This window comes from Seriola dumerili, unplaced genomic scaffold (assembly GCF_002260705.1).
Source record: "Seriola dumerili isolate Sdu_G_001 unplaced genomic scaffold, Sdu_1.0 BDQW01000149.1, whole genome shotgun sequence".
NCBI classification, from domain to species: Eukaryota; Metazoa; Chordata; class Actinopteri; order Carangiformes; family Carangidae; genus Seriola; species Seriola dumerili.
Genome location: NW_019174404.1, coordinates 16598733 through 16670821, shown reverse-complemented (window position 1 = coordinate 16670821; position 72089 = coordinate 16598733). Strand labels below are relative to the sequence as shown.

General features: G+C 42.1%; 2 protein-coding genes across 2 annotated transcripts; both read right to left on the bottom strand.

The window, feature by feature from the left end:
* Positions 1–13074: 13074 nt before the first annotated feature.
* On the bottom strand, positions 13075–19627 carry bsdc1 (BSD domain containing 1). Its single transcript, XM_022751258.1, has 11 exons — positions 19417–19627; positions 18761–18815; positions 17908–18024; positions 17616–17783; positions 17322–17376; positions 16845–16960; positions 16662–16730; positions 15636–15720; positions 15071–15547; positions 14784–14887; positions 13075–14689 (listed from the first exon to the last, which is right to left on the bottom strand). Exons 1-11 carry the CDS (start codon positions 19425–19427, stop codon positions 14660–14662), a joined length of 1287 nt encoding a protein of 428 aa, XP_022606979.1. The 5' UTR covers positions 19428–19627; the 3' UTR covers positions 13075–14659.
* A 4766-nt stretch (positions 19628–24393) lies between these two features.
* LOC111226065 (oligodendrocyte transcription factor 3-like) lies at positions 24394–25164 on the bottom strand. Its single transcript, XM_022751154.1, has one exon. It carries the CDS (start codon positions 25162–25164, stop codon positions 24394–24396), a length of 771 nt encoding a protein of 256 aa, XP_022606875.1.
* Positions 25165–72089: the final 46925 nt, after the last annotated feature.

The following is a 72089-nucleotide window of genomic DNA, read 5'->3' as shown; positions in this document are numbered from 1 at the left end:
ATTGTTTGTCCCTTATATCAGCCCTGTGGTAAACTGGCGATCTGTCCAGGGTGATACCCCGCCCTCAACCCAATGTCAGCTGGGATTGGCTCCTGCTCCCCCGCAACCCCAACTAAAAGGTTAAACAGTATAGTTAGTAATGTGTGATGTAACATGTTATGACATTACATTATATTAACAATGTAAATAATCCGCACAAATTTTCAAGTCATTTTTAAACAGCTTTCAGAAATGAAACATACTTTTAAAACCTCCTACAGACACCCATCAATCAAGCAAACACATCCTTATACGTATCTCCCATTTGGCTTTTTATCTTGTTGATGGAAAAAATATATTCAGTTTTACTTTTCAACAAAGAAAGTGGGGGATTTGTCATTGATTTGGAGTCAGCAATCGTTAGAGGATCTAACTTCTCGACTGGCTTCAGTGTATTCAGTTTATTAAAGTTGTTAATGAAAGGCTCATGAATCATGAGGTAGGCTGAAGGAGGGTACACTTTAAGGACAGAGGTGGAAAATCACCTCTTTTAATTTTGTGAGTTATTGATGGCTTGGTTCATGTTTGTGTGAGTGAACATGTGTGTGAGGACTGATAATGTGTGTGTGTGTGTGTGTGTGTGTGTCTGTGTGTGTGTAGTGGTTTGGTATGTGAGCGCTCTGTAGGGAGGAAACCTCTGGCTACCATCACTCTTCAGTTTTTCTCCCCAACTTTATCTGCCTCCATGAAATCTCACCACTTTGAGGAGAACGTGGAGAGACTCCAGCCTCGTCTGTGAAATACAACACAAATACGTATATAACAGCTCGTGTGAACATCTGGACCATGGGATGCATTCAATCCTCCCTCAGCCAATCCTCTAATACAATAAGAGCAACACCTAACTTGTGAAAGCATAGTCAGTCTGGTTTCACTTAGCAGTATTTTCCAACCAGGTGTAGGCTACTTTTACATCTGCAGTTGCCAGGAGCTACTTGGAAAGATTGTGGAATTACTAATATAAAACCTAAAAATGATGATTTGATTTAAAAATTACATATAAACACACTGAGTCACCAAAAACTCCTGAACGCCACATGATGTGAGTGTAAAAACTAGTTATTCAAGGGAGCAGAGGAGTTGAAATAGTTAGCAAAAGGATACAATGTTAACATTGAGAGCTAAAATTGATAAATAGTTAACTTAATTAAAGCAAATAGTTGAAATAAGTAGCTAAAAGTGATGGGTAAATTGTTGCAATAGCCACATGAGATGAATGGATGAATGGTTGAAAGGACCAGCTGGGACTTAACCCAAACCAACCTCTACTCTGACAGTATAAAAAATATTTTGTAATAATATTGTACTAGACATATAATATGTGGAATATTTGATATACTATTATGAATTATGTAATGTCCATTTCAAATGAATTCAAACTAACAAACCTGGAACTTGATGGGTGTTGTCTGACAGGATTGTGGGGGCACATCAGACAAAAAAAGGATTGTTGAACATTTCCACTGAACAAAATCAAATCAGGCATGCAGCACGGCTTCGAGGGGGAGGAGGAAGACAGTGGCAGGAAAATGCAAAAAGAAAGGTCGCATTTCACGCCGTCATCCATCATTTTTACAGTTGGGGTTGCAGACTTTGGGTTTTGCTGTGTTTCAGCAGTGTGGAGGGGCTGGTAAAGGGGCGGGAGAGGTGCCATTGGTGTGTGTGTCACAGTGTGCACTGGGGGAGTGTGCACTTTTAAGATAAACTGGACTGATGAAAGAGGAGCCCTCGGCCTTGCAGTGGCCCCCATCATCCATCTGGTGATGTCACCTGCGAGTGTGTGTGTGTGTGTGCGTGTGTGTGTGTGTGTGTGTGTGTGTGTGTGTGTGTTGCTGAGCGCGTGTGTGTCCCTGTACATGTCTGTTGGTGTGTGGAATTTCAGTCTATTAAGTGACCCCGCAGTAAGGCCTGTGGGAAGTGAGGAGGGTGGTTATGGGTTGTCAGGTGGAAGGATGATGTTTCTCATCTCTCCTCTGCCCCTATCCCCATTTGTGTGAGTACGTGCACGCTCTCACATGCACACTGAAAGTATAAGAGTATTGTAGCACAAAGCATTCATCGCAGAAAGACTCCTCCCATGTTCAGCGGGAACCTGGAACCTCTCCGAACATGGTGGGAGGAAAGGAGAGGAAAAGAGTGGAGGAGACATTTAAAGACCCAAAGTGGCAAAGGTATCATTATGTTTCCATTTCACTTGATGAAAGCCATTTGGCTGGATTAGTTTCACACTCTCAATGGGACCCCGAGGTGAAGGGAGCCTCCAACCAGGATTAGCGAGCTGCAGTGGGTCGCAGACAGCCGGGTGATGAAGAGGAAGAAGAGCCTCTGTGTACAGGCTCCACCTTCCTCCACAACAATGGGACGCTGCTTGTTTCTGCAGACTAATGGAGGCGGGGCTTCATGCTTGGCAGGCAACAGACGATTGTGTGTGTGTGTGTGTGTGTGTGTGTGTGTGTGTGTGTGTGTGTGTGTGTGTGTGTGTGTGTGTGTGTGTGTGTGTGTGTGTGTGTGTGTGTGTGTGTGCGTGTGCATTAACAAGAGAAAGTATATCTGCATCAAGAGCCAGCCAAGTTGCCAGTCTGAATGAGAATGAAGGACGGTGATTGGACTCGCCAAATTGGAGGGGATATTAAATCTAGGAAGCAAAACCACTTGATAATGAGGTTTTGCAGCAGTAACTGTGTGTGTGTGTGTGTGTGCGTGCATGCATGCGTGCGTGCGTGCGTGCGTGCGTGCGTGCGTGCGTGCGTGCGTGTTTGTGTGTTTATGTGTTTGTGTTCACACCTGTGGGTTCTGTCATCTTTGCTCCTAATTATCTGCAGCATAAATCAACGGTGGGTGCGTTGCCATGGCAGCCAGGGCTAGGCTGGGTGCTGATGATGGTAGCGGGAGAGCGCCAGAGCTATTTCATTAACCTTTAAAGCACTTGGTATTTATTTTAGTAGGAGCACTATGAATATAAATTTGTCATTTTGAAAAGGGAAATTACCAGGTAATAAAAAGTCTGAGGATCCTGCTAAGGTCTCTCTCTCTCTCTCTCTCTCTCTCTCTCTCTCTCTCTCTCTCTGTCTGTCTTTGTCTCTCCCCCCCCCCCCACCCCCCCCCACCCAAGCCTCCTGTCTCTGGCTGTGTCAGTCTGTTGGTTATATGGTCAGTCTGCCACTTTGGTCCAGACTCAAATATCTCGACTATCAGATGAATTGCCATGAAATTTGGTGCAGACATCCATCATGTCCAAAGACTGAATACTAATGACTTTGGTGATCTGACTTTTCCTTCAGCGCTACCATGAGGTTGACATTTGTGGTTTTGAGTGAAATGTCTCGACTGCTATGGGATGCAGTGCCATGAAATGTGGTACACACACAGTCATGTCCCCCTTAGGACTTTTCATCTGGCTCAAAATTTTTATTTGTCTAGTACTTCAGTTTATGACCAAATTTTTGCTAACATTAGCATGCTAACATACTGGATAATACACATGGAAAACAATATCTGATAAATATCACCACGTTAGCAATGTTATGATGAGTACCTTAACATTTGCCTTTAGCATTTACCTCAAAGCACTGCTGCATAGCTGTAGACTCTTAAGATGTTTTCACATTACAGCGGAAAAACAAGGTCGTATGCTGCGTGTTCTGCTTTGGTTAGTTCGGTATTTATTACTCAAGAACTCCTCATGGTGCTGTACTTAATAGCACCACTTTACCCACAATGCAAAAGTTACTAGCAGTAGATCCCTACATTGTAGAAACAGGTCTTTTGTAACACACCTGACTGCATCTGCAGTAAGGCTAATTTATTATTGTACATTTTAGTAAATTCAGAAAAAACACAAGTACTCTTTTTTTTTGTCTGTTTTTTTTCCTTTGCTTTCAGTTCGAGCAGTGGTCAGCAGCAGCTGCCTGCGCCTACAAAGGTCAGCACAGCTCGGGTCAAAGCTCTATACTTGGCTCAGAGTGGACATTTACATAGAGCCATCACAACACTCCACATACACAATCACGAGCAGGCGCAAGTAAAAGCCGTTTTTCCGTGATAATGTGAATACGACATTAGACATTAGTTTTGTTCGGAAATACAAAAGTACACACTTCTGTGACTGACCATTAGGGTTTTGTGACAGCAACACGTACAGTGAGATGATAAAAGTTTGTCAACCTCTCAGACTTTTCTACCAGGCAATCTGTCCCTTCAGTGCAGTGGTGTGTGTTGACTTTTACAGATACGTAAGCAGAGCCGAACCACCAACTAAAGCCAATATCACATCCTTAATGAGACAGAATGCTGCTCTGAGATTAAGGAGAGATATCGTTTCCACTTCAGTATCGTTGTAATTAATGTCAATTGCCTAGCTTGCCCTGACAGCACGCCACTGCTCTGCAGTAATATATGTCATAATTAATAAATTAATTTTGGCATCATCATTTTCTGCACCGGCTCTAAAATGGCTCAGTGTAAAATGATTACTGTTCTCAAACACTTTGATTACACTCATGATCTTAGTCTCTTCTGAAAGTAAACAATCACAGGAAATGTCATTAGTCTACCCAATTATAGAGACACACTGTAAAGATGGTTTCAATAGTTCATTTTTACACCGCATTTTAAATAAATAAAATAAATTTAATTTATCTTGTTAATGTTAATGTTCTGTTTGGTGTGAACTCCTGTTACAAAATAAGCTACTGTTGTTGCTATTGGGATCTAACAAAGATCGACAGAATTGGCCGAGAACTGAGTGGCTTTGTGCTTGCAGACGATGAATAGTTTGTCAAGACTGAACGAGGAATCAATAAGACACCACTGCGAATAAGAGCAACCTTTATACCAGCCTGTATGCTCTATGAGTAAACTGATGGAAACGATTAGAGGATGAGGAGTACAAATCTTTTGATTGATAACATACGACTACCTGGACACAAGAGGGGAGAGACTTGTCCTGCAGGATACTCTGCAGACATCAGTTGTATATGTACAGAGATCTTTATGTTGGAGTCCTTCAGACTGAACATCTGCTCAGCCATGGATGGAGGCCAGTCAGCAATCACTGCATCCTGCACTGTAAAGAAAAAAAAGGGGGGGGGGGTCAGAGAAAACAGAGGGAGAAAACAGCCTTATAAAAGACACCTGAGATTCATCACTGTATGTATTGAACTGAAAATGTAGTATCATTAAAAAAAAAAAAAAAAAAAGTAATGGGAGCTGTTTCACATTGTCTGTGCATGTATTAGATTCTCCTGTCGAGGAAGAACATCACCAGTAGCAGACAAAAAGCCAGCATTTGCAGTAGTGCCTCAGGGGCAACAAGGGCAATGGAGAAGGGTGTCTTTGTGTGCTGGGGTCATGGACATTTTAGCTGTGATTGGCTGGTTAAAAAGAGCATTCTCCAGATGCCTCTGCAGTAAGTGAAGCCTCTGTAACCACTGGTAATTCAATTGTGCCACATGATTTCTTGGTGAGTAATCCACAAATAGGCACTCAGTGAAAACAGCATTGGCATCCAGGCCTAATGAGCCATGAGGTAGTGAGGAGTGGGAGGGCGGTGAGGTTGGGGGGGGGGGGGGGGTAAGAGGACAGAGAGGGGGCAAAAGAGGGACTCGGGAGGGAAGAGGCTGAAAGAGAGAGAAATTTTATGCAGAACAAGCTGAAAGAGAAGGAAAGAAAAATGAATGAGAAACAAAAAGAAATAAAAAAAACAGATGATTCAGATCAACCCAGCCTGTGGGAGGAACTGCATCAATGGCCAGCGTACAGAACTAAAACAGAACCAAATAAAAAACTGGCATGATCAAAGTGTGGTATTGTTTTCATGGGTGCGATCTGACAGATTGCCATTGAAAATCTGAGCAGATGAGACTTGCTCGCTCAACAGGCCTGAGACCTGAAATGACAAAAAACACACACACACACACGCACACAAACACACACACACACACTCCTTCAACCGCAGCCATGTGTAGCGCTGCAGAGCTCCGACTGGGAGGGTTATGGTTGTGTGGATCTGGATTGTTTCAAGCAAAGTGAAGAAAGTCCATTCTGAGGCAGCCAAGAGATGACACCCTCCTCTCCAGGCCCATTCAGAGCCTGACGAGGACGCTCATTCATACAACCGGGAGAAGACACACAATAAATGGGTCATGGAATCCCATGGAAATGGTTGATGCTGACGGATCTTGGCCTACTTCAAATTGGCCGCGATTGGTGCCGTACTACATTGATTTCCAAAGTCATCCAAAGACTGAATTCTTTCCCACGAAAGGAGACAGAGATGTGTGAAGGGAGCCGGTCCTGACATCGACTGAACTTATACAGAACTTTAAGGCAAGACTGGCAGGAGTCCCAGGGATGATTATTTCAAAACAACATTTCCAAGTGATTGCTCCCGGGCTGTGTGGAAGAATACAGGGCGGTGGGTGGTGCTAATTTGTACCCACTGTTACACGAAAATGTGCGACTCCAAATGGACAAGTGGAGAGGAACGAAAGGCACAGTTTCCATAGTAACCATTTTCAGACTAAGTGGTTGTCTTCGCTCGCTCTCAGTTTTCTGATGATTTGCTCTCTTTTTCTCCATTTCTCTCACAGTTTCCTTATTTTGGGGAAGGGGAGTAAATCAACCACCAATGAGTTCAGTAAATAAACAGCGCAAAGGTGGGAATTTGACTGGATTCATTCAAACGAGAAGAGACGAGAGGAGGATGAGGTGTGTTGCTCTAGGGGATCCACACAGAATTTAAAAAAAAAAATGTAAACAAACAAAAACCACAAAATGGCCAACTCAAGCAGATAAAGAAAATTCCAAATCCAGACACACCTGTGAAAAAAAAAGCTTTTAGTGCCACAAATATGGAGGGGCGACATGACACAACTAAATCTAGACATGCAGTGCCACAACTATTCCTGCCCTATATTTCATATTTAATCTGCTGTGCTGGAGGATTTCTTGGCCCAGTGCACTGTGTAATCTTGTCATGGGGCAGATGGCACTCTCACACTGTCAATCGGATCCCCTGGATTGGGACGGTGGAGGAGGAGAGTCCTCCAGGGGCCGCCAGCAGACGCGCCAGGATCAGCAGGTTTGGCTGACCGGCGGCAGCATCAGCAGCGAGGAAGCAGACAGGCCCTTCACCTTTTTTTTCCAGGCTAAGCTCAGACCTAGAGATGACTTTCAGCACAGGGGTTGACATTAGACACAATTGCAGGCTAGGATTAGGATTAGCCCAGGATCCTATGTAACAGGCCTGTCTTGTTCCCTCTTACTTCTTACACGAACACATACACACTTCTTCTACACACATTTATGTGGCCGTTTCGCGTGCTTGCCTGAGCAAAGATGCATTATCCGCTCCAGACAGCAGGAGTAATGAAGTCCTAGTGGCCGCTTGCCATCATATCGTGCCAGCTAAGAAGTCTGTGTCGTGAGAAAGGAGTTTAGGTATAGACATTTGCCTGCTGCAAATGTCGGCAGTGTGAAAAGTGATGAACACACACTCACATTTTTTCCGGTTGTTTTTTGGAACACTAGAGATTGTAGAGTCTACAGTCAAGCTAGCTGCTCTGTGAAGTTGTATGTAGCTAAATGCTAACGCTAACATGCTGTTGTATAGCAGGTGCAGTGTTTGCCATCTTTGTTTAGCATGTGAGCGTGCTAACATTTGCTAATATCACTACGGGGGGGAGGTATGTCTGGACCAGATGTCATGGTAATCCATCCAGTAGTTGTGAAAGAAAACGTTCAACAATTTGGGAAATGCGCAAGGATTGATACCACTCCCATATTTGTACGCTAAACACGTAGTTACTGTCTTCATCTAGCTAACGTAGTTGTGGTGGAATGAGGAGTAATGTTCCAGACTACTTCTTGGTCAGCAGCACCAGCAAAGACTTCAAGAAATCCCTGCTCCCAACCATGATGGGTTTAACAAATGAGATATGACATGGAGTGAGTGACTGTCATCGACATTGCCCAGAGCCATAGCCACGACCATGGCTAGAAAGTAGAAAATGTAGAGAATCACATCAGGAATCAATGAAGGAGAACAGTATGCCCAGAAAAAACATTACAAATATTAAAAATTGGGCAGGAAAATCACATCACTGACAGAAAGTATGAGAGACTGGTCTATTTTTAACAGCTAAAGTTAGTCCCAACAGAAGTCCTCACCAGACCCCTTAGCCTCGTCTCAAGGGAGCATTCTGCAGCGGTTTCCCTCTTGGATGCTGCAATTTACAAGGCAGATTTATGTAACAGGCTAGCTAGTGTCGGCTTTTATTCATAGAATAATGGAGACTACCATAAAGTTTTGACAGTCTAATTTGCATGGCTGCACACAGTCAAACTCAGCTCGGCCTCGCCTCTCCCCCACCGCCAAAACAATCTCACCTTCAATTACCAGACATCAGATGAGAGGAGGGAATGTGTGGTCCTCTGATTAGACCAGGGAGGAAGGGAGAAAGAGAGGGACAGAGAGAGAGAGAGAGAGAGAGATGAATGGGTCCGTTGGTGTCCTGGAGCAGCGGAGAAGACTGAATAAATGAATGAAGGAATGAATGGGACAGTAATGAAAAGAGTGGGAGGTGGAGGGGAGAAGGGACGGAAGGGAACAGAACATTCAGAGTGGTTGGTCTAGCTGTTAAAAGAATTGGAGACAAGGATAAAAATGAATGCAGCTGAGTCGGAGGCTGAGGGCTGTATATATTGTGTCTGTTGGGTTCATCTGGGAATAGGTGGGTTTTGAAGACTTTTGAGGAGTTTTAAAAGAGTTGAAAAAAATCCCACCCCTCTCTGAAAGAGCTCACACATCATACATTAATGCTGGGAATCTACTAAACAATTTAAAGCATTCTAAGACTGCCTACTTGTCTACAATTGCTGTCTGCAAAGTCAATTATTAATGCAATGAACAAACTTACAGTCATTTAAAATGCTATCTGAAAGGACACACTTCATTCAGTATGATATAATAATCTGTGATTATAATCTCAAATCTAGTGAGATGCTCAATTAAAGGGACAGTCTGTCGATAACCTGATGATAACCCCTCAGCTCTGACTCTGAGATTAATAATTCAAAGCCTGCATTACAATCTGGTGTCTTTTGTTACACCAGGCATGGGGGGTAAAACAAAAGACTCTATCTTGTCGTATTTATGGGAAATGATTTTTTTTGCATCTTAAATCATGGTATCTCGACCTCTCCTGCTTTGATTTTGACCTTTCTTTTCTTTTTCTTTTTTTTTTTTTTTAAAAAATCTCTTTTGCAAATTTCACAAATTAAAAAATAGTTTGAAATGTAGCAAAATATGCTTATTTGCTCTGCTTTTAGTTAGATTAGATTTAGGTAGCAAAGATTGAGACTACCCTCATGACAACCTGCTAAATATGAAGCTGCTGCCAGCAGGTGGTTAGTTTATCATAACACAAAGATTAGAAACAGGAAAACAGATAGACCGGTTCTGTCCAAAAGCAACAAAATCCACTTCCCAGGACATCCAAAGATCACTAAATAACATGTAAAACAACAACTTGTGGTTTTACGCGGGGGTCACGTGGAAATCAAGATGTTGCAAGACATCCAGCACAAAATTTATTAAGGTGCTGCTTGGTGGGTTTTGCTACCTTTGGACAGAGCCAGGCTAGCTGTTTCCTCCTATAAGCTGAACTAACTGGCTTCTGGTTTCCACAGATGTCAAACCATTGCTTTAATGGTAAATAGTAAAAAATAAATAATCTCTACAGAGTCTTCAGAATCAGTTATCATGGCCATCTCTGGCTTATAATCAGGTCCAAAACTCAGTCTAAAACCACATACCACTGCAGCTTCTGTTCACACAAAGTGCAGATTAAAATTGACACACAATGTGCTGTGTAAAAATTTAACAGGACAACCAGGCTCAATTTCCCATATGATGGCAGAGAGGAGACACACAGAAGAGAAAGACAGAGAAGGATGTAAAGAATAGTGAGAGGCTGTTCGACTAAACATTTGCCTTGGCAGGCCTGGAGTAGAGGGGCGGTGTTCTACTAGTCCCCTGACACGCATCCAGAGAAGCCCCTCTGTCTTGACCATAAATCTGAATGGAGTGGGAGTTATCATGCTTTTCCCCCTGCCGTCCCCTCCTCGACTAAACCCTGCATTCCTCCCAGACACCGCTTCGTACAAACAAAGTGGCCAGTTCCCACCGTTCGACATTGGGAAAGGCTATGGTTTGTCATGGAAAAATCCTGAGGCATCTCAAGAGTCCTTTAGAAGTTTTTTTTTTTTTCTTTCCCCCCACATGGATCAACACTTAGCCTGGTGTCTGCGTTTTTCTCTCTTTGTGGCAGAGATGAAACTATGTTGGACATGAAGTTCACACATAGATGTCAGTTCCTATCAGGCAGAGAGTAAAACTAGCTGTCAGGGTGAGTGAAGTAAACACACATACAAATTTAATGCACAAAATGTGGCACTAATGTTGAAGTTGAATGAAATACGCAGAGCATAACTCATGGCCAAATACACACACCCTGCAGGAAAGGGCAAAGATGCAGGGATGCGCACACACACACGCACACACACACACACACGCATGAAATGGGTGTGAATTTGGAGGCCAGTTGTATAGAAAACCCTGGTAACACATTCCATAAGAGTCTGCCTCCTCCCTCAAAGGGAGTCTTTTGTGCTTATTGAAAGGCAGAGGGGGTTACAGGGTTTCTCCCTTTAGGGTGCTGAGAATAATACTCGCTCTCAAGACAATGACCTCATCCTGACTCTCTGTGTGCATGCATCTGTGTGTGTGTTTGAGACACACACACACACGTGTGTTTCTCAGTTTGCATGTATGACAGTTCATATGTGCGGACCAGGATAGGAGCGAGAGGAAGTCAAAGGGGCAAAAAGAGAAGGGGGAAGTGTTCGGTCAAGGATGGATTACAAGAGGAATGGAGTGGGGGGGGCGGGTCACTGCAGAGAGATCCTCATGAGGGAAGTATTTCCCTCCCCAGTCTGATGGGCTTTCACCTCACTCATTGTCCGTCTAAGGTGAAATGATCTGTACATGACTTTAGTGGGAGCCGGTGGTAATGTATAGCACACACACACATACACATGCAGCGCCAGGCCCAGGGAGCGGTGGGCTTCAACAGGAAATTCCTTTACAGCCTTTCTGCTGACTAAGGCCTCCGAGTGGGAACAGAGTAAGAAAGAATGTAATGTATATGGTGTCTGTGTTATTTGGGGTCCAGTTAGGGCAGCATATGTACAAACCATTAACACGTGCGTGAGAGGGTGCGGGTTTCAGAATAAAAGAGCAGTAATATCATTCAAGAAATAAGCAGGTAAACATTGTAAAGTTATAGGAGATAATTTTGCCCTCGGGAGACAAATGTAAAGTGTCATTATAGCAACTAAAACATGGACCTTTTAAATTTTATTTGCCCAATATTTTTTTATTATATCCATCAACATACTAGCAGGAGATCAAGGTTCAAGCTTCTGTTTCTTCATCCGTAAAATTGTAGACATTTCAAGTGGAAGAATTTTACTTTGTATTGATGCCATGTTAGTCTTGACATTGGTGGAGCAGACTGATGGTCACGCATCCGAATAATAATCACCTTGTCTGTATTGTCATCAATCCCTCTTTCGACCGCGCCCACCATTCACCCTCATTAATGTGTGTGTACACAGTAGCCATCTTTACAGGCAGCATCCATGTTGCAGAGGCAGCACGCTGTACAGGTGTCCCTCCACTGTGACCTACATTAGCCCAGCTGATACCACCACAAAGACCCCCCCCCCCCATCAACATTTCACTGACTCTTCTCTTTAGGCGTCCAGTGAGGGAAAATAAAAAGAGATTCTGAGTGAAAATGAAAGAAAATGGCAGAATCGAGATTATCAGTGCGAATGATGATGAACAATGGTGTATGAGAGAAACATGTGGCCGATCCGTGTCTGTGAGATGGATGCTGCAGCTGAAAGAAAAGGAGTGGCAGGTCGGCCACTGGGGCTGTCTTAAATGGAACAACACCGCCACCGGGTGACACATTCTTTACACTGCAGGCGCCTTTACAGATATTTTACATGCAGATGCTGCTTTAGCGAACAAACCAATCCAAAACATGTAATCCAAAAAGAATCTTGGACACACACACACACACGAGACATTTGTTTAAACCTCACTCACCACTAGTGGTGGTACCAAAGTTTCCAAAGATAGCAAAAATGCCACGCTGGATTTTGGGGGAATGTGCTGAAAGTGAATATTTCCATGTGATGATATGGTGTAGCCATAAAAGCAAAGTCTTGGGTTTGAATATTTCACTCGTTGTGAACTATGTGTCAGCTTCAATGAAAAGCTGGAAGAGCTGACACAGAATACTGAATGTATGATACTATCAGATATAGAATTGGATTTTTCCATCCACAGCTATTTGGGGGGGGGGGGTATGGTAAGGGTTTAAATGTTTCATCGTTACAACTGAGGATAAAGTTTTACAGTCAGAGTTGTATGGATTCATATACTATTATGAACTCATTTCTAAATATAATCCTTATCTGTACTACTGACTCTTTTGTTCCTCTGTAAACTCCCCACCCACAGAAATATAATTCTATATGGGGTCTCAAATAGAAATAGAAACCTCCTCTCAGGTAGGTCCATCTCCCAGGAGAAATTCCTCTCAAATATGTGTTATTTTAGCTATTCTCAAATTAGATTTGAAAAAAAAAAAAAAAAAAATTAAGTTCTTGCTTTAATCGTGCCATTCCTCCTTATTTTTAAATTCAACAGTCCTGTTGTCCAGTAGCCAAACAGCGTGGTTGCTGTGCACTCATTAGCTGGTGGTATGAGCAAACAGTTTTGGTATGAGTAGTGGTTTCCTGTGCACTGCTCACACTGTAATTGAAGATACTCAGTGCTCCACTAATAACTATAATGCCCTTGTGGCCCAGTCTGGTTTAAACACACCAGACTGGTTTTTTTCCTCTTTAAAACAGCAAAATGGCAAAAACTGGACTATTTTTGAAATGCACGACACTAAGTCCATTAGCCATGAATCCTTTAATGACAACGATCATTTGAAAAATATAGTGAAATACTTGACTTAAAAAAAGAACTTTGACAGCTTTGAAAACAGATGTGTGTAGAACAGCTTTGATTAGTTCAAAGTGTGAATCTGAAGGGAATACACAGCCGAGAATTATAGACATGCAACACATTGTCAGAACACAAAGAACCTGAAGAACAAGCCAATGTCTTTACCAAAAAAGAAACAAATAAAAAACAAAACATACAACTCAACAGTAACTATCTGCACAATGTTTTGCATAATGTTATTGCACAGACATGCAATCCAAAGCACATAATACAATAATTAAGCATTTATTTTAGTATAAATATTACACCTCTAGGCTTATTTTTTTCCTCAGCTACATTACAGAAGATGGAAAAGGAAACCATAAAAGCATGGAGCGTGCTCACGCTGCTCATTCGTCTACTTGGCACACTGCCTGCTGAGCTATTTTGTTCCAAACATAGGCCGACAGAAAAACTTAAAAATGTCACAGATTTGATGCTACTCACGATCTCGAGCCAAATAGCCCGGTACCATGTGACCGGGGCCAGTCTGAATTCTCTTTATAAAATCAAATATGACCTCTCCCTTAATAATCATTAATGAATTTGCTCTACCCAAATAAGTCAGACACAAGTCAAACATGTAAAAGTGACAGAAAACAACATGTAGCCTGCAACAAGCTCATATATTCAAATCAATCACCATATGACAAAGAGAGGGGGAAAGAGAACTAATAATGAAACGTTAGCTGGTTGTGTTTCAGATGACTGACTTGTTACAAAAACATTTGGATAACGTTGTCACACTACTGTGTGTTTTACAAGGCCATATATCTAGAGTTGGGAGTGAATCCAAAATGAAAAGTGCTCTGTGAATGAAGGCCAAAATATTTTTTTTTTCCATTTTGAAGATTCACTTGCATAATAAAGACGGGAAAGACAGAAAGAAAGAAAGCGGGACACAGGTAGAATCAAATTCATCGCTATTATTCAAAAAAATCACTTGCGAAGTATTTCATCTTAGAAAGGTTTAGAAGCAGCATTACAGTTTATGGCTATTGTGCAGCCTGCAGTTAAGTCATTGCCCAACTTGAAATACACTCGCAACGCACATGATGTGTTTAATGGCATAAAGAAAAAAGGGAAAAACAGCTCCTCCCCTTCTGCTGCGAAACATTTCACATTCTGACTTGTCGCTGCGTGTCCTTAACCTTTAAGGTCAGAATGATTACAACCTCTGTCTGTTACTAGTGTCATAGCCTCAAAGTAAGAAATTACTCCAAGAAAAAACCAAGACTCGAGTCTTTTCCCTCGCGAGCGGCCAATCTGCACTAAACTGACAGCTGACGAAGCGGTCTAATTCTTATTGCCTCGGTCTTCCCATTGCTCTTTCCAACAGGTTTACCAATATGGTCCAACCCCGCCAGAAAAATCCCCTACTGACAATCATGACATGGTGACAGTGTGGACAAAGAGTTAAAACATGTTTAAGCATGGTTCGTCTGCCGAGAACTAGCTTTAATGGCGGGACAGAGTTTGTGTTGCTGTGGCTCAGTCCCAGTTCTCCCAGTCTTCATCCAGCTGGTAAAAGATGGGAAAGGGGTAAAATGTATAAGTAAAACATCCCCACTTTTCACATATTAACTTAAGACATAATGTAATAATTAACACTAACCTCTCCAGAGTCTTCTATTTTAGAGAGTGCCAGTTGAACTTCTTCCTCTGTCATGTCCAGGTCAAAGTCTTTCTCCCAGTCCTCACTCACGTCCGTGCTGGACCCTGGAGGGGGAAAGACACATTCAGAACTTTCTGTGACCTCCACACTCCTGCTTCTTCTAAGCGTATTTAGTGGAAACTCATAACCATTATCACTGAATTGAATCCCGTTTAGATTTATACTCCCAAACAGGACCAGTAAGAATCTCACTGCCAACAGAAAAAAACCTCCTCAAGTCATCGTACCTTTCTTGCCATTGTTAGAGGGCGTAGACTTCCCGCTGTCAGAGTTTAGCTCAAACACTCTCAGGTCCTGTGGACCCTCTTCCTTTGTTGCCTCTGGTTTAGAAGCAGTGGTCCTCACCGGTGCCCCGTCAACAGTGACTCCTGGCTGGGTTACAGCTTCCATTTGAGCTTCAGGAGCTGAGTCACTCTTTCCAGGCCTCTGCTCTTCTTGTGTCTTGTCCACAACATCTTCCAAGCTAGCCTCGGTCAGTTTCTCGGCCAGCTCTGTGGTAACGGGCTCCGGCCGCACTTCCACCTGCGTCGGCAGACTGACGCTGTCACTGCTGACTGAGAGGGTGGCGTCGCGCTCTTCGCTCGGAGACAGGATGGGACTCAGAAGAGTGGGAGATGTCGAGGTCGTGGCCAGCTGGGTTGAGGTGTTGTCCAGGGGGGGTGTAAAGTTGAGCTGAGATGATGACGAGGCGCCAAGGAAATCATCTGACATCCGAGAGGCAGTGTAAGTGAATGATTTTAAAGTTTATCAGTTTATCATTTATATATTCGTTTAAAACTGAGAATAACATACCCTCCTCCTCCTCCTCCCAGCCCAGGGTCTCTGTGTGTGTCGTCTGTTCTGCTCTCTGCTTCAGTGCTACTCTCCTTGCTTCCTCCTAGAAGACACAATCAGGGTCAATCTTTACCATCTGCAATGATGCAAGAACTTCAACTTGTTTATTACCCAAGTTTTTAGTTTGTAGCATTTGTTTTCCTTGCCAAAAAATGTAAAGCCAGCTGAAATTCTGTGCCTCCTTTATGTTAACATTTAAATGCTTAGATTCTTATCCATCACACATCTGATCTATCCCACATTCATTCTGCAGCAGGACAATGAGCCCAAACATAGAGCCAAGTCCAAGAACTATCTTCAGTGACAAGAACGAGGAGCCCTGCAAAAAGAGTTCTGATCAACATCATTGTGTCAGTCTGGGATTACATAGCGAGTCAAAAGACACAGACAACCTTAATCCAAAGGAGAGGTGTAACTGGTTCTCAAACCTACCTGCCAAGTACCATAAAAAAACCATAAAACAAATATTGATTTTATTTACTTTTTTTTCAGTTGAAACAGTTGACAGTTGAAACAACACCTCTGACACAGTGTCAAAATTGATTAAGTCTCAGAGATAGGATTGATGGAACAAGATTTGCTTTGGCTGGCACACATGAAATACTCTGTAAAAAGTTACTGTAATACTTATTGTCTACAGCCGTATAAACACTTTCTAAAGTGTGTGAAACCAAAATATTTTTTTCAATTTTGAGTACTATATGATCATATAACTCATAACCAATGCTTTGTACATACACATTAGACAGATGGAGCCACTGGCATCCACTCAAGACCTGGAGCATGCCAACATGTTTTCCTACAATTTAGGTACCACCATTATTTTGGGGCGTGAAAACTCCTGCATCATGACCGTGCCCTGATAGTAACAATCCAAAGTAGCTCTACAATTGGCCAGCAGGTGGCACCAAAGATAATGTACTGAGCGAAGGGGAAAGGATATTTGACATCTAGAGTACAGTGAGCAGAAAACAGCAAGATTACCTGATCCAACTGGAAGACTTTGTAGAAATACCTTTGCCAAAATTCTGAATGGGCTACAGCTGCTGGCACCTGTGGATAAAATAACAGAAAAGAAAAACGGTCCTTATCTTGTTTATTAGTTCAAAACAAAACTAGAGGCTAAGCTCCACAACAATAAGTTGTGGCAAAAGCAAAAATAGATACCATTTTGGTGTAAAGCGCTCGTATAGAGGGACTGTTGACCAAAAGCTCTGAGATTTCTCCTTTCTTTTCTTCCAGACTGAAGCTGGACAGCCAGTTGTCAAACTGCTCTGGGGGACCTGGACAAAAAGAACTTCTCATTAAAATACACTAGAAAGGCAGAGAAATGTATAAACAAGTAAGCATGCATCACCCCACCTATCACTACACCCATCTCAAAATTACCACATTTCTTCCATGCACACCTGAATGGTACTTATTTTTCTGAATTAATTAGTTATACATCACACAACTCCAGCAAAGGCTCCGGCTAATAATTCAATTGCTTATTAGCATTAAAATCACCTTGATGCTTTTAAAAACAGGTGTGACAGAAAAATAAGTTTAAGAAAAAGGCAGCTTTTAAAGTCAGTAACTTCAAAAGCTAGAATACTAAACAGTGTCAACATCGGCCAACTACCTCACTGTGTACTTACTTACCATCAGGCTCATTGCAGTATGTAGCAGGGTCAGCTTGCAAACTGTAGAGACGTGCCTGCCGGGAAAACAAATCTTAGCTGTGGTTGTTTTGTTTCTTGAAGCACATCATGTGCTGTCTTTTTTTCTACAGGCTCTTGCAACAAAACTAAAATCAGCCCTGAATCAACACATTGTTCATTATTAACCAATAAAAGGTTTTCCATTCACTTGTTCCTCACACCAGGCCAGATCATTGAGAAACTCATAATTCAGTGGTTCTGTCACAAAGACTAGTATCTCCACATTTCAGCTAACCTTGGAACTGTCATAAACCTCTGTGGTTCCAGCTGGCGTCGCCACCAACGTAATGACATCACAGTCGATGGTTTTATCAGGGGGTGGAGCAAGTGTGTCCGTTATGACTCCCAAGAAACTAGAGAGGCTCTTCTTCACCTTTTCTGTGGTCTCTGAGGAGCCTTCCACCTGGAGCAGAGTAAACACTCAGGTTAGATTCATGTTACTGTCTGCACATATGAAAGTAACAGATACACTGTTAGGAGACATTTAGATTAAAAAAACAATGACCCAGGTGATTGCTTCAACTTACTGCAAGTTTGTTTCTGACAGCAGTGGCTGTAGCCACAATTGAGCAGGCTGTGTCATGCTGCACCACAGTGGAGAACTCTGTCAGGTCTCGCTTTAGGAATTCTAGGGCCTCAGATGACTGTGAAGAGAGCCAAGTAATCAAGATCAAAATCCAGATTCAACTTCATCATCTCATTGGGAAATTCTTGTTTTAGACAAAGTAAAGCAGGTAAAAACCAAGGATAAAAGCAACAAAGTCAAGAATTAAAAGCAGCTTTACACAAGTATGTTTTGAACAGTGATTTAAACTGGGATGATTCAGCATGCCTGATGTCCTCCGGTAGGGCATGTCAAAGTCTGGAGGCTCTAACAGCAAATGCAGTCAGTCAACTTTGGAACAGATAACAGTTTCGCCCAAGGAACTCAGCAGCACATTTGGTCATAAGGGGAGAGCGGTTCTGAGATATAAGAAGGTGCCAAAACAGACAGAGCCTTTGTATTATAAAATCACTTCTAAAAGAGACAGGTAGCCAATGTAGAGTATGTGAAATTGGTGTTATATGGTCACATTTTTTAGAAGCTGCAGTATATTATATGAGTAGCAGGGAACAAAGAGATTTTTAGAAGAGATGTTTACAGGGAGTTGCAGTAGTTAAGATGTAATGAGAAATGCATGAATAACCTTCTTTAGATCAGTGAATGACACAAATTATTTGATTTTTGTGATATTATGTAGAAGAAATTTTTAAAAAAGGAGAATAGCTGTTGGAGTTGATGAAACATCTGAGAAATATCAGTCAAAACACTGCAAATGCTGAGCAGCTGCTAAAGACAAAGTAAGACGTGCTCGTTTCCGCGATGTCGATGTGGATTACCTTGTCTTTGACGGCCTGGAAGCTCTGCTGAAACCAGCCTCCCCACCAGCCTTCTCTGTGAGCATAACAGTTACACATTAGCTCCTTTGCACAGCAGAGACAAAAACAGAGAAAGGCACAAACGTAACACCACAACTGCACGAACGTTGTACATTTATCAAATGTACAAACTAGCCTGTCACTCTGGTGACACTCCAGATTCAATGGCTGTCAGCTGTTGACTTTCTCAAGAAATCCTTAGCTAACTTACACACACACAGCATAGCAAGCTAAACGAGCTAGCTAACGTCAGCTATCAGTGCAGTAAAAGGTAATTTGACGTAACAAGCCACGACGATTACGGTTGCTAAGGCTACACATAAGCGTTAAATGTAAAAATAAGCCACATATACAGCCCATTGCTGGTTACTGCGTTATTTCGGCTGCTCTACATCACAGCTAACAAGGCTACGCTAACGCTAGCCAGGGTATGTTTTGGTAAACAAATGCACTTCCTGAACTGATTCCTGGAGGCTGTATACAACAACGTTTGAACTAAATTATTCCACTAAATCTACATTCGCAACACAATAAGTAACAACATATTTACACAGTGTCAGTGCTCTGTCATATATTATATTTTAAAACTAAAACTAAAACTGCGAGTTCACTCTCACCCTTCAGCCATCTTCAGACGATGACATCATCAGTATTTACTGAACTCTAACCCCGGCTCCATGGTTTTAAACAACACACACGTGATGCAACATGACTTCTCTACTCTGATATACAAACAATCACAGTCACATATGCAGAGAGGTTCTCATTTTAAGTAGTCTTCTTTTCAGTTTATAAACAGGAAATGTTTAATAGCGTTTGAGGTGTCTACGGTGGCTGCAGAAGACCAAATATGACGGTAACGCTAAAGGTCGAGTGAACTGTGGGCAACAGGATCCAACAAGAGGATGTGGTGACGAATGGTTTTTCTCCATTGTTTTGGTGCGTCTGTAGAGGTGCTGTGTTTCAACATTTGTTCATAGAGTACGTACATTAACACCAGTGGTGGAAGAAATTTTCAAGATTAGCAAAAATACTCTGTTAGCTACAAGTTAAACTCCTGCATCGAATATGTTACTTAATACAAGAATGAATGTATAACCAGGAAAATGTATTTTAAGCATTAAAAGAATACCACTTCCTCAATGCAGAAAAATGGTCCCTGTGACAGTTACACTATATTGTAGCATGAGATTATAACTGTAGGGTTTAAGCAGCACATTACTGTTGTAGTTGGCCGAGGCGGTGCTATGACTGCAACTGATGAATATTTTCACTATGGATTAATCTGGTGATTTTCATTTATTTATTTATTTATTTATTGACTGTTTTATTTTCAATTATTATGAAAATAGCACTAATTGTCCACCACAATTACCCAGCGCTCAAAGTGACACCTTCAGAGTACTTTTTTTGTCCAGTCCAAACTTCAATCTTATTAAAATGCATTAAGGTCATTAAAAGGAAAAGCAGCAAATCCATGCATTTGAGAGGTGTACCTGTATATATTGAGAGGTCTATAACAGACATATTCTTCCTATGTTTTGTATGCAAAAATCTACATTTGTGAAATAAATGTAGACGACAGAAAGTACAGTATAGCCTCTGAAATGTAGTAGAGTACAATTACAAAGCTGCATGAAAAGAAAAGACCCACGTAAAGTACAAGTACCTCAAAGGTGTATTTAAGAACAGTAAATGAGTAAATGTATTTAGTTAGATTCCAGTACAACAAAACATTTTTCTATATCTATTCCATTTTGAACTGTACTTGTCCAGATGTGTCATTTGTCTGTGTTGTACATGTTGACCACATGTGTTGTCTACACCTTGCGTCCCTTTTCCGCCTTCTTCTTCTTTCAGCTTGCATGGGCTAGTCGGCCAGGACAACTTCCTAGCAGAGATGTACTGCTGCAGTATTGTCCTGTCTCCCTCCAATACCCCATAAGGTAATTACTATTACCTTATTTTTTAGGCACCATATCAGATTAGCAAAAGTGATCTGAATTTATCTCCCCCCCCCCAGAAATCTAAATTAGTTTATACTATACCTCAAAACCAGACTTCAATAAATACAGTTTGTGGCTGGTTGCCTTAAGGAGTGTCCAGTGGCCTTCACATTTTACTGAGCACCTAAAATTAGTTGGGCTAAAAGATACCTATTCAATTTTAAAAGTAATACAAATCTTGATTTTAAAAAATAAAAAAAAGGGGAAAAAAATGATTACCCCGACCTACCCCATACATATGGGAACCAGATTGAAACTAATGCAAACAGAAGATTCATTTGAAACTTGTGTTAAAAGCTCTGTGAGTCATGTTTCCTATGTGAGTGTTGTTCAAAAAGAACCGGCAATCATCAGAAGTGAAGTATTTGCCATCGCTGCTGTTTCAGAACCCAGTTGGCAGAAGTGCATCAAAACAAAGAAGGAAAAACTGTAATAAGATTCCTCCGTGGGGGGACTAGTGAAGCATATGCGAGTTGTTTTCTTTTCATTAAAACCTGTTTAACCAATAAGCTGTGTATGAAACCAAACAAATGTATCCAGCCCAAACCTCTCCTCCTTGAATCATTATGCTTCCTAATCATTGTTTAGTAATTCTAACCTGAATCCCCTCATCAATCTCCTACTCTCTGTTACATCTGTGGACGTGCATGTGAGCGCATTGCATGTGAGCGTATTGCATATGCGTGTGAAGCACCAGCAGCTGTGCTTTCCCCTCATCAGTATTCTGGGTTAAAAGGGGGCTGTGGGCTTTACTGAGCACAAAATGAAAAAGAACAGGCAACAAGCCTCTGGAAGTGTGTTCTCTCTTAATTGAAGTCCCCCTTTATCCAGACGCTGCACAATGTGTGCGTATGTCCTGCAATATGTCTCCCCTGTCCAGCCCTTCAATCCTCTTAATTGGGTCTTTCAGGCCCCTAATTAACTCTGTCAATGCAGGTTGGGCTGAGCCAAGTTGGGACAAGTACTCCTCTATTGATCAGTATCTGAAGCAGTTAACTTATCCATCTGTCTACATGCGCACGGTGTGATAGTGTTTGCATGACATTTAATTCACCAAAGGGGAATGTGTGTTATCATCACTGCGTCCTTTGTGTTGTTGGAGACGTTAGTGTCTAGTCCATTGTCGCGGGACATGTGGGCTATGAGCTTTTATCTGTCAGACCTGAATTTGTTTTTGTACATTCAACTTTTTCATAATTTTAGTGCCGTATTCTTTCTTGATTTAAGATGCAGACATTCAGTTGTAAGGTAGTCTGAGTCATAGTTTTATTTTTTTTTTTAAACAAGTTGATTAAAATTAAAAACAGGTTGAAATATTTTCAATGCACAATAAAATAAAGTCTTAAGGACTCAATCATCAACAGAAATGTCCTTATAACATTGAGGTTTTATATATTAAATTGCCCAACACTAAGCAAAGTAGTTAAAACTTTCACCTGGACCAGTTAACACTGCAGGACTATTACATGTATTTCAACATCATTTTGCCACTTTTATTTAGTACCTGAATATTTCCTCTGCTGTAATGACCCTTTTCTGTATCATTGTGTTTAATCTCCAGAGTTAATTGTGCACAACATTGTGACTAAAACCAGTTCTGCCACTGCTGGTTAGCGTATGCTAAAGAGCATCATGATGACAGCAGCGGCTGACCATAATGGCACACAGAGGACCTGCCCATATTGTATGATTTAAGAAGCATATCCATTACACACAACACTCATCACACCCACACACACACACACACACAGTCCAGACTGCTGATGCCATACCGTGGGTTAACACCATCTGGTGCCGATCAGGAAACACCAGCTTTGCACAAGTCAGTGTCTCTAATTATCTACCTAGAGCAAAGGGAGGCCGATCCCCACTAATCTCCACAATGTGTTCTGCTTCCCATTCCCACCTGTGCCCAAATAAAGGGGGGGGCCCTTGTGGGAGGACCAGGGGTCTCTGTGTCAAGGGACCAGGGACCAGGTGACGATGCAACGCCAGTCCCCACGACAGAAGCTCCACTGCTTGGTTTGGCTGGCAGCTGCCTCCCCCCACTGAGACATCCCACAGCTGACAATCCCCCAGTACTGACAGGGGCTCTTTACAGTGTCAATAGCCTCATATATTAGAGCTAACCGCCTTTGTGGCGAGCGAGGGTGTCAGGCCTTTTGGCCCGACAGCGCTTGTTACCATGATGAAATGTAGATTGAATGGAGGGGGTCTGTGTCCCAGGCACGAGAGCTTGGACTCCCCCAGCCTTTGTGTCCCACGCATGGCTATTGTTCAGACCTATTCAGGGCTCTCAGGAGGAGGAGGAGGAGGGGGCAGGAGGGAGGTGGGTGAGAATGAGTGTTACATCTCTTCATTTCTCCCCTGATCTCCAACTCATCTGTCAGCCGTGGGAGGATAAGCATGTATTTTACACGCTTGATTTGTTGCTAAGTGAAGGCCAGCCATTGTTGGGTTGTTTGACTAAATCATGTTCATGGCAATCACTGTGTACAATAGTTGTGTTTGCGGTTTAGTTGAGAAATCATTGTTACCAGTCAGCTAGAAGTTGATTTTTAACGCTAATGCAACCAATTGTAACTGCAACTTTGTGCTGCTTATATGTAGAAATATTCATTAGCACTGAAAATGGAATCCAGTCTGGTTTTATAGGAACTTGTGTTAAACTGACCGCATTATGTCCTCTGCTTTAAATTTGCCCTTTGTTCATGTTCTTATGAGACAGTGACAAATCGTTGGCGTGGAGCTAAGGACATGGCTATGTCTGCGTCAGACAAAAGTGACGGGCCTTCCTGGCGCCTGTGTCGCCCTTTCATCTCCTACACCCTGTTGAGGTGAAGATGGATGGTCCCCTGGCTCAAGAGCGCCACATTCAACCTCTGTGCCGGCGCATTGTCTCGCCCTTCTGTCCCTCCTTAGCTCTTTAGAGGTTGCTCTGTCCAAAGCTGGTTAGCAACCAATGACACCCTTTCCTAATCATCCATTCTTGCACTGCTCCCTTGTCTGTCTCAGCACCAATAAAACCCCTTCTGTTTAGTTAAGATGTTGCTATATTGTTCTCATACAGCTGATGTGTATTTGTGAGTAGATGTGTAAAACCCTGCTGCCGTGTAAAAAGAAATAATACCTGACAGAAATTGTTTTGAAATATATGACTTGTTGTTCAGAACCATCACCAACCACAGAAATAGACATCAGTATAAATATTTCAGGATCACATTCATGAAAAGAAGAATGCAAACAAGAGTTTTTTTTAATATAAAAAGGAAATTTAATTTAAGAAAATAGAAATCCTGCACAATAGGACACACCAGTTCCTTTTTCTGACAGTTTTCATCATCAAAAATATCAGATAAATTACAGTCTTTGCTCCACTGATAAAATCCCTTGTGCATTTAAAATATTTCTGTATCAACAAGAGACGAATGATAAAAAAAAAATAGCAGCAGTTTGCATGGCAGAGGATATATATACATTATGTACAAATTGTGGCACCAGCCATTATTTTTTTTTAGCAGTTTGTTTAACAATATTCTCTGAGCTGTTCAGTTCAAACAGCAGAGGTCAGTTCGAAGAGAGCCCTGCTCACTTGTTCATAGACAGGCCGTGTAATGTGGAGGTAGTGGTGGGCAAAGGCTGGCAGAGCGAGCAGGGGCAGGGCATGCCGGGGAAGTGCCTGTAGGAGCTGGTCAGGTGGAGGGGGTCCTTCAGAAGGCCCTGGACCGGAGCATGAAAACCCAGGAAGCTGGCGGATGGAGGGGAGTGCGGGGCTGGTGCTGAAGAAGATGAGTGATGCTGGAGAGTGGAGGGCGTGCTGCCCACCAGAGAGTGCAGGGACTGGGCCAGAGGGTGCAGAGGGAGGTGGGCTGTGGGGGCTGTCGGGGTGATGGCCGGGTGGGCAGCGGTGCGGCTCTGGACGGCAGCGCTGCCTCCATAAACATCCCCCACTAGCTTCTTCATCTCCTCCAAAGAGCTGGACAGCATGAGGATGTAGTTGCGGGCTAACAGCAGGGTGGAGATTTTTGACAGCTTGCGGACGGAGGGGCCGTGAGCGTAGGGCATGACCTCTCTCAGGCCGTCCATCGCCTGGTTCAGATCATGCATCCTTTTCCTCTCCCGGCTGTTGACTTTCAGCCTCAGGTCCTGCATCTCTTCCTTGCTGAGTTCGGACCTGGTCTTGGTCTTGCCGCCCTCGCCGCAGTGCTCCGTCCTTCCCTGGCCGGCCTCGCTGTCTGCTCTGTTCTCGTGACAGTAAGTCTGGAACATCTTGTTGGAGAAGAAGCTCCCAGCTGAGTCATCCACCACCAGGTCTGGGGATGAGGAGCGGCTGCAGGTGGATCCAGCGTCAGAATCCATCTTGGTTCCAGCAAGAGAAAGAAAAAAGAAAAAAAAAAAGGTCCAAAAATTCAACTTTAAACACAGAGAGCTTGAGCTGAGGACTTAAATTCTACAGATGCTCTCTCTGTTTTCAAGCTTCCCCAGTTTCCTGTAGTGTCGCCACAGTCTCTCAGTCTGTGCTATTCAGTGTGATGAGTAGTCTGTCCACAGGAGTGAGTCTGTCTAAACTGTCACCCTCTGGGCCCACTGGGGTGTATTTATACCGCCGGCACAACAAAGGAACAATAAGCTGCATAATGAGACACTTAGAGCCACAGCCAATTGCAGAAGGGACACACTTTCACCCCCCCACACCCTCTTACACCTCCTTCCTGCAGCCCCCACTTCACCTTCCCACACCCACATTTAAACCCCCCCCAACCCTGAACTCCCTACACATGAACCAAAACAGGGGGATGTCCACATGTTGTGTTAAGCTGTACACCCAGGAGTTAAACACGACTGTTGTGCATGTTATAAACAGTCAATGTGTGATGATGCATAAAAAAGAAAAAAGCAGTTTAGCAAGTGTGACTGTCAAAGTGAAGTGAAAGTGCGAGTGCGGACCCCAGATCTGCTACAGAGTGAAACAGACCATTTTTTACTGCCCTGCTCCATAATGCCAGATATATGATGCCTTCAAGGCCTTATTTACATATGGTATCCATGAGACACTTTGGAGAAAGGTATGAAGCACCATATGAGGTTCTTAAACATGTAAAGAGCAGCGTTAATGGCAGACTAGGTACAATTCAACCAGGAGCTCAAGACAAAAGGGGTCAGATAAATTTGACTTGGCTCCCCAAACAGTCTGTGAAATCACATCACTATCACTGGAAGGGGGTCCTTCAGTTGGGGAGGAGGTAGTTAAAAAGATACTAAAGAGTGGGCTCGGCATTGTCTTCCACTAATTCAACCGTAAAGCTGCTAGCACTTTCTCAGGTTTTTTTTTTCTTTCTTTTTTTCACATTTTCTCTCCATTGATATGAAAATGGGGCCGTCACGAATGTTGGATAAACTTTAAATAAACTGTATGCTTATCTCAGGTGGAGTGACATATGGATTCCTCTCGGGCTTGATGTGAGACGTGTATCTGCTGAGCTGATTTTGTTGCTGGATCAAACATCTCTCTCTCTCTCTCTGTCTCTCTCTCTCTCTCTCTCTCTGTGTGGCGTTCACAGGCTGGATTTCTCCGCTCCGCGCTGGAATTTCCTGCCTCGTCTCTGCCAAGCAAAGCCTCCAGTGAGGCGCTGCTCGAGGGCCAGGAGTTTGAAAATATGATAATGTTCTGTTCATGTGTTACACCATCCTGGGCAGTGGAAGAGATTTGCAACAAAACAAAAAAAACACTGGTTGTGTGAACCTTGGATGCGGCATTGATTGTCGCCTGGAGCACAATAATTGCACATATACAAGGTTATATTCAGTTGAAATAGAGGAAACATTTATGAGGCGTCATCGCTGGAATGGGCTGTGTTTCATCATCTGTCAGCTCTTCTGAGAAACTGTTTGCTTTTCTCATCTTGGTGCACAGTAGGATGCCCCGGTTTATATTTACCCAACACCAGAAGACGCTCTCCTCCAGCCGTGGGCGTCTGTGCAGCTTCAGGATTGTTGCAGTCTGTCAAAGTAAATTTGGAGTGACCACTGACTTGAAATTCACGTGTTTGTATACTGCTGGTTCCATATATTAACACAGCTCTGCTCCACGGTTTTGGCTACTTCTCCTCAGGGTGGTGTATGAGGCTGTTTCTGTTTCTAACAACATTATCAACATCCCTGTTCTGAAAAAATATAATTTCCAAAATATCATTACTCTCAGTTGATACATAAATTGCAAATGTAAAAGACCATAAATTCAGAGCTTTTAATATTACAATCATATTTTCAAAATTTTCTTCAAGTATCTCAGTGGGTAAAAAGGTTGATTATTCCTTTTTCAGTAAGGAAACAAATGCTGTATTCTTTCAACATCCTTTGTCCAAAATATATTGATATATTCAGTAATGAACAATCCTGATTCATCCCAAAATCCATCTGCTTTTTGACCCTAATGTATTCATCTATGATCTAATGACATTCCTAAAACTTCTCTTATTTGAAAACAAATACAATCCAGTGATGCTGCAAAAATGGCTTTAAGTCTAATTCCTCACCTAACCCTCTCAGATGTGAATGCCTCCCCCTTATGGGCTAAATAAAGCTCCAAATTGGCAATTTCTCCCTCTCTTTGACAAACATCAATTCTCAGATATTTAAGGGAAGAGATTGGATGATTCATTCTTTTACTCTTTTTGCTCTTTATAGTAATTTTATCTCCTGTTTTTGTTTATTTGTGTTCTTTTTTCCTACATATCATTTTCCACACGGACACGTAATGAATCAATAGCACCCTTTGTGTTGCATGAAGTCATCCTGCTGATTTGTATTTTTATCTGCGAGTGGGTGGCTCAGCCAAGTTTGTTTATTTGTGTTTAAACGTGCATTTATATTTCATAATTGCCAATGTTGTGTTTTAATTTCGCTGGACTTGCATTGAAGCTCACAACGGTCTGCACCTCACTGTGTGTATTCTGTAAGATCCGAAAAACATTGGACCCACAAAAAGTTAGAGGAGTGGGAATCAAGAGGGCCCTCAGGACCCCCCTCCACAGCGCCATCAGGGGGCCCCGCAGGGTGCTTTGGCTCAGCCAACACTCAGTGATATTATAATTGGGAAACCTTGAGAGCCAACATGGGCCATTTATTTGGAGCATATGGATTTTCCCATCGTTAGGCTCGAAGCCAACATGGCTGCTGGACTCTTCTCTGTTAATTGGGTCAGGTCCTAATTAACTATGTTGGACACAATGGTCCGGATTTCATCCTTTTTCCAGTCAGACCTTTTAATGGCTGGTTCTGTGCCACACCTTTCACTGTTTTACACAGTCCAGAGAGAAGGAAACAACCAATAATGTTGTTTTAATGCTCTTAATAAATAATCTATAAATTGAGAAGAACTGTGCCAGGATACTCATTAACCGCTCATGAAATTAGATTAGTAAGACTGTCACTCATATAAAATGAATGGAGATAAAGAAAATCAATGAGAAGAAACAACTAAGAGAAGTTGTGTACTAGTAAACACTCTGAACACATATATGGATCATTTTTTAGGGGCTCTAACCTAATGAAAGGAGTAATCAGGCCTTCTCTTACTCCATTATTATATGCATGAGCCAGATAAAACCCATTCTCCTGCTCATTCTTATTCTTATTCATGTGTTTACAGAGGCAACGGGCCACACAGAGAGACACAAGGATCTCTGGGCTTTGCATTTTACAAATGAAAGCGTAGCCACCCTCCATGTTTTCACATAATCCTTCAATTTTTAACCCCGCATCAGGGTGTTTGACTTTCTTCTCTGGATGCCACCTTTCAGGACCCTTCATCCAATTCAAGGGCTCTGTGACAGACTTATTTTTAGGCTTTAGAGACCCCCTTTCTGCTGCCTCACGGGGTGCACTCCAATGAAAGTGCTCAGGTGACCAGAAAATGAGGGCATTATCACAGGCATATGCTTGTAGCGACAGAGGATCAGGCTAGATTAGGGCCTATCATTGCTCAATAAAGCACTAAGCTGAAGAGCAAACCTGCGCTGTGTACCGTTAGGCTTCCTTCACTCTCTGCTGGTCATTGTTTAACAGGATCAGTGGCTTGATCTCCTGTACACACACACACACGCACACACACTGAGCTTTAATCTGGGCATGTGGTCGAGAGCAGAGAGGACATGCAGCAGCTTTTGTTTACCACCATTTTCCTCTATGTTGCTTGGATATCAAGGCTCTAAGATCAAAATTGTAGCAGGAGAATTGATCAGAAGGAGAAGATATGTGGGACTGGTTCAGTTTCCTTCATCTATGGATCTAAACGTTTCCAATGTCTGGGGAGAGAGATATAAAATTGTTTCACAAAGTGTCTGAACGGGCTGACAAGTGTTTCTGAGAACGGGGAGTGCTGCCCTTTGTTATCTCTCACCGCCGGGACAAACTGCTCGGTGATTTATTCATTTACACTGCCTGAAACAATTGCATTATCCCAGTCACAACAAAAAGACACAAAGGCACTATGAAAATCCCCTAGGATGTTTATGAGTCACTAAAGAGTCCAATAACTTTCCCCTTCATCTTTAAGCGGCCACGGAGGATTGCATGCTGAGGAGGGCTGCAGGGCGAGGGGAGTCAGGAGGGGGATCCAGGCCCAGGGAGAGATGCTGATTATGGGGAGGATAAAAGGAGTCCAGGCTCTCTCCTCTGGAGCTGAATGGGGCTCGGTCAGCAGGCTGTCCCATACACCGACCTACTCCATGCTGCTAGAACTTCATAAATTACCCCACAATTACCCTGGGGGGACACCAAGGGAGGAAAGACAGGCCGGAGGGGGAGAGAGTGAAAGGGGAAAGAGCAGAACTGGTTGCCGAGCAGACCGGCATCAGGAGGTGTAGGAGCCAGGTCCAGATGTTGGCCTTCAGGTTTGCAGGGACCCAAAGGATGGCAGCTTCCTGAAAACTGTCACCACCAAATGAGAAAGATTCACGTCTTAAAGCCAGTCTAGACTTCTTACAAATGAAAAGTTGAATTCTGAAGCAATAACATCACCTTTTTACGATTCATTAAATCAGCAGTACTGCTGCTACAGCCTGGTCTGGTATGACCGGCAGTTTATGGTAGCTAGTCTTGGTTTACATTAGCAAACGTTAGGTAGATATTGCTGTAAAATTGACTCTTTTCTTCCACTTGGCTCCTACAACATTACATTTCTAAATCAATTGGCAAGTGGTGCATGAGTCAAAAACACAGGACTCGTCTTCTTTCAGTCTGGTGACTTTAAAGTTTGGTACATTCAGTATTCAAGAACCTGAAGCTTCAAAGACTCAGTTCACCCAAACTATGCAAAAACACACAGATAGCTTTGGTTTCATTTGTCTCCACACCAATACAATGGAAGTGAATGCAATTTTATTTGTGCTGCATACAGTAGTGAAATAATTCAAGTGATTCAGGACATGTAAAATCATTCAACATCTATTTCCAACAGCAGTGTCCCTGTTATGCTTGATAATCTACAGACCACACAGAGGGAGATCTTTAATCTAGATTAAAGATGGGTCTGTGAATTATCAAGGCACAATTTCTAGAACAATATGTGGCTGCTGAACCTTTGTGAATTTAAAATGTCAACACTCTGAGCATCATGAATACAGTACCACTTATCTCCATTAGTTTGGGGTGGTGACAAATCTCAATAGATAACTCTAAAAAGTAAATGTGCTTTTTTTGTGATTGGGCTGATCTGACCTTTTAAAGACTGTGATGATCACTGGTGCAATTTTGATTGTTTGCTACATTGATTTGTCTTCAGTAAAGTCCAAGAAAACTAAGGATGTGTGAACAGAAGGGCGATACAGATGCTGTAGATGAGGATTAAAACAGTTGGCAAATCCTAATCAATCAAAAAACTACACACACATGCCCACAGGCCTATAGAGATGCTCACACTTAAACACAACACACACACACAAAGTGTATCTGCTCGGCATTGTGCTGGTCACACTTTTGAACAGTTGGCCACTCACTGGTGCATGGGGGCGGCTTTGTGTCGGCGGTCTGCAGACTTCTGCCGCTCTGTGCGCCCCCCCCCCCCCCTTCTGTCTCCTCCATCCCCCTCGTCTCCGCGTTATCCAGTCTGATAAACCAGGGGACCTGCTCGCCCAATAATTTCCCTCCCCGAAGCCCAGGCACGACTCCTGCCTTTCATCAGCACCATTGTTTCAGTCTGTTACCTCCGCTGGTGCTCCTTCACCACGGCAACACATGCACACGCACACACACACACACACACGAATACAACACACACATCAACACCAAACACAAAACACACACACACGCACACACACACATAGCCCCCCCTTCCCTTCTCCCCATCCCATCTGTGGATAGGCCTGCCATGTGTCTATTCATAAGGGTGCCGGCGGCAACGCCACTGTATGTGTAAAGTACATGATGCTGTCCTTTTGTGTGGGGCTCAGTCCTCAGCTACTTACCGCTGACCCCAGGGTCGACACACACAATAACCTGAGTGTTGGTGGCCACTGGCTATCCTCATTGGCCAGTGATTGACGAGCTGATCAATGGTGTGCGTGTGTGTGTGTGTGTGTGTGTGTGTGTGTGTGTGTGTGTGTGCACCCACATGTGTTTGGTTTCTATACAGCCTCTGCAGAGCCACTGAATCAAGCGTGTCTGTTTTGTAAGTATTGGTCTTTTGAAGGCATCAGACTTGTTAGTGACACACAATTGACTTTTAGCTTGATGTAGTGAAATGGAGAACTGCAATTTAGCTCAATGGGCACACGCCTTGTCTGGCCATTTAAAAAAACTGATTGTTCAATTATGAAGCTGTATTCCTGTGATATTCTTTTACAATATTTCAAATTATGTCATATCCCCTCACTCAGTCATTTTCATCTTTATCCCCTGCTTCTTCTTCTTTATTTCTTTCTTTTTTGTATAGCACCCACACAAACACATTCACTCCACGCGTGACCCAAGGGGCTCAGGTGGGCGATTACAGACGCGCATTAAACCTTAATTCACATATGGCTGGATCTGAATACTGATGAGGGGATCTGCTCCCGTGCCACATTATCATCCAGTGTCCAACACGGCCGAAACGTGGACAGGTCCTCCAGCTGATCTGTCACTGTGTCCCATAGGAGTGAAGGAAACGCACACACACTGACTGTCAGAGAGACATGATATGAAGGACAAAGTCAGAGGCGGTGTGTTGTTCCTCTCTGCCTTGCTGACAAACACCAGGCCATGACCCTGTGGTTTATAGGCCTCCTGTTGTTTAACTAGTGGAGGGGCGAAGGGGTACGGTGCTCTTGACCTGTCTCCATCACGGGAGAGCTGTGTCATACAGCTGTCATCGAATCAAAAATGTTTTGATATTCTGCTTCAGATATCTTCATCCTGTGTGAAATCATGTGACCGTGTAGTCAGTCTCAACATTTTAGCAAGTTTAAAGTGATATTGTGGGTTAATTTGACCTGGTTGTATGAGGTACTTATCTGTAGTCAGTGTACTAGCAGCAGTAGATCCGGATAGGTGCACTACCAGTATAGAGAAGCAGGCAGGTGCACCAGCACAGGAGCTGGGCGATGTGCTGCTGTGGATGAAAACACGTTTTAGCCACAGAAAAAAGCCAATATCAGTTGACGTGTATGCAGCTCTGACTGAGCTGATGGCAGTCATTGTGGGTAATGTTGGTACCAGGTTTTTGACGACAATAGGCCTCATGCAAGAACCAGTCACATAAGATCTGTTCCTGAGTATTGCATATGAGCGATTTCAGAGAATTTGTGGCATCCAGCAATTTATTTTCAGCTAAGTGCTTTTTATTTTCTTGGTCCAAAAAAAATTCACGATTGGTTCAGACCTGTCGTATGATGAGTCATGAACATACAGACTACCTTCCCTCACAGGAACACACTCCTTTGACTGAAGAATCACTGTATATTGGCCTAGTCTGAATGAATTTGGAGTTTAAATATCATCATTATCACGGCCAATGCTTTATTATTTATTCTAGCTCTGCTTAATGTCTTTTATTATCCTGGGGGTTGTATCATTAGTGCTGCTTGTTGTATTAACTTTTTTAATTTGAAACTGCACATTGTAATTACATTGTGGGCTGGATGTTATTTTTGTGGTTTATTTGTTTGTGACTCATTTCAGAACTCTACAGTTGTACAGTTGTACATCTTAGTTATGTAATTGCCATCATTACACTTGTCCTCAATTTCATTTCGATGTGGTTGCCAAGCAAACTGTGGTGATTTGTGGTTGCACATTAATATAAAATGGTATAGTAGAGTAGTATAGCTAGTATTCTATCAGTGTTATAGAGCAGTGGTTCTCGAAGTGGGGTCCTTGAGGGGTTCCTGGAGGGGTTCCCCAGCAAAAATGGCAATACTTTATTTCTCCATAACTCCATCCATAAACACTTTTCAAACACTTTCTGTAGTAAAACATCTAAAAGCAAAGATCTTATCAGATAGGGGTCTGTGGTCTGATTTGTGTCAGTTTAAGGGTCCATAACATGAAAAGGTTTGAGAACCACTGTTATAGAGGGCTCAGCCAATCAGGACTAAGGACTGGAACTTAATACAAGCAAATCGTATTAATATGATAATTTTCAGGTAACAGGTAATTCAAATAAAGTGAAGAAACACAGTTTACACAAGTACAATAAAAATACAAATAAGAGATAAAGTCCAAAAAAAAAAAAAAAATAGATGAGAAACACAGTTATAATGCAGCACATCACAACATCTGAATGAGTCAGTGTTCAAGGTCCCGATGACCTTCTCTGTACTATTACACTGAAAGGCAAAACCCAGCACTGATCAGCACTCCTCATCAGTACATATGATACACACAGATGCTGCCATTTCTTCCTCAAAAGAGACATCAGGCCACTGCATGACGCCACATTAGTGGTCAAAGGAAAACTCTCCACTCTGAGATTCCTCCCTCACATAAGAACAAGAAGCCTGTTTCTCAGCTGCCACGCCAGGCTGCTGTCATACGGCTGTGTGGCCTCTCAGTGGCATGAGGGCGAGGAGTGTAGGTTTACAGCAACCTTTGTTATTAATATCACTCTTTGTCTCACTTTTCCTGTCTCGGAGAGGCACAGTCATCTAAGTTTGGCCCCAGAAGACCCTGCCCTGCTGAGTGCAGCATTAAATATCAATACATGTTTACGAGGGCCTGTAAATACTTTATACAGAGGAGAGGCACTGAAAGAGAGAACCAAGCACAGCGTTTCTCCCATGTGCATGAAGATGGAAAGTGGGGCAGGGGAGGAGAGGAGACAAGATGGGGAAGAGGCATAAATGTAAAGGAATATGAAAAGAGCCCTGCAGGAGATCAGATAACTGTCCACCTGTGGCAGCTGTGGTTGGTATTTTGCCCTACCTGAAGCTTCGTTATCTATTATACAGAACATCTTTAATTTCCAGCAGCCACTCACTTATGTTTACCAACCAGAGGCAGTAATGAGAACAAGGCGTCCTTTTCGGTTTTCACTCTGCTTCATTTTCCAAGTAATCTATTATTCACGATGTGTTAATTCCTAGACAGATTAAAGATCGGAGGGTAATGAAGCACTGTAGACTTAAAGGCAGAGTACGCAGCACTTCAACAAAAGGTCCCATAAAAGTACAGCTCTAGTGACTGTGTGGCAGTATATCTGGGGGACAGTGGGCAGGAGGGGGTGAGCCTCTGCTCCGGCCTCTAAAAGATTAACCCTGAGCCCACAAAGGCACAGGGGGCTATGGGGCCAGGCCAGGACGTGAGTGGGCCGCTTGCTGGTTAAACATTGGCCGTCTTGGATCTCCTGTCATTGTCTAGTTAGGAGCTCTACCCGGACCCCCGTTAGCGGCACAGACACATATCTTGGCAGCCGGAGTGAGCCGATACAAAGGCTGTCGGTGCCCGAAAGGCAGAGATGGAGATGTATGGGTCCGGGGTGGGGTACTCGCCACGTGGGGCCCGTTGTCGTAAAGCCCAAAGCAGGACAGATTGGACAGCAGAGCCCCCCCTCGTCCTTCTCTTTTTGTGTGCCTCTGCGCTGTGACAGTGATAAACGGGACACACAACCTTCCAGAACAACAAACAGACACTGCCTCATTTCCCCAATGTGGGTGAGGGCAGGCATAAAGGAGGTGCCATCCCATTAGAGCCTGGGCTCAATGCTGCTGAGGCTGAGGCAAAGAGAATGGGGGGTGGGGGGGCATTTCACTGGTGCAGAGGGGCCACTCGAGCAAGGGGCCCCCAGCCGAGAAGCTACAGCTCTGCTGTTTTGTTTTCTCAAAAAAGTGTCATAAAAAACTCTCCTTAATTGGTGCTCCATAAAATTAGCATCTCCAAGCTGATTAGATTTCCTCTCTCCTCAGATACTATTGTGCCTCTCAGTGACCCCATCCCTGCCATTCACTTTCAGCCCTTTCACAATTTTATTGGGCATCAGAGAAAGAGGAAACTCATGTAAGATTGTGCCCTTTGCCCTCCACTTCTCCTCCTCTCATTCGACTTTACCAAGTCCCTTTGAAACAACGGCCTTCTGCTCAGCCACTGAAAAGTAAACTCATGATAATACAATGAATTTTGTTATGTTAAACTGGCCGGAGGGGATGCCTCCAGCGTCCTTCCACTTGCTGGCTTTGAGTTTGTGCAACAGTTTGAGTGGAAACTATTGTGCCTTCATTTATTTATGGCGAGATCCACATGCCTTTTTTTCTTCCCCAAACCAAACTTCAGCACAACTATTTGAATAACCATGGGGGACGGAGTGAGCAATTGAAAATGCTTCTAAATAGATTAACCACACTTCCTGAATGTAGAGCCATTGTGTCTCGCGAAATCTAGATTGCTAAAGTTTTTTCCCTCAGCAAAACCCTGTTTATAGACATGTCAGAGCGGCACAGACTGAAATATAATCCCATTAACTTTGAATGGCAAGTCTATTACTCCGTTGCATAATGTGTCTCGCACGGCATGGATAATCGCCATCTCAGTGGAAATGGTGGTGAGATAAAGGGATTTGTGATGCTTTGACATCTTTATGGATGGGGTAATATGGTTGGTGGGACCGTAAGCTCAGAGGAAAAGTTCGGGTCGTGTACTTCAGCCCATCTGAAATGTCATTCAGAGAGAGTGAGCTTGACGGAATGAGTTCATAATGGGTCATAATCTTTTGGTGTCATTTTACTGGGCTGGATCTGCATTCTACGTTTTGTTTAATATGGAAACAAAAGCAGGTCTTAAGAGGGAAATTTATGGACACTGATCAGCAGTTAGTGCATTTTTATTGAAGGATTAGCATACTTCAAAATACAGTCTATGGGCAATGTCTAGTTTTTGGAATAATGATAAAAGATGGCATTTAAATTAGCTGGTAGCTGCAGGAAGATTAGGACGGATTATTTTGCTGTGTGCTCACTCGCAGCAAAGTGTGTTGAATCCTGAGATCCAGTATCCAGACGAAATGCTTTAATTTCTTAAACATAGAACTAATAGCAATTACAGATATAGTGTTTTCTCCAAAAGTCTTGTTGTAATTCGAGTCCTGACTTACATTAATTAGAGTAAAATCAACAGTTTCTTGCCAAAACGAACCAGAGTGTGATCTGTGTGTCAGACAGCAGTGGGAGGGACACATGAGGTTGTCAGGGTCGGGGGGGGGGGCGCGATCATTGATATACGCATATCGCGGGGAAAGTGAGGGTTAAAGAGTGGGAACGTACCCAGACATTGTGATGCAAAGGGCACAGGAGGGTTAAATCAGGTTCTACTCAGCCCCCTGACCCAGGAGCTCTTTGATGCTGGAGCCTTCAGGACATGGGCCCCCAAGGGGGGGGCCCAGTGTGGCGCGGCCCTGGGACCGGACCACTGCCACGGAGTCAGCGGGATTTGGGGACATGCTTTTGTCCCCAAAGAAAATGTACGTGGCTTTGGGTGGGGCTGGGGGGAAGGTCACATACAGGGAGCATGGGGAGAGAGGGGTGAGATCAAAACAAACAGATCACTTTCTCAGAGCCATTCCCATAGATTATCACACACAATATGAAACAACCCATGATTATTTTGGCCCCATTGTAATATCACAAAGTTTACAGATTATAAAAGAAAATGGGGAAATGATGTTTTTATGAAGTGGTACATCCTGAGAGACAATGCTGTCTTTAAAGTAGCCGTGGACGACACGTACACCCTCTTGTTTTGGAGAAACACTTCTTACAGGAGTGATTATCAAATCCCCCCTCAACCCTGAAAATGGATCAAAACCACTCAGATCAAAACTGGCAGCTGTGAGGAAGTTGGTACTCTTTTACACACAGCATCACAGCAGTGAAGTCCCTCTGTGAAAAGAACACACTCTGAAGGTATAACTGCTCACCTGCCCTTTAATTTACCCACAACCTCACTTTTCACTTGACTCTTTGGCTCTGTGTTTGGCTTTAGTCTTCATCTTCAACTTATATCGCTGTAATGTCCATAACTACAGATCACTGCAGCTCATTGGCATCAGTTTGTTCCTGTGACCTGTGTGCCTGCCTGCAAACCATTTCCTCTGGGATGATATAGAAATTGAAGTTAATGTTACGTGTATTTTTCATTTATAGGTGACAGAAAATGTAGGAAATTGAGGGCAGCATTCATTTTTGAAATCTGTGACAAAAAAAACAAATAAAGTATGTTTTTGCACCTGTTTGCACCTGTTTGGGGCATGGGTTTCAGAGAGACTCTTGATCATTAACTGCAAGAGCATTTTTTTTTAGGAATTACAGCACCTTCTAGTGGCTGCACTCGAACAAGTCACCATTTGCCTTCATTCACAGAGCGTGGCACTCCAGCCCTGTTCTGAGAATCACTAGTCCAACTCCACTCCAGGAGTGAAGAAAAAGTGAAGCTGCAAATATGATTTATCTGACATTAATTTGACTCACTGGATCATATTCTTGATAAGCTTTTTAAGATATTATACCGTCACCCAAATGAAGTCATGCATTCGTGGTGTGCACATCAGTCATTTTCTAATAAATGATAATACAATCATTTTTTAACTTCTCTGATTCTTTTTTTTAACCTCCTGCAGTAAATTGTATGCGTTTTTTAATTTTCCGCTTTGACCTCAAACACACACACACACACACACACACACACACGAGCTCCCAGCTCAGATCTCTATGTGCACTCTGCCAAAGGCTAAGACATTCATTTAAGATAGATGGAGTGTATTCAAGTCAGTCATTTCCACTCTTCCCATGAATAATGCAGTGAAGACAGCTGATGAGGCACATTTGCTTGTCAAGTTGAGAAGCAGGCGCACAGTTACATAAGAGGGCTGTGGCTGAGGATTTCCGACGAGCCTGCCTTTGAAGAAAGTTCCCCAAGCACCTTCACCTCCCGCTGGGATTTAATGCCAGCCTCGGAGGGCCTGGACTCACCGCGCTGGCTGGGTCTAAAGAGGAAGTACGAGGATGATGAAAGAAAACACTCTGAGGATAAACTATCCCAGAAGGTTTAATGTTATTTAAAAAAAAAAAAAAAAAAAAAAGGTCTACATTTGACCATATCCTGGGTGGCGGTCTGACTGTCTCCTTGTAACTTATATGATTATTTATAAGATGATAAAAGTTGACATTGTGAAGATACAGTCTCTTTCTCTTTGTGAGAATGTGAGACTTTTGCATCATCTCCCTGTTACCCGCTTCCTCTCTAATCTGTGCAGTAGATATGGGCCTTTTTTATATTTAATAGTATGAGTGAATTTGAAGAAGTGGCCCGGGCCGAGGCTGACACGTGCCTCCTCAATCATTTATGAGAGTTAATGCAGAGAGCGAGGGCAAGCAGCAACAACCTGTTCCCCTGGGAGACCTGCGGCCACAGGGAAATTACAAATCAGCTGCACTATAAAGCACGCTGCCAGCAGAGAAGAGCTGAGGTATTCGCTGGCATAAAACCCGCTACGCCGCTTTCTTTATGCATATGTTACAGAAGTGCTGATAAACCGTGAAAGACTGACTCTCCTGTTTGTGCACTAACAGGCCCGCGGCAGGCTTTCCAGGCGCTAATCTCTTGCATTTCTGATTAAAGAACACCGCCAGTAAACAACCTGACTCCCCCTGGGGTTGTTTGTCCCTCCCTGCAGTGTGAATGTTATGTAATTGCAAACTTTTTAGTCATTGTTCTTTACACAAGAGACAAGCAGGAGAAATACATGAAAACAGCAAACAAGATTTCAGAAAGTCTTTCAAAAAGGACACAAAGGTCATTCACTCAACTTCATTCACAACAGCAACAACAAAAATCGCCCAGCCTTAATATGACCATTTCCAATAGCACTAAAACCGTCCTACTCTTCCAGGTGAGAGCTGAAGTGGATTACAGAATTCCTCTCATAAAAAGATAAATTGTCATATTATCGCCTCCCAATTCTCTCTAAATCTACTACTCTAAAGCTCCTCAACTTTGGGAAAAAGAGACAGCGGTGATATCCCGGGGCCGAGGAAGCCTCTTTCTCTCCTCTTCTTCTCCTCCTCCTCGTCTCTCTGTCTCTCGGAAAAGTAATTTAATTCTGTTTCCAGTTTATCCTGTGAATAAAAGAGATGAGGAGGAGGAGAGGAAGAGCTTGGGGGGCTCACGGTTGTGTTAACTTTGTCCTTCCTTTTTTACCGCCTTTTATGCCAAATGACAAAAGCTTGGAGCTAACAAGGATAATTACAGCTATGGGTGTTGTGCAACATACAAATCCCATGTATCTTTTTAAGCTCATGGGAACTGAATAATATCCAAATGTGACTCATCTCAAGTCCCACAAGCCCTTAAGAAGTGTTACAAACACACAGATACACCTCTAGGTTTTCCAGTTATACCTTGATATGACACAAAATAAAGAAAAAGTTTAGACAAGGAAGCAAAGAAGACAAAGAACAGAGACTTTTTCACATTTGGTATCAGTCATCACACCCTGACCTTAACCAGCGTCGGCCTGGGTCGGCCTAACCACGGCCTGACAGAGAAGGTAAGTTCCTGATTAATGACATTTCTCAGCAGTGGAATATTCATCTGTGTACAATCTTGTGTCTCCATCAGCGCTCTCGCCCTGGCTCAGCAATGTCACTGTGACTTTGCAGAAGCTTTCCCCACTTCAGGACTATCTATTTTACGGTGCGTTTACAGGCGAACAAACATTACGCTCCGTTTCAGTGACCTCAGAGGAGACGGAGAGAGCTGGGGAGAGACAGACAGAGAGGTGGGAGGTGGGAGGTGAGATGTAGCACTTGAGAGAGTTTATTGGACTTCACAATTTAATCTTGTTTGTGCGTGTGTGTGTGTGTGTGTGTGTGTGTGTTTTGCCTCTGCCTTTTGCATGTGTATATGTCTGGTTACATGCAGACTTTTTCAAGGTTACTGGAGTGCAATACAACCTACATGCTCTGACATATCTATCTTGTACTGTCCCCAGTTACTGACAGGGGGAGCTGTGGATCTCCTCTCAAGCCTGACTCCACCATGTGAACAGCAGAAGGTACAGTAAGCAGACCTGACATGTTCTCACATACAAAATCACACATCAGCATCTTCCATGCTGCATGCTGTGTTGACATCCTTTGCAGTGTGCTGTAAATGTGATTTGTAACATACGAACATCCTCAGCAATCACAGGGTTTTATTGCAGTGTACATAATTGTGGTTGCTCATTGTCTTAATTGGTAGAGAGACAGAGAGAGAAAAAGAGAGGGAGAGGTATTATGTTGATATCAAGTATCTCCCTGCTGCTGTTTTTAAATCTCCTAAAACACCCAGCGGTGCAGGAAAGCTGCGGGGTGTCCCTAGAGTCTGTTTTACCTGCAGGATGTGCAACAGAGGGAGAGAGGAGATACAGTAGTCAGAATACCCATAACTGCCACTGACACACCACAGTATGTATGTGGAAACCAGGGCAAATGACAGAAATAAGAATGAACAGAAACATGCTTTTAGTTACCACAAACGCTAGACAAAATTAGATTAATTTCATCATGGGTTCATCTAATCTTTGCTTTTTTGTCTGTCCAAAGTTCAAAATATCCCTTTAGCACCTCCAAAGCTAAATAATCAACATGTTGTTTCTGTTATTTGATCCATACAAAAATAGAAAAAGGACAATTTGTAGTTTTGGGGTGAACTTTGTGCTTCTTGGCAGACAACAGTTTATCCTTCTATGTATGTGTTTTTCTCAGCAGATATTTAGACACATCATACTGTAAAATGCACAGGTGTTAGTAATCACATTACCATCACGTCAGTGACGTCATGTCAGCATGTGGATCAGAGCCGGGCGCCCTTTGTAGTTTGTGCAGCTTCTGCTGAGAAGGTCTCCTCTCTCACTCTCAGAGGTGGTGGTAGATGGGGAGGGGGCGGGGAAAGCGCACTTCTATCTCTGTCCAGAACGAATGCAATTAGTAAAATCAGTCACAGCAGCAAATACTACCAAATAAACCACAATCATTCATAATACAGTGAAATCGTTAATAATAATAAACTAGACTGCACACCACCAATATATATACAAATATAAACAAGACTGCACACCACCATGTGTGTGCAGTCTTGTTTATATTTGTATATATATTGTTTGTCTGTGTGCATCATTTTCTTCCTTCGATGAACTAACGCGTTAAATATTTTTACTCATTTCAAAAATTAATAATAATAACCACAATTCATTCATAATACTGTGAAATTGTTTAGAATAATAAACTAGTCTGAACACCACCACATGTGTGTCTTGTTTATATTGGTATCTAGAAATTAAAAAAACTTATTTCCCAAAGTGTTGAACTTGCCTCAAGTTGAATCAACATCAACATTTGTTGTTTCAACAAAAAATGAACATTATATCATACATCCATGAAAATAGGATTCATTGAGGAGCTGTTGAATTACACTGCATTAGTTTTAGATAGAGGATTTTCAGCTTGCATAGCTTTTAGTCAAGGCCAAGTTAAACTTTATTGGCTTCCTGCAGCTCCTATGGGCCTGAATTCCTGCACAGAAGGTCTTTAAAGATGAAAAAGGGATTCGCCTCCCCTGGTGTGGGCTACTCTCAGTGCCTGCGAAGCCTCTTGGCTCTTGGCATTGTCACGTACATTTCCCAGCTTTACACCAGGCCGCACATCTCATAAAAATCCCCCTCACGCTCACTCCACCGTAACAAGCCCAGTTCACTGTAGCTTCTATTTTTACGAGCCCGTTAAGCAGAGGGCTTTTACTCCTCCAGTGTGCCAGCCCTACACAATCACTGAAAGACACCTGAGAGCACATTTTGGAGGGAAATTGAGTCACAATTTTACAGAAATATTGATAATTTCAGGGTAAAAGTAGCTGGGGAGGAATTGAGGAGAAATCAAGAGAGGATTTGTAGATTCGCCACAGAGAGGAGTGTGGCTGGACCAGCCATAATGTTGGGTGTCAGCTTGAGTTAGGGTGGTCATGTGCAGCTTTCAGTGGCCTCGCGCCAGCCAGGCAGAGAAAGAAACACTCTGTTCTGCTCAGTAATTCTCTGCCACGCTCCATATTTGACTGTAGAAACCTTTAACTGTAAATCATGGACATTTCAACAGTTAAACAGGAGAATAAATCTTATGTCTTAGAGTACATCACATTTTTTGGATCAATTTTACATGTAAACAGGCATGCGATCAGATCAGACACCAGTGAATGAACCCCAGGCTTTGAATAAAATCAACTGCTACTGCTGATATCAAAGCTACAGTACAGCCCCGGGGTGTACTGTAATGTATAATCTAAACACGTTGGTGTCAGATAGCTGTGAGCTATACTGTATACGGATAATTGTATTAGAGTGCATATAAAAAATACAAGTCTTGATACACTGAGATGAGGACAAAATCAAACAGACACATTCTGCATATGAATTACAGTGATTCCCCCAGGGAGCAGAGTTTTTGTGATTTTAATTGGGTCTTTTTACAAAGAGGTAAATATTCTGATATAGGCAACTTATCTTAACTTCATAAAATGTGCAATGAAATGCATTTAAAATGAAAATGAAACCACTGATTAATCTGACTGAAAATGAAACAAAACCAACAAACCTGCTTTATTTTTTTCAATCATGTTTGCTCTAAAAAATAGTGAAAATCACCAGTTATTTTCCAGTATCCAAGGTGATGTCTTCAAATAGCTTTTTTGTTCAACCAAGACTAGCCCACATTTGAAAAGGTTGAATGATGAAATGTAATATAATAATAAACATATAATAATAATAATAATAATAATAATAATAATAATAATAATAATAATAATAATAATAATAATAGATATCTGCATCTAATCATATTTAAATTTATTTGTCATAATAAAGCATGATAATATTGCTTATTATTGTCCAGTGTCAGTTTCTGTGGGCTGTGGCTCAGATGGTCGACCAGCTTGTCCGCTGATCTCTGGGTTTGCAGTTTGATCCCCGGCTCCTCGAACCAGGGGTTGCGTCAGGAAGGGCATCTGCTGTAAAAACCTATGCCAAATCAACTAGATGGGGAGCCCTAACAGGAGTAGACGAAAGACAACAACAACAACAATAACGCTGTCTGACCAGTGTCCATGTCTGTTGCCGATGCAGCTGTCATATCCCTAAATGGCATTCGGGTTGAAAATGGACAGGGGCTAGAGACTTGATCACTGTCTACCGCAGGCCTAGTGGTAAACAGCTAACCATTAGCTAAGTCACATTAGCTCTTGAAGATTCTTCCTACTTTCTCTCTACTGTTTTTTTTTACCTTCCCCTGGTATTTTGGACAAACCATTTCATCCAATCAAAAGTTACTGAAGAGGGAAAATAAAGCTAACCAAGCTAACAAGCTTGCCAACGGTCAGTTATCAAACTTTAATTAAGCTAAGTAGCTTAGTCTGATCTGTATTTGTACCATTGTCTCATAACTGTCTTCAAATCACTACAAATCACTTTTGTGGAACAGAGAGTAGAAAAGGGGTTAGATAAAAGTGAGTGATGCAACACAGCTGTTAACCCATAACAGTTTTCCCTACTTTGGACTCTCTGATTCTCTATCCCCTCAAAGTTCAGCACTGTCAAGACGGCTGGCTATTGGTCAGTGCTGCAAATTTGGGTGTGCAGTTCACTAAGACCTCTACAAGGATTAATTGCAAGCAAATCTCTGATCACAACAGTTCCACCACAAAATTTTGCTGTTTAAAATCCTGTTGTTTTCAGGCCTGGGTTCATCCAGAAAGACAGGGAGAACAGTATTGTCACACCTCACATCAAACTTGGCTCTTGGAGACTATGTACAAAATCCTAATTTGCTAAAGGCTAAATTAAAGACAGACTTCCCACATCATTGGTCCTTTCCTGTAAATAAGCTGAAATACCAGTGTAAAGGTTAGGTAAAGAAGACTAAAAGTTCTCAGGGGAAGAGATCTGGAGCTTACTGGTAATTTGTCCCAGGAGGAAGTTATCACGATGTGCAGTGCATATGCATATGATTTAGTGGAGCCGTGTTTTTTCAGCAGAGTTGAAACAGTCTGTGATAGAAGATTACTTAGAATTACTGAAAATACAAGGATTTGGTTTAAACACTGACCTTGTCAGTTGCCATACTGAATACAATACTTGTTAATTATTCTAGACATTCTTACATAAAGGTTCTTATGGAGTCTTGGAAATTTGTTTCTTCAGGGCAGTAAGATGGTTGGTTCAGATGGGAGTCCTGCTTCAAGGTATTTGTAGCACAAAAACCCACCTCTTTAATATACATCACACACATTGCTGTTGAGTTTAAGACCCACAATTGTATTACTTTTGGCAAATTTATGAAGTTACAGACAGAGGAGTGGGAGGAGGCGAGAAACCCTATGGAGAAATCACACAGTTAAACAATAGAATATCACAAATGAGATTGGGTTAATTGAATAAATCAAGTCTACAGGCAGCATTGCCAGTGAAAAGAAACCTTGAAGTTTTGTTTCTTTCTTTTCTTTTTATTTCTTTAATTCATTTTTTTTTCAGTTAAAACACAAAATAGTAGAGGAAAATGGGGAAAGGATACCATGTTGTTTCAATTAACTGAGGATAGACAATGAAACTTGACTCTTAAAGGTTAACCGATATTGTGGAGGGATTTCAAACAGGAAATGGTCCGAAACACTGGTAATTAATTGATCATGTATGAGCCTGTAATTGTTTTTTGTCACATTAAGTGTATCTTGACTCCTGGCAGTCATTCAACTCTTTGTCAGTGCAGGAACTTATGAGGCGTTCAAAGGCATGTGAACTAGCTAAATTACTCTATTAGTGCAGGTGATAACACCATGTTATTGGAGGACTCGTGCTATGGACCAATGCCTGCTGGGAGCAAATGGCTTGCTGGGTCTCCACGGTGATGAGAGGGAGAGTTGAGGTATCCATGGGAGACGGTGGGCGTGATGGGATCCCCAGGGAGCATTGTGGAGGAGGTGAAGGAGAGCTCCACTAAGAGAGAAAGAGAGATTCAAAAACCCGGAGGAGAAAAAGGAAACTAGGAAAATACATGTGGTGCAGAAGACACATCAAACCATTCTTAACATTTTAATAAGATAAATGTTGAACACAGAGGAGAATTTCATGCTTTGGAAATCTTTGCACACTGAAAACACTTGTCAAAAAGTCATTAACACCACAAAACACTAAAATCATTGAGCACTAACATGATTTATGATTGTCCATATTCGGGTTACATGGGTTTTTTGTTGATGTTTTTGTTGTTTGTTTGTTTGTTTGTTTGTTTGTTTGTTTGTTTGTTTGTTCGTTTGTTCGTTTGTTTGTCTGTTTGTTTCCAAGCCAGAGTTCCTCGGATTCAGTAGTGTTGCAGTGTTTATCATTGAATTGTTTTGTTTATTTTTGGCCAGTGAAACAAGCTCTAAAAATAACACTGATGTATTATCATGCATCATGTTGACATGTTGACAACTTTTTAACAATTGCCCATTTACACATCTAGCAGATATGGAGCTTCATTAGTATTCATTTGGAGTCATGTTTCTGGCCACCTGATAAATGTAACTCCAGTATTCACTCTACTTGTAGCCCTGGTTTGTCCTCCACCCACTCTCTTTCTTTGTCTTTTTAGCTGCTTTGTTCTCCATTATGTTCACCAGCATGCTGCTGTTTGCGTTTGGATGCTATTTGGTGCAGAGCAAGTTGCAAAACATTGACTGGGGCAGCTTTAAATGTATTGCCATGCCACTGTCCATTTTCATTTATACATCCATAATGTACTTTATTGAGCCTCCAACCCATAACAATACCATCCTTCCCCATAGCACACACACTCATCAATGGCTCTGTCGCTGCCCCCTTGTAATGTTGTGTGTCTCAGCTCTGGGTCGAGTCTAATTGGCTGCAGTGTGTGCGTCTGCTAACGCTCTCCGGAGCCCAGAGAGGTCAGTGAAGTCAGGGTTCATTAGTGTAGCAGTGGAGCCGCCATATTCCCTCAAGGATCTGTAGGTTCTTCTTACGTCTTTGCTTTGCCCTGTCTCTTTCTGTAAACGCTGCCACTTATTGGACACACAGGCAGAGTGGAATCACTATCATTAAAATATAAATGTATGTGTCCAAAATACAAAGAAATATCTGATTAAATAATGAAAAAAAATCTCAGGCTTTGCAGGAATGTGTCATGGCAGTAGTTACAGAGTAATGTTTGAATCCAGACTTTTTGACCCACCTCATTAAGCTACATCTCATCCGCCTTCTAAAAGCAGTAGACACTTCAAAACCCTCTGCAATAATGCCCAGCTGTGTCCTATTATTAGTGTTCTCATTTTCAGAGACGCCGATGGAGGGAATCCCTTAGGCTGCACACTTTTCCCACTGTCTATCTCTCTGATGGGCTCCTAGTGATGGAAGAGGTGAGCCTGAATCCAAACGCAGAGAAAATGAAGCTTTCATTAGACAACGTAACCAAGCAGTTGTCAGCCATCTCCAGAGTCGCTCTCCCCGCACTCAAACACATTACCTGCACCCAAACAACAGTCCCTTTTAAATGGAATCAATGTGTTGTTCTCTTGCGGCCTCCTCGGCACCTTCACACACTGAACCTCGAGTCAATTTCCAGGACTGTCTGCAAGAGGGAAGGACTGTTTAAGCCTCAGTAGCTGCTCACTGGTTTCTACTGTGAGTGGGGCTATAATGAATTCATACTGGCTATTTTAGCCACCTTTGGTGTAGAAGACATGTAGAGGAGAGCGAGGACATAAAACCTAGCTGGATATATGGCCAATGATTATTGATTGATAGGAAAAAGATGTCGCCTGGGGATACAATCAATCAGAAAACAAGGGAGGTGTTTACATACAAAGCCAGCATCACTACCTGTAAATCAGAGGTGGATGAAGGGCTTAGCTTTATGTGGCTAATATTCTTTGTAGGGCCTTGCATGCAGGAATGATGTAACCTTGTTGGAGGCATTCACGCGGAAATTTAGCTGGGAAATTTCTCCCTCTGTCTGGCTACACCTCTGTCCCCAGGGCTGTTTTTTCGTAGCTCGGTTTTATCCACGCATGGTTCCTCCCATTCCATCACTGCACAGTTTGGGGTCATGTTTTATTGCTGCATAACACTTCATGAATGAAATTTTAATGCAATTTTCTCTTGACAGCCTCCCTATCTGTAAGTGCAGCTTAAGTTCAAGGTGAATGAAGTGTGTGCTAACACTTTGTAAGAAGTGGGAGGAACGACTCATCTCTAAATATCCTGTTTGCCTCTTTGATGTTCCTCTAGAAAAGAAGAGAAGAGAAGAGAAGAGAAGAGAAGAGAAGAGAAGAGAAGAGAAGAGAAGAGAAGAGAAGATGACCTTGTGCTTCTTTATAGCTATTTAACTGCTACAGCCGTGATAAAATATTCAACATATTATAAAAAGGTTCAAACCACTTTTAGAGAATCTCTTTACTATTCACTCACTCTCCTCACTCCTTTCCCCCCCTCTGCCATGCAGCTAATAAGTCATCTTTAAATATTGATGGAAATTTCCTGCAATTTTCCTGTTTTATAAACACCTTTGATCTTTGCTCATTTGCCCTCCTCACTTGTGTTTTTCTCAAATTTACTTTTCCTCTGGAGTCCAGTGTTTACAGAGGAGTTCAGAGTTGTATCTCACTCATGCATGAAAAGTAAACGCATCTATAGGTCATGTTGACATTTTGCACAGTCCCTTATATACTGTACTGCTGTAAAGTACAGGCTTGTGTTCTAATGCACTGTACGTGTGTGTGTGTGTGTGACTGAGTGCGTAGGGTCACGTCTTAAATTATGGTGGCTGTTTCAGAAGCAATGAAGCAGTGTGACCCTGCTGGCTCTTTATGGGTCAAACCCCTCGCCAGGGACGCAATTCAATTACATCTATTTAATCAGCGACACATTCACAAGCAAGACTCTGTCTGTCAACACACGGGCTTCACGCAATGACCTAATTGTAGAGAAGACACCTCACAGCACAATTACACACAGACACTCCACACACATCAATAACTCAAATGAACACCAGGCATGCAGCCTCTTCTTCCACAGCTATAAACACTGTCTAATAAACTTCAGAGATACACACTGTGATGATGAACGTCTCATAAAACGCAACCCATTTAATTGCCACAGTGAAGATGAATGCATGGCTGCTGTATGATGAAATGTGACACTGCATTTAGCAAAAATGAAATAAATCTGTCTAAGCAGTGAATAGACAAGCAGTCGCAGCTATAGGGGCTTTATACCATGTTCATATAATAGAGTGTTTTATGTTGTAGAGCAGAATACAGGTCAACCTTGTACACACTATATAAATACATCCATTTTAGTAATTGCTTGAGAAAACGTAAAAGAGGAGAGGCACACTCTTGTCGTAATAAAATAGTGGATACTATATACAAATACTTAATCAATTAAATCAAGTAATTTCTGCACACATACACTCACCAAGCACCTTATTAGGATACCTGTACACCTAGATACAAACTTTTGATTTATAGATTGTGAAGTAGCCTAATTTTTTTTTTACAGCAACAGTTTATCAGATCACAGTGTGGCCATGTGACATTAATGACATTTTATATCAAAATGGTCAATGGTCAACTTCACTGTGACATCCAAATGTTCTGCAAAAACACTGCTGGCCGTTATTCAAGACTTAGGCATACAACCATGAGGTGGTGATTCTAGTCAAAGCTTATTTCAGGACAGTCATCCCCGTTACGGTGGCCTGTCCCCGGCTAGAGCTGTCCCGTTTTTAACTGACAATTAAAAACAGACCGGATGAAAGACAAGCAGCAGAGCACGCAGACATACGTCGAGCGTTGCGATTTTTTTGGCCACCAGGGGGGGCTGGCTGCTGGCTAAAGCAGCTTCAGGTATCAGAAGCGTTATCCAATCAGAGGCAGAGGAAAGGTTAGCTGGCTCACTTATTGTTTAGGAGTTCATAACCGGGCAGTAAACTAACGAAAAAAAATCGGAACCGGAAGAAGTGAAGAACAAGTTGTCAAACTGCCTGCAATGGACTTCTCATGGGAATATTTACACCTTGGAATACTTTTATGAAAAACCCTTTTGATGCTTTTGGCCGGTGAACCCGTACGGACTACAGGAATAAAAAGAAGCGACGAGTAAAGCGAAAATCAGACTCCACGACGGATACAGGTAGGGAGTCATCATTTCTGTTTCTGCTGTTTCTCAGTTGTGCTGGTTTATGTTGCGGCTAAATCTGAATGAATCATACTTTTGTTCTCACGGTGTCTGTAAAGTGAACTGAGCGGTTCAATTTTGGAGAATCTATTCGCGCTAACGATGTGTAGCATGCTGATATTGACTAAAGTATAAACATTTACATCTTTACTTGTGTTGCTACGCTGCTTTACACAAACTTTAAACTGGTCTCCAGCGACCAGGTGGGTTTTATGAGGGCTTAGATGTATTTTTTTAACTACTTCTTGGCTGCAGAAACAGCCAAAGTATTGACCGACATACATTGGTCTCTGTGCGGGTAGCGGAACATGTGATGCGATTTAGGTAGCTGTGTTTATGTTGGCAGGTAGAGCTAACTGCAGTCTGTGACATGCACTGATGTATGGTAAAATGTAGGTGTTACAGTGAAGGAGGGACTTCAGGGTAATGTTAGCAGTTCTTTGTATGTTCTGAGTTAAGCTAAGTCTCGGTAGCTAAAGTTCCTCACTTTAGGTAGTCTGCTTATGAATGACTATGAAGCTGAATAAACGGTTAAGTTCATCAGCATGAGTTAGTAAACTTCATGACAGAACATAACATGACAGTCAGGCTGAAGGAGAACAGGAGGGTTTCCTTCATGCAAATCGCCCTGTTTTAATAGTCGAACCTGTAATATTAATCTCCCATATATTTGCACTGAATTGTGTTTCAAAAGTGGAGGTATAAGTTTGCCTTCAGTTCTTTGTAAATGTAGATGTTATTTTGTTTTACCTTAACATACATGGAGAATTAAACAGTTTCACCTGGAAGTTACAGAGAAAAATTATTTAGTAATACTAATCTCTAAGTAAGAACTAGTTTGAGTGATGCATACAGTAAATCCCCATGTCATAAACGCTTACATTACAATAAGCCAAGTCTTAAAAGCTTGTGCAACCGGCTCCCATTCCCAAAAGATGCTACATGGCTGTTTTAAATTCTCTGATTGGGCATAAAGGTGTGATATGAACTATTTATTTGCAGTTTTCACAGTGCAATATGTTGAACAGCTCTCTTGTTCTTTCTGGTATGTGAACTCTTGTGGTTGTTAGATGTGAGCAGCTGGTAGAGTGTTAGACTGATGAAAGAGGGATGACAGGAGGACGGAGGGATGGGAGATGGAGGCGGAGTGGAGAGCGGAGGGGGGGTTTGTATCAAACGCTAGTCTAATGAGCCATCTGTAGTGGCAGCTATGTGGAGGCCACTCTGACCTGCTCACTTCAAAAATTGTTAGCCACCATGCACAAGATGACGCCCACACAACACCACATGTATTCACTCCTTGAGTTACTACATGGTACAGTGCATTATGCTGGGCCAACATTGTCTTTTTACTACATACAACAAGAATAAGCCAATGTCTGTTCTTGCATGCAGTGATTATCTTTGTTATTTCCTTCACTATCAGCTTCAGGAGAAACTACAGCATACCTAAATAATTATTTGTGTCTGAGGGTAGCAGAGGCTTAATAGTGCTGCAGAGGCTGTGAATGCAACTCTTGAAGAGACACCAAATCCTTTGTCATTTCAGTGTGAATCCCTACGTTCAAATTTAACCGTTAAACATATAACTTGGGTTTTTAGACTGTCTAATTCAGGTAAGCAGTTATGTCTCTTCTATCCTCCCAACAATTTGTTTGTAATAATTTCCTGAGCTCAAAACTGTCCCAACTGTAGATTGTTTTTCCCATGGTATACAGGTTGCAGATAATAGCAGATAATGTTGTGTTTTATTTTTTCCTGTGAGGACTCATTTTGTGTTACTTACGCTTATTAGTTAATGCAAGTATCTGTGATGGTGACATGGTGTGTCTGGTGACATTCATTCTAAAAATGAAGTTGTGTCTGAGTCGTGGTGGTGGTGCTGTTCTGTCAAAGAGCAGAAGCAGTATGGCAATAGCTGGCTCATACTAGTCATTGACGAATTTGTGTTTGTTGTCACTTAGTAGTTACGATAGCTTATGTGTAACACGGTACAATATATAAACATGTGAACATATCATGCTACTTTACATTGAAACATTTTTGGCATAAAAAAAGTGATGGCAAAAAAACGATAAATGTCAAATGTATTGGTGGTGTTTATTAGTGTTAATATTATGTTCTGAAAAGTTTCCAAGCAATGCTCATTTAATTTTTTTGTTCAATCAGAAATGAATAAGAAACAGGTTTCTAAAGACAAGATGTAGGAATATTTGGCAAAACTCCCATGCATGTGTACATTTGAATTATATTGAATTTTTGCTCAAAATACAAGCTACAGTATATAGATCAGCTGCATAGAAAAATGTGGCCTGTCTGCCTTTTAAGTGGCACTGATGAAGACTGAAGGCCAAAAATAATTTGTCATCTGTAAATATAGTGATTCCTTGTCATTGAATGTGACACTCCTCTGTCATCATTCATCAACAGTTAGCCAATAACAATGATAATGCACCAATTTGTCTGAAAACTGTACATGTAAAAACAAAGTGATGGAAATGTTATTAGCTACAGACAACTGTCAACCTTTTTTATTCTTGAGTGAGTACATTGCTGTAAACCTGTCATTTCTTTCTAGCCCCTTATACAACTTGATCTCTCCTTTCCACTCTCTGATATTGGCCTTCATACAGTATATCCATCAGCTTAAGCGAGACAAGGTTACAACTCACAGCCAAAGAATCATTCTCCCATTAAGGTCCTAATAATCACCCTCAGGGGGCACTGAACTGACAGAACACGACATAGACAGGAAGACAATTGGTTCTCAATACACCTAAGGGGCTCTGAGTTGTTCCTAGTCAATCATAGCAGTGTGAGCACACCTTCAGGGTCTGATGAGGATGTACTGGGGGTGATTAGGTCCATGTGGAGGAGGGAACTCTCAATTTATCCAATTTGGCAACAGTTGAAGGTATAAATGACTGAAACTGACTAGTATTTTTTCATTATATTAATGTTATTGCGGCAAAGGAGAAAATTGTCATTTTTACTGCATTAGATGAGCACTTAACCCAGCAGTTTTCCTCTGAACAGATGAAGAGGAGCCACTGATGCACCTCCTTAAATATCAACTGCGTCAGCTCCACTTTCATGGAAACATGGTTATCAGCCTTCCCCGCTGTGCATGTGTACAGAGGCAGAAATAAGCATCTTCTCACAGGGAGGCGCGATGAATAGAAACAAGCCCGATGCTGAGGAAGCAAATGTTGGGCCTCTATTCTGATGCAGAGCTGAAAACTTAATGGAATTATTGTGCTTGACGCGCTCCAAGAGCAGCCAACATTATCAATGCTCGGGTTGAACAATCTGGTGCTGTTTTCCATCCAGAGGCTGAATACCCAAAGCTATGGAAATGGGGGGATTACACACAATGTGGCATGAAGGGATGCCGAGTCTTTTTCTACTTTCATCTCGAGCCACTAACGGGGAGAGAGGGAGAGGAAGGGGTGAGCTGAAGGCTAAGGAGTCGATTTGTCAATCGGAGTACTGAATGGACGCATCATTGATTGAGGAATTGTGATGATTACAGGGTTGGCCGCTGCGTGGTAATGCAATAGGCGGTCGTCACAGCCTGTACTGTTATCAGGCCGAATGATTTAGCCCCTTCTTCGTTAATGACGGTCATCCATTTTCTTCAAATGGCCGGGAATTTATCTAACATGACTCTGGCACACATGAACACACAGGAGAGCACACACACACACATACACACAACCTTAAAACAAACTTGACAAGAGGATGTATACTCTGTCCTGCGAGTGCTGACGTTGCCTCTTGCATCCAAAAAGCTGTCATCGGCTGGTAGCTCCACATGATAATAGGCAATGAGGGGAATTTACTGCAGGCTAAGGGCAGTTGTGTATGTTTTTAATCAGTTCATGTTTGAGCTTCCACTGTGGGCCTTTTCCTGGCTCTGGCAACATATCATCAGAGTCAGTAGGACCTCTGAGTTGGTTTAAGAGTAAGATGAATGATGAGTCAGAGCGTCTCACACTTTAACATGGGCTTCATGATTAAACACATCCATTTTTTACAGAGCCTCCCCACAAATGAATTAACTCAACCGTCAAACAGCGTAAAGCGCTGCTGCCCCTAATCTCTTCAGCACTTTACCTATTCATAAAAGAACTGCTCAGACGCTTGAAACTGTCATGTCGCTGCACCTCCTCTCGTTGGTATTCAACTGGAGTAGAGCTTGACACCTTGACTTCATCTTTTATTGCGCCGCAATTCTTTTACTGTTATTATGTTTATTGTTTTCTTTTATTCTCATTATATTTGTTTATTCTAGTATTTTAAGCCTGTTCAGCACTTCCAAGAAATTGGCTAAGGGAAGATGAGAGAGGGGGCAGAGTGGACGGTGTTCATAAAATGACATATGTGCTGCATTGCTATTCATGGTTTCTTTTGCCGTCCATTAATTATACTCCGGAGTGGTTCTCAAAAAACGATCCCATGTGAAGAGCTTCTCCATGTTCGACAAAAAAAATTAGTCCTTCTCAGGATAAAAGCATTGACTCACCACAGTCCACAAAGTAATTAAGGCTCAGACATTAATAACTCTGTTGAGAGGGAGAAATTAAATGAAACACGGAGAGGATTTATTTTTCTCATTCCAACTTCTATAGCGAATCTTATTCAGACTCTTTCACGCTGGTGTCTATTTTTAAATTTGCTATCTCTCTCTCTCTCTCTCTCTCTCTCTCTCTCTCTCTCTCTCTATCTCCCTCTCTCTCTCTCTGTTTCTCACTTCCTCTTATTCTGTAGCACCTTCAAGGGAAAGCCCCAAACATTCCTGATCAATAATCTCTCTTTTTCTGTTTTTCGCTTTTTTACTTGCACTTCCTTTGTGCAGATCAATGGCTTTCAATTTCAGCAGCAAGGCATCTTTGTCTGAGGCTGCAACACTCCCACATTGGAGGCAGAAACACCAGGACAGTCATATTCATCGGGATAAATGGCCACAGAGATGATCCACAGCTCCAATCTACTGCTCTGTGTTAGAGGGCTGATAGTTTTGTCCTGAGGCTTAATCACTATAATTCACTATCAACACAAAAGCCCCCTCCTCTCTGTTACCACAATATTCAAGCTAAAGCACCTTTATTACTGCTGGTGTAATAAGTGTATATTGAGAATAATGCCGGTGGCAGCGCTCTGCCGTGGCTCCCAGAGAACACTGGGAGTTGGTTATTATTTTGGGGAGTGGTCAGCTTGCAGTCCTCCAATCACAGGGTGCCATTAGCATTCCTGTGCTGAGGTTGGCAGTGATTAGAGGTGGGGTAAGAGGGTGGATGGGGAAAATGAAGGGGTGGTGCTGAGAGGTAATGGGTGCTGACTTACAGCCAATGATGAAAGAACGACAACATTAGCCGACAGAAGGTCTGGGACTGAGGCCAACTTGATCAGATCAGGGACACACATTTGGCTTTTCTACCAGCACTCGGCTGGTGCAGGTGAACCTGCAGAGGTTTTTCCTCAACTTTTAAAGTCAAACATTAGGTTTAGTGAAAACGCTACACTGGGCCCATGTGTCACATATTTCTCACCTCAGGATTAACCAGCGCAGTATTCACAGGAATTACTGTGTGTCAATGTTGGACAGTTCCCCACCAAAGCCATGGTTTACCCCTCGTCAATGGACAGCAGTTAATTGATGATCAGAAAAAGAGCAAGCGCCTCCATGTGCACATACACATACAGTACATATCTGGAAATTTCCCATTTCATTGTTGCTTTTCATGCCAACAGACATAAAATCTGTTATATCAGCTGCTTTAGAAGTTCAATTCTGTGTATGTGCCAATTTCAATATATAAACAAGAGCAGGGTTTTATTTGAAAGATGATATCAGTTGGGTTTTATTGCTCAAGTTGATTCACTTTGATTTCTTTATGTCTGGATGTTTGACTGAATGTTAGATGTTTTGGTATGATAACATTTCAAGAAAAAAAAAATGCATACTGTATTGTAGTGAATGTAATGATTGGTGTATGCCACAGCTGTATGTGGCTGGAAGTGGCGCAATGTTAAAGCTGCTATAATCAATATTTTTTAATATTAGCAATAGATCAAATGACTGTAAGTGTAAGAGGTCGCTCGTAGTGACAAACACACAGAGGATTATCACCAGACTCTGCAGTTCCCTTCAGCTCTACCATGTGTCTCAGCTCGTGTTCTTTCAGCTCATTGTTTTCATTTTACAGCCTTTAATGTTCAGGTTCACCCTCACCACTCCCATCCCTATTATTTCTAGACACAGCAGGCAGTTGTTTTCAGCTACTTGATCTTCACGTAATGGCGGACAGACAAAGTTAGAAATGAACTTGTGAACATATATGGCTACGTCCAAACAATTTACATTTTCGTTTTAAAACAATCTTCGTCCAAACAAGTGTTTTAGCTTTAATAATCTCCATCCATACTAAAACACCTGAAAACGCATATCACATGACCATTCACTGCCGGTGTAAACAGGAAGCAGATTGTGTACTCTGCAGCTGGTTGCTTAGATGCAGAAAATACTGCAAACGTAGAACAGCAGTGCTTGTGAGCTGTTGTAGTGTATGAAATGCAGAATTTAACTGCTCAACAGCTGCCAGCAAAGACAACAAGGTCAGCAATGCATGTAATTTGTTATCCATGTTCCATTCACTACTGGTAGTCGAGGCTGATGCCGTTTGTCTTCCTCCAGAAAAGGATTATGTGATATGAGTGTGAAGAATCAGGAAAGAATACATCATGAGTGATAAGACCCAATCAAGAAGCAAATTGTGGGCGTCTGCGCCATCGTCTCCAAAGGCTCCATTTCTGCCCGTCCAGACTAAAATGCAACACCGGAGTTTTCAAACTAAAACAGCAACGTTTCCAAAAGTCTCTGTTTTAGGGGCATAAAAACTCCGGAGTGGTGATGAGTAAAAGTGATGACTTGAAAGCCTTGGTTGCCAATATGTCAGCCATATGTCAGGAAATGGTAAAAATCCATTTGAAATGGTTTAAAATCCATTTTCTGTGTAGATTATAGTGATTAGACAGAATTGTTTTGTTTTTTTATCCCTTATGCACCTTTGACTTTTGTTTTGACGTGTTCCCTATTTCTAGAAGGTTTACGGTGAGTTCAGCCCAGCATTGTCCCTGAGCATAAATCTGTGAGTGGGATAATAGGGTCTTGCTAATAATCCCTACCATCCCTCTCTCAGAAAATCATGTTGTGTGGATAAGCAGCCATTCAGCTGAAAAATAATTTTAGAAATCCATCCTTATGTGAGAAGAGAAGAGTCCTCGTCTCCTTTGGTGTCAATACCAAATTTAACTCGGCAGCATTGCCACAGCGGTAAATAGAGAGAAGCCTGTTTAGAATGACCATGTCAGATGTGATCAGACTGACTCTTTATGAGGGTGTAAATGGCAAAGCCTCACATGGACGTTTGAACCCGGATACATACTGTACAGTAGCATAGCAAAATCCTACCAAGCTAAAAGATGTTACTAAATAAATACCAAACATAAACGCAAGGCTGTCTTTTATGTGCCTTTCGCAGTATCACCTGGCATGGGTGTGTAAATCTGTTTCCATTATGCTGCATTATCTAAGGAGTTCACTTGATTTTCCCTTTGTACACATCATAAAACAAAACCTACAACAACAACAGTCGCACTGAAGTGTGCACACAAACAGATGCCTCTCTTAGACAGGGCCATATTTTACTGAAATAACATGGGTTGTAATATGGAGAATACATAGATACACACCGACACATTGTTTATCAACAGCAGGAATGGTTCATTTCATCAAATTTGTCCACTGGTTCATTAATTCTTAATGTTACACCAGTGATCACAGCTACTGCCGTTTAAATCCTGTTGAAGTTAAAAATCCCGAGATGACAAGCAGAGAGCAGCTTAGAGTCTAACAGGATTCTTCTTAAGCATGTTAACCGCACCTTTTAATGTATAGCACTTATGTTATTTGTTACTATTGTCTAATAAGACTGTCCCTTTTCTTTTGTTTCTGTTACAACAAAGCAGAGTACATCAACAAATCACCTTCCAGTGCTGATAAGAAAAAGTAACTGACTGTAGAGAAGGTCATTATCTTCAAATAATTCAAGAACATCTGATGTGCTACATCATCACGACACTTTACTCTGGAAAACAAAAATCTCATTTGGACTCAATGTAATCCAATTTATAAAGAGCCACTACTTCTGTTTATTCATCAATTGTCGCTGTGAACAAATGCGATGGAATTTCCTTTGAAACACGCCGGCACCTCTGTATGACTTCCATCACTGGCAGCATTTTCCTTCAGGCAGTGGCCTATCGGTATTGTGTCACCACACAACAACCTTCCTCCGGACTGCAATTAAATAAAGCTGGGCAGAGCCTCGGGCCTGATGAAATCATTAAACCTGCTCTTCTCTAATTGCTAATATGTCATCAGGCTTTGCCGGCTAAATGCCGCGGGCATTGCAGCTGGGGAGCGTGAGTGGGTTAGGTGTAGGCCTGCGGGAAGTGCAAAGCTACAATTCACACGTCACTCACTTACTCACTCACAGCAGCTGATATTTACTCAGATTATGTACATAATAGCTAACTCACCGGGTGCCATTTGATTTTGAGCCAAAGCCGTTCAAAACGCACAGGTGAAATCATTTTTGCTCTCCATCGATCCATCCTCCTGGTGTGTGGAGCCCATTAATAAGGAACCACCCATCAGGTCTCCATCTGGCCCAGTGGCCTTTTGATGTGAGGAGGAGGAGGCTCGTCCATCAGTGACAAATGCCTCCCTGACACCTGCCACTCCTCAGCTGGGGAAGCAGGTGGGCTCGTACGGTGGCATTTCCAACACAAAACACTCACAAGAAGTCAAATACGGGGACATATTTTTATTTAGAGCATGGTTTTAGTGTCAGTTTGTGTTTTATTATTTTTGATTCTTACCTACCAACCTGAGTGTCCTTGTGTGTCTAAGAGTAAAAATAAGAAAATACCTAGTACCTCAGAAGGACTGTTCACTCCCAAACAGAATTACACTGTGAATCCTTCTCTATGTTAAAGTCTCATCTTTGATCACTTTGAAATTGCATCTAAAAAGTGCTCCGCTGTGTCTTGGCTGTCACCGCTTGAAGTAGAAAGACAGTGTTTGGGAGCAGTGAACTACATGTAGTTTAACTACATTTTGCAGTACCTTGCTGGTAGTTCAACTGCATTCATATGTGCATAGTGATTCAATTACTTTTTGCCATTTTTGTGTAGTTAAATACTGTAATTGAACCCCCTTTAACCAGCCCCGAGCACTGTGAAGGCAGCCCAGGCAATGCATTCATCAGGCAGTCACCTCCACACTCTTGATCTTTGCATGTGCAAAAGCCAAGGGCAGGTGTTGCTCAGTGCTCACACAGCGACGTCATCATGGATAAACCTCCTGACACAGAATCACCATAGTCATACTGAAGCAGTTATTGTTTACAAAACCGAAGCTGACATTCCAGCACTTTCCCATGTGTAGTAGGGTATTTTATCTTTTTGGTTTAACAAATAGACACTTTTGAGACTGTCCTCCAGCCCACAGGTCGTTTGTGCAGCAGCTTATTATGACCCATAGTTGCTCTTGATCTATAGTTACGTTTTTTTGTAAGGCGACATCTAGTGGTCGTAGTAATTATGACAGGAGCAAAGGGAAAAGTGCTGTGACGTAGTATAAAGAGAGACAAACAAAACACTGGAACATGACAAAGGAGATCGATGTTCGATTCCCATGTGAAACCAGTAGTTTATATTGTTTCTATTATTCCTGACCGTTGGTTGTTATTATTGTAACCAAGACAAAAATCAAGGTTGCATGTTGAGGAAGTACTTATTTTAACCCAAATCATGATCTTTTCCTAACGCTAACCAAGTAGTTTTACTGCCTGAACCTAACCAAGCCATGACCGTTATTATAGTAACCACGGACACATTCGGTACACCGCTCTCGGTACAGTCGCCATGAGGAGGTCTGTTACACATGCCGCTGTAGGGACGCTATTTGAGGAGACACTCCTATGGGTCATATCAGAGGGTTGAAAAAATGACCTATATGGTTGTTAAGGTTGGAGGACTTGTTGGCCCTTTTTGTAATAGACTGGCATGTGACTTTTTTGTGTTACATTTTTTATAATTTCATATTGTACATTGTTAATTTCGTCATTTTGTTAGTTTAAACTACTTTTTCTAAGTAGCTCTAGTTAACTAAACTAGATTCTCCCTGGAGTAGCTTTGCTGTAGTTCAACTTCTTCCAGTGCGAAGAAATTGTTAGCTTGGAAACCTATGGTTTCACAGTAGCTTCCCTGCAGGAAGGATGGCGGTACCTTGAACTTAAGTGCGTCTACTGCCCTCTTCTTTGTCTATATCTTTTAAATGTTTACTTGTCGTACAGCGAACACAGCAGCTCAGCAGCCAGTCAAAACTGAGGAAAAGAACCTGAGGTGCAGAATAGGTCTGCAAAGCTCTGTGATTAACTGAACAACCTTTCAAAAGAAAGTCAGCAGACAAATCTTTTCTACTGGGACTTTTTCCAGTTCTCTTTGGTCTGTGCTGGTACGTACAGCTTACACACCAACATTAACAAAAGTTTGCTCCTACTTCACTTCATATGTTAAAGATAACTCCCAGCAACTGAAACAGAAGAATAACACCCATAAACAATGTTACAAACTCACATATATTTACAGGTAGGTGGCCTAACACTTTCCTAAGACAATTCTTTCCTTTAATTTGTCACCCGTCTGTATACTTCAAAGTTCAACCTGTTCTGTCGAGGCAACACAACAGTCAGACTTCCAGCAAGTAGTGAGGAGTTGGTGCATCTTGCTGGTAAAAAGCCAACTGCAGATTTGTTGTTGTGTTGTGGTTTGGCAAATGATGGCTCAGGAGACAATGCTGGGTCTGTCCTTTTTTGTGTGTGTGTGTGTGTGTGTGTGTGTGTGTGTGTGTCTGTGTGTGTGTGTCTGTGTGTGTGTGTGTGTGTGGTGTCAGGCTTGGCTCCCTCTTTTAGAGCCAGAAAAAGCTTTGCTGATGCAAAGGAAATATGAACATAAAATGGTTTGGTGGAGTTCAGTCACTCACTAACTTGTTACACTGGGACCAGATTCACTGGAAGTACAGAGCATCATTTCCCGGTGCAGACATTCCTCCTCCTATAAACGTCACTTAATGGTCGTCAGAGACCATGAACATACATGTGAGTGAATCTTCATGAAAATGAAAAAAAAAACACTGACTGAACTGCACACATTCCTCCATATTGTCCCTCATGGAGTTGATCTTCCTCTACACACACTTCACCCACCTGTCACTCAAGCCAACCTCATTTCCAACTTCCTTCTCATTCCCAAGTCTCTCTCCCACGTGTCCCTTCCTCATACTCCTCTCTCTCTCTCTCTCTCTCTCTCTCTCTCTCTCTCTCTCTCTCCCTCCCTTCCTCTCTCTCTTTGTTGTAATTCCAGCCTTTTCTATCCCATAAATCATTTTAAGTGTGTGAGAAAGTCTCACTGGCACCACAGACAGATATAGTCTGTGCCGCCCCCCTCCATGTAATCCCTCCAGTGAATGCAACAGCGCTAATCCTGCTACTGCGCCACATGAATCGCACAGGGAATTGTCCACGCCGTCACATGTTCTGCCCTGTGTTCTCTGTCTCACTGGTGTTGATTTTGGGTGAAACAGTGTCATGTCTGTTATATAAATATATTTGCACTAAATGCTTTAAAAAATAACAAAAAAAAAACAAACAAACAGCACAGTCTGTAGCTTCAGGGGAATCAAGCTGATAAAAGTCCTTCAATGATCTTTATCAGGCACATTAGAAGATTAGATTCCTTCTACTGAAGGTTGTGTTTGGTGGAAAAATCTGTTAAACACATGGATCAGTGAATCAATCATCCTGAAAACACAACATCTTACAGATGTGTCATACTGTCAAATCTCCCATCTGGTATCACAGAAATGTTAATGTGCAAATACACCGTTAAGATACGCATGATGGATGTTTGGCAGGAGAAGGACAGGAGTGACAGACAGCCCAAAATGATTTGTTTGGTTTCAGTTGTACAAACACTAATTTGTCCTCCTCATGAGTAATTTATAGTGTAACGTCAGGCAGAAAACTGCAAAACCTGTCGGGGTTTCTGAATGTGGCATTCAGACTGCAGAAGCGTGGCTCTGCTCTGAACAAACTAGGCGCTGGGGCTCAGTATGTTCAGCATGCCTACATCATATTCCCCAAGCTCAAGCTAAAAAAAAAAAAAAAAAAAAAAAAACTCATTTGCATCTTTGTCCTGCGGAGTATGTCATTAACTGTGCCAGGGTTAGTGGCTCGCCTCTCAATGGGAGCAATCACACTAAAAAATGCCTGTGTTAAAGGTTCTCTAATGTCACATTGTACGCCACATTATAATCACAGGCCTATAGTGGCTTTTCTCTCGGTTCAAAAAACAGCAACCACAGAAAATGGATGGTGCTCACTCTGCATTTGAGCTGATGTTTTGACAGAGACGATGACAAAACATCAGCTCTTTTTGAGCAAAGTGAAGCAGCATGCATTCAGAAATAAGATTGTGGTTGTTTTACAGGAGTTGCTGTCTTCCTGCCAAGTGGGACTCGGAGGCAGATTTAATGTTTTTTGACAGGCACCACCGGCTCACTAAAAGCTGCTTTTTGTTGCACTGACACATCACTTTCCAATTTATAGATTTCATACACATTCCTGCTTTTTCAAAAATAGGTGAAAGAAAGGAATGTCATTAGTTTCCCAGGTATCTGCTCATAAACTAAAGTAATGGACAGATTTCAACATGATGATGTCGCTAGATGAAAATTCTGTGGATCGCCAAAGTCATTACAGTTCACCCTGAGGGGAACATGAATGCGTCTACCAAATTCCATTTCCATCCATCTAATAGTTTTCAAGATATTTCACCGAAAAACCAAAAATATAAAGCTCATGGTGACACCAGATGTAAAGTCAGGGCATCACCAAAGCCAGTAGGATTCACCCTCTGAGCACCATGAACATGTGTACAAAATTTAATCTGAATCCATCTAAATCTCCTCTAAATAGTGGCAGGCGTATCGGACCTCGGTTGTCATGGTTACAATAATATACTGTACATGTGGGCTGCACTGACATCGGCGTACCCACCGTCATCACCATGGTTACTATAATAACAGTCATGGCTTGGTTAGGTTTTGGAAAAGATCATTTGGGTTAAAATAAGTACTTCCCCAACATTATAAGATCTTCGTTGTCATGGTTACAATCTAAACTGCTGGTTTCGCATTGGAATCGAACATCACTCTCCTATGTCATATTCCTGTGTTTTGTTGACCCGTCCATCCACCTCAACCTCCTTCTAACGTGGACTTTGTCGCTCTTCATACTGCTTCACCGCGCTTTTCCCTTTGCTCCTGTCATAATTACTATGGCCGCGAGATGTCACCTAGCAACAAAACGTAGCTGTGGGTCATAGTAAGCAGCTGCACAGACGACCTATGGGCTCGTTTTGTTTAAATGCCAGTTGAGGAACGATTCAAACTGGGACACTTTCAGGAATGGTGTACCGCTGAAAGTGTGTGCAGCGAAACCATGGAGCTCCTCTGACAGCTGGAACATCTGGACTGAAATATTATTGGGCCTATTGTTTATGATGGTGCTTTGTGGTTCTGTCAGTTTGCTGCTTGAGATCTTTTAAAGCGTTTTATAGTATTTACTGTTGCATAGCACAATACCTATAAAGATAACACAGATTTAACAACCCAGCACATTTAATTCTGCGGTTTAGACTGAAAGAATGAAAGAATGTTTCAGCAGCTGCTCACATGGATCCCAGGCTGCGAGCCGTATGTGTAGATAAACTGATTAGTAAGGCGTTACATGTTCTCCAGCAGCACTACATACACTGTGTGCATGTAAACCTGCATGTTTCTGCACTGTAGCTGTGTTTTGTATGAGCTCTGTGTTGTGCTGTGTGCGGCACAGTGTGTGCTGCTTGGGGCTACCAGATGGAGAAAGTCCTGCACCAGTCTGCCTGCTGATGAGAGCAGAGTAGCCAGAAGACACTGGCAGATGCTTCACTGAGAGGGCACTTCAGAGAAAGCAGTTTTTGGGGATATGCTTTATTTTAAACTATTTGCATGTCACTCTTATGCGGGTCGATAGTCTTTAAGAAGGACTCCAAGGGTTTGTTTTTCGTACGGATTTTGCACACCAGTAAAATTCGAATCAGATATTCAGCAAAGCAAAAGTGGAGATGACGCCACCTCGGTAGATTTTGATTTGCGATGGATCACAGTGTTTAAAGTGTTAATATTCAGCACGCAAAACCTGTATCTCTTCACATCACACACTCTTCTCATCTCCTTGCACTATCTGCAATTTGCGAAACTGCCCTCTTACCTCCTTCAGAATAAAATTGGTGGGTTCCCCCCTCTGCTGCTGCTGGATTAGATTTACCCTGGCACGTCGCTCCTGCTCATAAATCATTCGCTTTATCATTTCTCCAGCCTCAATAAAACTCCTCTAAATGGAAATGCACCACCATCGTCACTGGGGCTTACTTTACGAGAATAACCATATAAATCAAGTTTGTTTTTAAAAAAGAATTTAAATTAAAAAAAAAACAAAAAAAAAAAAAAACAGGGCGTCATAACCTGGTGTAGACTTCTGCGGCCTACAGATGATCAGAAACACACACACGCGAGGAGACAGGTAGATTTCCTGCTCTAAACTGACTGGCTTCCCTCTGGCATCTGTCCATACAAAAGTGGATTATCCACTGGGAGTTCAATCAGGGAGACAACACATGGCTACAAGGAAAGTCTTGCAAGTCTTACAACGTGTGTGTGTGTGTACAGTGTGTGTGTGTGTGTGTACAGTGTGTGTAGAGGGGAGAGGAGGAACTATATTTAGAGCCTCAATCTGGCATGAGGTGGGGCAGGGTGAGCGGTGAATGGGGGTTATATAAATGATTAATAAGCTCAATTATAATGTTGAAACTGTGCTGTAAGTAATATTCTTCAAGGCCACTTCTCGGTGATTTTTCTCCTCGTTTAATTGAAGATACATCTCATCACCTCCATTAAATGTATTAATTTTGTTTCTATGTAGAATTTTTTTTCTCGGAAGATTTTCACACATCCAAAATGTCTCAGGTGCAGAAGGATATTCCGTGCACTACTCTTGCTCAGCATCACACTTTATTAATTCACTCATTTATTACTTACCTTACCTTTATTAATAACTTTATAAGTATTTTAAACAGATCTTACAACCATGATCTTTAATAGATAATGCTCCATCTATCTTGTGTGCCCAGGTGTGTGATAATTAATCTCTCGTGGAAGTGCCTTTCAATCATTGACAGTGATTTGTGTGTACCCTGATATGTTATATTCTGCATGTGTATATATATATATATGTATATATATATACACACATAACAATATATAATCAGATCTACTTACAAAATTATTTACAGAAATTACAATCTATTGAATGAAAACTTTTAATCACTTTTATATAGAATAAAAACTAAACTGCACACACATAACTCTTGTGTGATTCTGGGGTTCACAGTCTGTTCTGATGTTGAATGAATGTGACTTTCCCAGCAGAGAAAGAGCTGCCTCTGCAAAGGAATATACATTTTGCATACGCAGAATGAATGAGAGACTACGAAGTGTGGCGCCTGAGCCTTGAAGCACAAAGGAACCAATCAGTTAAAATGAGAGCTTAATACAGTGCTGGCATATGAGAAGAAAGACCTCCCAAAAGGGAGAAATAATTCACTGCTTGACCATTTATCACAGAGCTGAATGTTAAAGTGGTCAGATTGCCACGACCGCCGAGTCCTGTCCTCTGAATGTGCCCACTATTGAACAAAGAGCCACTTTCATTAGGGAAAGAGTCTCTTTATTAGTACAAAGGACCCACGCTGGTGGTTCTTCCATGTTTCCCTCCTGTCTCTCCTCTCGCTGCCCTCCATGCTCTTGTTCATTAGGCGCCGGGTGTTGGTGAAATGACCGATCTGGGCTGAGATGTGGCCGGGCCCGAACTGGATGCTGCCAGAGGGGCCGAAGCTTTCTGAGGATGATTAGCTCTGTGTGGAGGTGGCGGCTCCGAGGACCTCAGAGAGGGACACGCTTCATTAGGAAGACTGAAGCAGATGGCGGAGCGGCCGAGTGATGTGCAGGCAGGTCGGGGGACTAGGAGGCGACTAATCACAAGCAAAGCTCCCCTTAGTTAGAGCAGATTTGTGGGGGAGGAAAAGGCCACTTGTTTTGTTATTTGCCAGAATCAAGAGAAATCTTTTTGTTTCTCACTCAAGATCTCAGTTGAACTTCTGATTTTGAAGTCATCCTGGTGGATGGATTTCAGGCAAAGATGAGTCACTTCAGATCAAGCCTCAAGTCACCACAAAGTAATGCAGCTTTGATATAGCTGTGAGAAGACAGGACCACCAGACATCAAAAGAAAAGCCCTTTGTTTTGACAGACACCCTCATTAAACTCAGTGAGTCACTCAGCCACACGACGCCGCTGTCCTATTGAAGTTTCTGGTGCTCTCCTGTGCTTTAAAGACAACAAAGAAATACACACATAGTGTATCTGAGATGGCAAGGCAATAGTCTGATGCCACGCATGTATTATTTCTGTTTATGATCAACCGCAGCAGTGGCCCTGTCACTGGCCAGCGGCGCTCTCTTTCAGCTGAAGGGAGGTGACGCGGGGCTAACCTCACTCCACTGCCAAATTCCACTTTGCGATTGTGTTCCTCATCAGTCACACAGCAGTCAGAGCGCACTACAGTATATTTGACCACTGACGTTGACAGGCTGACAGCCGGGCACACTATTTCAGCAATGTGCCTCTTAGTCCTCCTGGGTGGCTTGAAATGAAGGAAAGATTGATCGCCTGCCTGATGGATGTCATATCCGCACTGTACGTAGTTTATGACTCATATTAGACGGAGATGTACTTCTGATGGTTAAGAACAGTTCTTGTTATCCATCACTTGCTAATGACTACTTTATTGAGCTTGGACACATTAAATAAGAGGCACTTCATCTTTACTCCGATCAAGCTGATCAAACTGACATACTTCACTTTCTTAATTGCTTCAGCACTTCTCTTATTATTTGCATATTTCTGAAGGGCATTTCTCCACCTAATGGAGCGGGGGCGTGCGGAGAAGTATGTTTATGGCACTAACAGGGTTTAAGTGTATTAGTTCTGTAGGTGTTCAAATTAAAGGGCCGCTGCCAAACAGAAACTCCAATCAGTGAAACACATTTTGCAGTGTTTAAAGTCATATGTAAATGTCTGCAGATAACTTTCCTTCTCTCTAGAGGTTGAGCACCATGTGACGTTTCTCTGTGGAGCGGACGGGTACACAACAGCTGCTGCTGGACCCAAATATCACAGCCTGCGTCACACAGCTCGGCCCGTGAATAATCATGTGTGTTGCAGGTTGGAGGTGGTGCTAGAGCTGGATTCTCACTTTCTGAACCTTTTTCCTGCTCTGCTTTATGTTTTCAGTTTTACATATGAGAAAATGGAAAAGACATTTATAATATAGGCACACATGCTTGTCGTTATATACATACACATGCATATATCTATGCAAACATATGCATGACTGCATGTGCACATACTGTACACACATACTGAAATATTTATACACACACAAGGGAGTCTAGACATTATATTACTGTAAAATTCATGTTTTCCTGATTATTCTCCTTTGTCACACTTAGAATAGTATGTCAGCATTACCAAATGGACTGAAAAAGTTCTGTACAGACCTTCATGTTTCCCTCAGGTGAACTGTTATAATAATCATCAAGAGAAAATTTCAATTTGTTCTGTACTTTGGTTTACAATGACTGTTCCACCAGCCTCAGTTGTACTTTGTGTTTAGCGCCAATTAGCAAATGTTAGCATGCTGGCACACTAGACTAAGATGTTAACATGGTAAACATTATACGTACTAATCATCAGCAAACATCACAGACGTCTTAATGTGGCTGCAGACTCTTGTTTTATAAACAAAAGAGTACTTCAGTAATTTAGCATCGTGTTCTTATAACATCGTCAGACTGATGATGGCTTCTTTCAAATTCCATACAGCAGAACCAGAAATCATGGTTCTGTTCATCTTCCTGGTCAAACCTGGCGCCTACATTATCCACAATGCAACTCAACTGCAGATATTTTATTTGTAGATTCAGATAAAAGAGAAACTGTCTCTCTTCCTCTGACACTGACAACACCACCACAAGCATCAAGGTGCTCTGCTATGCACATCTGGCAGATGTTGTAACATTTTTCATCTGATATGAAAATGGCTGCATCTTGAAGTTGCATCTCTTCTCTCGCGCTTCCCTGAGGAAATTGAGCTTAAAAATCCTTGTATGCTTCTTTAAACACTTTGATCAAACTGAATGTGATTACTCGGCCTTATTGCTATTTGTGTAGCCATTCCACTGTAAGCTGTATGCGGGGTTTTGTGTGTTTACATACATGTCACACACACACACACACACACACACACACACACACACACACACACACACACACACACGGCTTGAATGCACAGTGCAAAACTCACTTCCACTGACCTGGTGGTGCAGGTTCATCTCACACACCCTTCACTATCCCTCTTTTTGTTCATCCCACACTCTGTGGCCGCCATCATCTGTATGTGTCACCTCAAGAACAATTCCCATCCTCTCATTTTTCACTGTCGCCCACCGTCTGTGTGCATCCATCACTGTCTGCGGCCCTTGGCGTGTCTCTGAAAGCGCTGCTATCCTCGTTTTTTGCGAATCAAAATCTGTGTGTTTCCTCCATTGTCCACTGAAACTCCTTTGTTCTCCGGCCAAGCAAAGAAAAGTATTTAGCCGTTAATGCTTCAATTCTTTCCGCCTTCCTCAGTGTCTACACAGACACATCACAGTGCTCTAAATATAAAGAGAATTTATTGTGTGTGTGTGTGTGTGTGTGTGTGTGTGTGTGTGTGTGAGTGTGAGAATGTGTGTGCGCGTGCGTGGCGTAACATCAGAGAGGAGAGGCTGGAGCAGTGCTCTGTTGCTGTATCAGCTTGCAGCAGGCAGGTCTTTTGTCAGCCCCATGCTGAATAATGTCTAATAGGAATAACCTGGGAGACACAAAGACAATGAGCAGGAAAGAAAAGGACAGAAAGAGATGGACAGAGGGAGAGCGAGATACAAAGAGAGGATTATTTGGGTTTACAGTGAGGCAAGAGAAAGTGTTTACATATTTGTCCTCACAGTGAACTTGCACAACATAATTACATGGCTTTGTTTTCTACATAAAAGTAGGTTTTTATCGCTGAATCAAAACAGTCTATTTTCAGTAAATTATGTTGGGAATATGTTAAAAAAAAAAAAAAAAAAAAAGCAATCTTTGAGAATATGTGGGACAGGATGTTAAAGTGAAGACATAATGAAGGATGTGACACAGTGACAACTAATTCTGTGATTGCTGGAAGTGTTAATTAACATTAAAAGTAATGTATAATCACATTAATCATTATGATTAATGGCTTCACCCTTATGCTGACCAAAGACGTTTGTGACAGAGATTATGGTCAGATGATTTTCTTTCACAGTCTTCACCATTTTATCAGACTATTTTCCACCAGCAGGGAAGCAGTTCATATTTAGATTTTTTTTTTCTGGCTGTACATCATCATCAGCACTGACATCAGCTGGTGGTCTCACTGTAATAATGATCATACCATTTCCCAGCAAGCATTTAATGTGAGCAGTGGCTCAGTTCAGTGGTAACACTTAACCCATTACGGCAAAAATGAATTCGGAGCTGATATCAGAAACAAACCTGCAGAGACAAAAAAGGTGCAACATATCACAACAACACTAGGTCTATATGTCCTTAAAGAATACACCTGGCAGTACTTCATGTATTCGTGGCCAAACTAGCATCACGGCTTTATGGATTGCAGTGTCATCTGGTCTACCACTTTGGTCCAGACTGAAATGTCTCAACAACTACAAGATGGATTCTGATTAAGTGTTGTACACATGTTCATGGTGCTGAGAGGATGAATCCCCCTGACTTTACATCTGGTGCCACCACGATATTTTTGGTTTTTAATGAAATATCTTGAAAACTGTTGAATGGAAAGTATTTGGTCTAGCGCAATCATCAGGTCAAAATGTTAAACTGTAAAATACTTTGGTTTATGACCATATAACTGTAAAACGAATGACATTCCCATCAGCCTCAGCAGTACTTTCTTTTTAGTGCTAATAAGCAAATATTAGAACAAACTAACATGGTGATCATCATAAACATTACATCAACATGTTACCATTGTCATTGTGAGCATGTTAGCATACTGACATTAGCATTAGCTCAAAGCAACAGCTTAATAAAGGCATTTGCACACCTGTAGACTGACTCTTAATCTTGTTGTCAACAAGTGTCATGAAAAGACAAAACCCCCACCCCAGTCTGTTGCTTGCTTTCTGACTTACACCCTTTTGCAGATCTCAGCACCATGCAGATTCCTTCCTTCTAAAGAAATAAATATTTAAAAACAGGTCACAAATGAATGGTCTGATTTTTTTAAATGCTAAGAATTACTAAATAATTTCCTACTATAGTGCACTGTGGTTTTTTAACAAACATTACTCAATAACAGTCCAATTAAAGGGAACTCTGTTTAGGAGCTGATTTAGTGTTTTAGTGAGTGCAGCAGCAGGGCAGTGTTTGTGGGGTTTACTGCATGTAATGAGTTCTTAAATAATGTTTGGACAACAATGGGGCTTTGTGGCTTAGTCTGAGATATACACTCACTGAGCACCTGCTTATTAATGCAATTATCCAATCAGCCAATCACGTGGCAGCAGTGCAATGCATAAAATCCTGCAGATACAGGTCTGGAGCTTCAGGTAATGTTCACATCAAACATCAGAATGAGGGAAAAAGTGAGTTTAGTAACTTTAACCCTGACATGACTGTTGGTGCCAGACAGACTGGTTTGATTGTTTCTGAAACTGCTGATCTGCTGGGATTTTCACACACAACAGTTTCTAGAGTTTCAATAGAGTTTAGTCATAAATGTGCAAAAACACACAAAACACATCCAGTGAGCAGCAGCTCTGTGGATGGCAACTCCTTGTTGATGAGAGAGGTCAGAGGAGAATGGCCAGACTGGTTGCAGCTGACACAAAGGCTACAGTTACTCAGATAACCACTCTTTACCACTCTTAGGCTGCAGTGAGCACAGACTCACCAATACTGGAGAGTTGAAGCCTGGAAAAATGCTGTCTGGTCTGATGAATCTGGATTTCTGCTGAGGTACACGGACATAAGAATCAGAATTGGGTGTCAACAGACACCAACCTGCCTTGTGTCAAAGTCCAGGCTGGTGGTGTAATGGTGTAGGGAATGTTTCCTTGGCACTTTGGGCCCTTAATACCAATCAATCATGGTTTGAATACCACAACTTATCTGAGTGTTGTAGCTGACCTTGTGCCTTTAAAGCCACAGTTTACCTTCTTCTAATGTCTACTTCCAGCAGGATAATGACCATGTCACAAAGCAAAAGCCGTATCAGACAGGTTTAATGAACATGACTGTGAGTTCAGTGAACTTCAGTGACCTCCTCAGTCACCAGATCTGAGTCCAGTAGAACACCTTTGGGATGTGGTAGAGCGGGAGATTGGCAGCATGAATGTGCAGCTGACAAATGATGAAAAGGATGTGATGCATCATGTCACCATGTTGCAGAATCTCAAAGAGGTGTTTCTAACATCTTCTTGTGGAATCTATGACTAGAAGGATTGAGGCTGTGTTTCAGAGCAAAGTGAGACCTTAACCAGTATTAGTATGGGGTCCCTATTAAACTGCTTGGTGAGTGTAAGATATCAGGTTTTGGATAAACAGACAATACTTGTTAGACGGATCAGTTCCTTTGTTGGTTTTAGTTTTTACATAGGAGTTGTAGACTTTAGCAAAAAAAGAGAAGGGAAATCCCCATATTAAACAGGTGCTTCTGTTATTTTTTTCCGCCACTGCATTTGATCCACACATTTTTTCATCTCTCCACTATATTTCTAAAGGCTTTGAGCACAGCTGCAGGCCATCATTTCAAAATAGTATCCTATATTTTGTTTTAAACGTTCTCCCTCAAAATCAACCTCTGTTGCCAAAAACACTTCCGTATGAATCGCTCAGACTACTACTACTAGTACTACTCTGCGACTGTGACCAGCCCAAGTTCAATGAAGGATGAACAACAGGGTGTAAAAGAGTGTAGGTGTGTGAAAGTGACCTGTTACATCAGAGGCTGGACTGAGTGGGCGTTTGGAGGGACAGAGCCTTTCGATTAGAGGCCAGCGTTCAACTCACACTTTGAAGTGAGCATTGGTGCTTTGCCCGCTGCAGCTCCCCAGTGGGCTGGCTTCCTTGAATACCCAAATGTTCTCTCTCTCTCTCTCTCTCTCTCTCTCTCTCTCTCTCTCTCTC

Bases quoted from the DNA above. Each gene is read 5' to 3' on its own strand.
- bsdc1 (XM_022751258.1), bottom strand. The intron at 17,784-17,907 runs GTAAGTTGAAGC...ACTCTGCTCCAG, and splicing joins CTGTCAGAAACAAACTTGCA to GTGGAAGGCTCCTCAGAGAC. The intron at 14,690-14,783 runs GTTAGTGTTAAT...ATCTTTTACCAG, and splicing joins AAATAGAAGACTCTGGAGAG to CTGGATGAAGACTGGGAGAA.
- LOC111226065 (XM_022751154.1), bottom strand. From the start codon at position 25,164: ATGGATTCTGACGCTGGATCCACCTGCAGCCGCTCCTCATCCCCAGAC.